Below are 62918 nucleotides of genomic sequence, written 5' to 3' on the forward strand. Positions count from 1 at the left end.
AAAGAAGCTGTGATACTAAAGAAAAGAGTGAAGACCATATCTCCAGCCCCCTTGATCCGAATCAACAGAACGGACGGCATTTCAGAGATGCTGAAGTGTTGGAAAATCGGTAAGTGGAGTGGAATTTCTCTTTATGTCTCTTTCTACCGACCACATAGTCTTGCTGTAATTTCAGGGTTAGGGCCTCAGTGGCATCTCCTCTATTCCCATCATTATCTCCATCTGTGACCACATACGGTAGAGTCTACATTGCAGCTCAATTGAGATGCTGAAACTACATTTAAAGCATTGGCTGTATGTGGACTATAGATACTAGTGACAACTCTGACTCCAATTCAACCAAACAAATGTAGACTAATCGTTGAACCATCTACCCAATCCTGTCTGTCGTTAAAGGCAAAAGTGACCACACCTAATGTTTAGTGCTCTTAGTTGTCCTCATTCAAGTCCTCTGTTTTATGATTACGTATGTTATCGCTAAAGTCGAATCATAAACTCTCTGTGGTGATGGTTCCCAAGCGAAACCCCTGTTTAGCCCCTTTATGTGGCTCAGCTGTGTGTGGTCTTTGCTCTGAGCATCTTTCAGAATTGTGTCCCACATGGTCTATGATCTTCCAGTAAAATGAACTCTGACCGTGATTGAAGTAAATATTCTACCAAGGAGAACTCTGTGTCGCAATAACAAATCATCTTCTTGAACTTCTGACCTGGTTTGTGAATTTAGCTAATGACTCTTATCATGTGATTACACAGAATGTGTCAATACCGATTCAATCGTTACCATAACAAACAGAAAGCCATATAAAATTCACACTTTCAATGCTAAAATGGAATATGCTTGGTTTTCTGGTTTTCTTTTTTCTTTTTTTTCCCTAAAAAGGTATAGTTTTAGATATTTAGTACTTCAAGTTAAACTAAACAAAAATGTTAAATGTTGCCTTGGCAAATGTTTATTCTCATTTCAAGTCAAATGGTTTTAGTTTTAATTAATGATAATAACGATGGTTCCTGGTATATTGTAGACTATACAACAACATGCCAGACTTTAAAGGGATAGTTCACTCAAAAATAAAGATTCTTTTGTCAATTACATACTCGCATAAAAAATAAATAAAAAATTGTATCAGTGTTTTTGTTCATAAAATGACCTACTTTTGTTTTCTACAAAAGAAAGAAAGTCCTACAGGTTTGGTGGAACGACATGAGGGTTAGTAAATCATATCAGAATTTTAATTATTAGGTGAGCTATCCCTTTAAGAGCAGGAAGTCTCAGTGTTACCACAGAGGTGATTGACTGAGATATACATTAGCTCACACATGCGTCTTTGAGCAACACTTGCTGCTGTATGTTGATGGGTTAGTAACAATGGACCTGCTGTTTGCTTCTCTGCTGTTGAGTGGACTACCACCTGTCCTTCAAGCACTCCCTTCACAACTTCCCCCACACTTTCAAACAACCCTTTTCACCATTCGTTCATGACTGTTAAGTTTCAAGATTTACGATGTTATTGCCACCTCAGTAACTAGTGTACTTTCAGTACTTTACATTTTATCATTTGAAATTGGTCGTATGTAAGAACATAAACTGTATCGTAAGGAATTCAAAATAGGAATACAGATCTCTCCTCGTTCATATAAAGGCCTTAATACATAATTTTAAAAAATTGATTATAAAAATGATTATACACAGGGAATGAATAATGTTTGTGCAAGAGTAGCTAGTTCTACTTTTTTAGTGCAATGTTTTCATTCTCAAATGAAGTTCATATGAATGTGTGAAAAAGGGGTGTGAGGTGAGAATAGTGGTGTGGGGAAGTTAAGGAGATTGCATTGTTAACCAAAAAAATCTCTGAAATGTTGGGAGCAGCCCCTGGTGTGAAAGACTTTGTGGGTATGGTGTCGTCAGAGGTGTGGAAAGTGAATATTTTGACAAGAACAGTGGAATGACAGTAGCAATGAACTCAAAAATTAGGGGTTGCACATAAGGCTTGCATGTCTTATGAAATACGTTGAGACTGCAAAAATCGCTTTTTAAGAGTTTAATTGGTAATTTTGAAAATAATATGCCATCTGTTTTTTTTTTAAATGAATTGAACGTGGGGTGACCGCCCGGTGTAAAATGCTCTCTGTCAAGTAAATCCTTTCACTTGTGCACTTTTTCCTCAGAGACACTGTGTGGCTGTCAGTGGGGCAGCTAAGTAGGAGTCTCAAACACAAGGAGCTTGACTTCAAAATTCCTTAGAGTTGCCATGGGACACTTTTGTCTCGATTTAAGTCCTGTACTCAAGCTCTTACCAGTTCTGCTTACAGTTGATACATTTTTAACCAGACACCATCTTTGATTTTGCAATTTCTTTTAGCAGTAAACATTAGGCTATTGTAAAAAAAAAAAAAAAAAAATGTGCTCAATTAAAATGATTACTGCAATGATTTGAATCTCAGTTCAAAAGGTAATGTAAAAAATTATGACATTTGTTGTATGATTTCAATTGTTAGGTACAGCTGAGAAGATCAAGATCTTTGATATTGGACAGTACAAAATCCCCACTTATGAAGGAGATTGAGTTGGGTACACTGTAAATTTTAAAGGTAAGTTACACGTTATAAGAAATGTGAGGGGCGGGGTCCCAGGACGGAACTCATGCATGTTAATGCCCATGAGCCATGACCACCCCCCTTCCTATAAAGACGTTGATCACATTCCAGCGGGCGGGGTTTCATGACGCTCCGCGTTTCTCAATGAGTCTGTCGAGAGCGCAACTGGAACAGCAACTGGATTGAGCGTGGAGCGTGGAGCAGCCAACATCACTGTCCACTCCGAACACAACATGGATTACAGACGGATTAAGCGTGTTTTATTTCTCAATGTATTTATGAACTTTGTATTTATTTCTCTTCAAAAAAAGGAAGGTAAGTAAGTCTCTCTGAGACTTTCTAAAACTTCTCACTCAGGTTCACACACATGACTTAAACTATTTAAAAGTTCTATACCTAAATGGCTAAAGTTGCAACAACGCAAGTAGTCGCCATAATAATATGTCAACCTGCTGTGCTTCGTCGATCCGATGCAAATTTGTGCATTTTTGTGAATTTAAACACTTTAATGTTGAAATTGTTTAAAATGTTGAGCATTTTAGTAGGCTATTTTAGATTTTATAAGTGGCATTTAATGCATCAAACGCAAGCAAATCAGTAGGCTATAGTTTTGAAGTAAATCAATAAGCCAAGTGCGAAATTTCCTTAGCGACGAGTAATAATTAACCGCACGACCTTGTAACACGGAACATTTTTTTATTATTATAAATTGTGAAATGCTGTTTTTGTTATTACGAACTGAAATGTGTTTTATTATTAGCAGCAGTAGTAGGCTAAACATTATTTCCTCGTTTGCTTTTAGTTTTTACCCGGTGCGCTTGTATGCATTTACTTTATTGCTGCTTTTTGAATAACTGTTGTTATCTATCCGGACAAAAATATTTATTATATATATATATATATATATTTTCGTTATTGTCACAGAGGTGCTGTTGGATATGGTGTCATCGGGAGCAGAGCTGGGTTGGTTGACATCGCCTGTTGAGAGCGGGGTGAGTTTATTCTTCATACGAACCTTCATTGTTTTCTGCATTTCTTTTCGTTTGTTTCACGTAATTTTAAAATGATAAGGTTTTTATTATTTATTTTTTATTGTCGTTATTGCTTAAGGATAATTCAGACTTTACCCTCCAAAACATTCCTGAAAAGGTTTGGATGATTCTGTGCCTGCTGAACACTTGTAGTCTCGTGCGATTTTAAAGCCCTGTGTTAGGGATTGTAAAACTGAGGGTGTAATTAACTTTTAAAGGTTGGCGCATATGGTGCTTTTTGTGACGTTAACTAATAATGTTAACTAGAATTTAGAAGCGTAATTGGTTTGGAAATCAAAAGGATGTGTTTTAGAACATGGTAGCTGTTGGATTTTTTTTTAGCTTGTAGACCAATTTGGACAATCAACAAACGCTACTGGTCATAGGGTTGTCAAGCTGGGTATTGAATGTAGCGGGTTGACAATCTTAGACCAGCTAGTGTATTTCAAAACCTTGTTCCAAAAGAGCTACTGGGTTTTCCATCAGGGAATGATCCGGTATGGCAAGTACAGACTTGTTAAGTCGTCCTCACTTTAATAGCCAGTCTAAAACTGAAGGTTTACATCTACCTTAAAATGTGGAAAAAACAAATACACACTAAATAATTAAATGCAAAGCATTTTTTCCCCTCAGACTGTCGTGGAAAAAGCTGAGAAATTAAGAATGTGAACAAGGTGTCAGCATGTTCAATTTTATAGAAAGTTAATTGCACTCTTAATGAGCTGCTGCTTATTTAAAGAGTTTTATGTCTTTCAAACGTATGCAATGCTTTAAACCACAAAGTTCCTTTTATTTGGAAGCATTCGTTGCAGAGACCATTTTACTGCCATGCCACACACTACGAAAACAATGCACCTCTACTGTAATTAAAACCACGGTAACACATGAAATAAGAGCTAAAAACACACATGTATGCTGCATGTGAAGAGATATGTTTCAGCATATTACATCAGTCATGCAGTAGAAAGACTGCCGCATTGTTCTTTGCCAGAAGTTGGTGGGTAATTGACCAGCATCCTCACTACTACTTAAAATTCCATGGTCAGGACATTTTGTGTTATTTTTGTTCTCAGCCTTCGCTGGCATCTTTTCTTTGAATTTTTTTTTCCACAATCTTGGTTTTGACTTTATTGCTAACATCCATTTTTTTAATTTCACGTTGCAGTGGGAGATTGGCCAGAGCGCTGTGAACGGCTCTCTGCTGTATAACTATTATATATGTAACGTGGAGGAACGAGAACAAGACAACTGGTTGCGTACTACGTTCATCCAGCGCAACCCCACTGCTTCTCGGGTCTTCGTGGAGCTGCGATTCGTGGTCCGTGACTGCAACTCTTTCAGTGCAGACTCACTCATCTGCAAGGAGACCTTTAACTTGTACGCCTCTGAGGCTGACGCGGACATCGGCACTGCTTTCCGCAAAGGCCAGTTCCGCAAGGTGGCCACCATTGCTCCAGATGAAATATCCAGCCCCGGGGAGATGAAGATGAACGTTGAGACAAAAGTAGTGGAAAATCTTTCTCGCAAGGGCTTCTACCTGGCCTTCCAGGACATTGGAGCCTGCGTAGCCATCTACTCTGTCAGGGTTTACTATAAAACATGTCCAGCAACAGTGAAGAGCTTGGCAGCGTTCCCTGAGACAGTGGCAGGGGGAGAGAACCAAGCCCTGCGGGAGGTGGCTGGAAGTTGTGTCGAAAATGCTGTAAGCGAGGACCAACCTCGCATTTATTGTACCACGGAAGGGGAATGGGTGGTACCTGTGAGCCAATGCCAGTGCAGACCCGGGTTCGAAGCCATGAACGATGCATGCCAAGGTAAGACATACGTTTCTTTGTTTGGTTTGTACAGATCGAGGCCAGCACCAGCTGTTGTCAGTTAAAATTTCTGGTTTGGGTCAGGAATTTGAATATACTTCCACATGGATAGTGATTAACATTTCATTCGTAGTATATCATTATATGAATTGCTCTATTATTTCATAAAAATGTTTCGTATTATTGTGGATTTTATCTATCCTTACTATACAAGGCACTGATTATATACTATATATATGAAGTCTAAGTCAGTTTTTTCACATTTTAAGTGGCTCGCCAGCATCTTTTCCATATATGCTTGCAGGACTTTTTTTGGAAAAAACACTGTCCTTTTCACATTTTTGCTCATCAGCTATTTTGTTCAAGCTGGTACTTTTAAACTTTCAAGTGCTTTGAAACCTGTTTGCTCTTCGTCACTGTGCGTTTGACTCCCATAACCCCCAGCATTCTTTGAAACACAAGTTCAGACGTCAACGACTATTGCAAACCTATTGTGCTTTAGGCAGAACCTTTCAGTAAAAGATTTAATTCTAGCTTTGAGGATGTGACAATTTTTTTTGTCTTTTTTTTTCTTGTGTTTCTGTCCCTGCCACACCAGAGCGAGATCAACCATGTGAGTGACAGTCCTAAAGTTCTTTGTGACTACAGAAATGAGAGTACTGGCATGTTGGAACTTGTTTAGAATAATTCAGTTTTAAACGTCCTCTAACATCAACACTTTAACATATTTCCACAATTCAGCCACATGCAGTGACAGGTAAAACGCAAGCAAATGAAACTCAAATGATAGCAGATTCTCAAATAGGCAATCTGAGTTACAATTTCTTAATTGTAGCGGTTACACATTGCCATTGCCAAGCTCATGGACATGCATTTTTTCGGTTAGCACACATTCCTTGTTTTATAGACTAGGAATTGTGGGAACAGGTGTGTGTGCATGGTTTAGAATGGGAAAAGATAAAGTGTCAGACATTGAAGAGGGAGGAGATTGTAGTGGAAAGGTGGAGAATGGAATGTAAAGGTAACAGAACAATGTAGTGCTGTGTTCAGAGACATTCCCCCCTCCCTCCACCAGTGCCTCTTTCACTCCACTGATGCATTCCTGCTAGGTTTATTAAGGAGCCTTCCCAACTACTGCCGGCCTGTGGAATTCCCTGGGGAGAGCTCCAGGCCAGAGCTGACTCATGTTGATGGATGTACTGTTGATTAAAGGCAATCATTGTCAAATAGCCAGGTCAGAGAACTATGGGTAAATGTGTGGGTGGGGTCAAACAACTTTTAGTTTTTATAAAAGGATGGCAAACTGTCCTGTATTGGTGAGATTTCTTAAAAATATAAATAGCAGACATGTACGCGGCGTTGCGGTTTAATCAGTATTGACGCTGATGCCGTTTTCCACTAATAAAACAGACCGTTTCTCAGTCATAACGAATTAAAGACCACATACCTTTGCTGACCACACAAAGACTGCTGCCTGACCTGCGCTGGGAATTCATGCCCACACCCTGTCACTCACAGTAAACTGAGGCTGCCAGAGTTGGATAACTATAGTTTCTGGAACGTTTCAAACTGCTATTGGCCTCCATATTGTTGATCTATTGGAAAAATTAAACAGATGAAGCCGGATAGTCTTGAATCTTCCATAGTAACATTTCTGTAGAACAAGCTTTGTGTTTTACAGTAAATAAGGCTTTTTCTGCACTGGAACAAGCTAAAGCTGAGAGTTATGGTTGTCCAAGTTAGAGTCGTGTGTATAATGTGTGGTGAGTGACTGGCTGGGTAGTAATTGACTTGGGTGTGTGTCCTCAAGAGCCATAAGTACTGGTTTTGGATGCTTCCTATCCTGTTACTCTGGCCCTTTCTTTCTTTCGCTCTTTCTTTCTCGCTTGCTCTTAGCTTGTCCCACCGTTATAGCCTCTCCCAAACGGATTGTGATCCCTTGAGTTTTCCCAAATTAAACCTACTAGGCATGGTTTATATTTATTGTTATTGGCTGTTCTGATGACAATATGTTATTTTAGGCCTTGACTGCAGGTCTTGGAAGTGACATGTATTGAAAGTTTAAACATCCACTTTCACACGGCCCTGAAAACACTGTTGTAACTCTTCTGGGAGATTTCAAATGGTGTCTTGTAAATAAACAGCTTTGCTTATCCCCATCTGTCTCCCAAAGACAAATAGATGGTTTTAGACCATCCCCAGTTTACATGCAAAAGTATTTTAAATAAACGTTAACTCCGACTCACATGCATTTATGTGTACGGTCAAAAGGTTGTGAAATTTTGGAATTCCTTGCTTGAGAAAGTCCACACAACGTTCAAATACCGCGAGCCATTGGGCGACAGTGCAGAAAGAGAATACAAACATCCTCAAAAAGTGAGATATCTGGGCTACAAGTAAAAAAATATTATTGTGCAAGCTTATTTGCACTAAATAAAGTTTACCAGTGTTCCACCAGAATCCTAAGTAAATTTGTTGAAAGCTGTGATGATCTGTACCCTGAGGTGTAATTATTCTCTGCTTTATGTGATACTTGCTCTCTTACATGCTCTCTTCTTTTGCCTTATTTTGCTGTCTTATACCTACAGGATTAAGCCACAGAAACCATTTATCTCCACCTTTGGGATTCCTAATCTTACTTAACTAGCAGTCAACCGCAACAATCCATTGCCGGTTCTTTCCATTGCTGTAGCATTTGCCTGGGCAAGTTTAGATAATGATGAGCACTTCCAAATGGGGTTGTTTGACTTCTTTGATCCTCTGTCAACTTCATGTGCCAACATCAAATGAAACTAGAATGGATGACATGTTTTTTCTGTTAATTTCAGTATAATGATGACTGCTGAAACTTACTAATTAAATGAAACTTTACTCACTGGAACTGAAAATGTTCATGTGGAATTAAAATGTTCACGATGACCATCTAGGAGGAGTTCACTGAAGTGAGTCACCAGAAGGAGGGAATTGTGTGGATTTCTTCCGGCCTTAGTAATGTGATAAAAACGGTTGCATACAATTCTGCCATTTTTGTGTATATCATTTTGTTTCTTTTTCTTCAATTACATAGTTGGTGGACCAATGGGGTGGAATATTGAGGTTAGATGTATACATTGAAGCTCTTACATTAAAGGAGTTAACTTCAGGATTGTGTGCATGTGCTGAGTGTATTGTGCTGCCAGTGTGTGAGATCAGCAGTTTCCTGCCCCTGTGTCAGCTCTGCGTCCCCGAAACAGGACAGGCTATAGCGGAAACCGGAGGCCTGCTAATCCTCGGTGACCCTCCAACTCGTCCGCTCAGGGGTTTTAATTGTCACTGGCTTCATTCACTTATTCATTTTCCACTTAAGGAATTTTGTTTATGGCTTTACTTCACATTTTTGGCCTAAACCAGACGTTACCCATATGTGTTGTCATCTCAAAGTTTGGACGATGGGCCAGTGTTTTGCATAGGCTAGAATGAGAGCAAACCAGAGCACTATTTGTGCTCACTGGATTCGTGTTTTAGGTTTCTTAGTTAACTCCTTTCTTAATTAACAAATCTTCTGGATGGGTCTCAATGTTTGTGTCCTTTTGTGCTCTGTCATCTTCTCTTCCTTTTGCCCTCTTTCCTTTAGAATGAGTGAAAAGTGTGAAAAGAGAGGGATTAGAGCATTTATTGTGTCTGTTAACGACTAGATGAAAGAGTGAGTGGAATTGTAAAGCGTAGATGTAATTCTCTTACAACTGTTCCATTGGGCTGATAATCCTTTGCACTAATGCTCTCACCACACCTAGAGACTATTCCCTCCCTGCTGGCTTCATGTTACCACTGCATCTCCCCCCCCCCCATACATACAAACACACACTCAAAGCTCTGGCTTTGTCCCGTCTGACCATAATAACCACTCCACTGACTATTCAGAGATGGTACAAATGTTTTCTGTGGAAACTAGTGCAAGCTATTATGTTGTAATATGCGTATTAACCTTCTAAAATCAAATGTTTTTAGGGATGAACTGATATTACATATAAACTAAAACAAAAAATTCTTTTATTTTATAAAAAAGAACCTCTCTCTCTCGCTCTCTCTCTCTCTCTATATATATATATGTATATATATATGTATATGTATATGTGTATTAGAGTTATTTAAGAAAGATCAGTTAGATCAAGCAGCACATAGAGTTGTAAATTTGTCTTCACCTCAGTGTAGGCCACAGAAAACCAATGTTTATGATTGCACCATGCTATCTTTATCTTCATTTTCTTATGTGTACATGTTTTATTTTTTCAGAGGCTCTCTGTCTGAATTTTAACCTCTTCCCCTGTGAAACGAGCCCCTGGCCGCTGTCCGCACTCACTCTGCTGTGGTGTTTGTTTTACTTGGCCATCAACACCTGGCGGAGCAGCACACTTTAACTCAACTCTGCCTAGGGCTACATGTAAGCCCCTCCGTGCCTAGGTTTAAATGACTAGGCCTTTTGTTTTTCTTTCCTTTTTCTCATTCGAAACCCCCCCGTCAAACTCTTGTCCTGGAGGGGTTCGCGCTGTCCCGCCGCCATGTAAACAGTCATTCATTCAGCCCTCCTTCCCCTTCTCGGTCTACCCATCCATCCATACATCCGTCCATTAACGTCACCCTCTCATCAGTCTTCGCTCCGACTGCTCCACTCAACCCATACGGATCACAGACCCCATAGGTCACCGGCGAGCAGGATCCAACTACTCTCACAATAAACAAACAGTCACTCAGAGGCTCTTATGGTCTGGGCCCTCGGTGCCAGATAGCAAAATGGGGCACTGAGAGACGACCGACACATCTATGCATCTCTGCTGAGAAGTTTGTATTACATAAATGTAATCAACATTCCTCAAAAGCCATAAGTCGTCTTTCGCCTCTGACCTCTCATTACGATTTCTGCGATTGAGCTAGTTCTCTTTTCCAGAGCATGTCCAACATTCGCCTTCTCTGGCCCTGCATGCTTTGATTGGCTGCCTTAGGAAGGAAGCTTCGAGTCAGCCTTGTGCTTCCTGCTTCCTGTTGTGTCCAAAATGCGAAGACAAAGCCCCTTGCGCTGAATCACATTCCGGCTGTATTTTGGAAAGTGAAGCGTGGATTTAAAAAGCCACATTAACTTTAGAATGCAATCGACTATGCACTGTAAACAAAAGATTTTTCGAAGTTGTAAATAACAACAAAAATTACTGGAGCACATTTTACAAGAAATTTCCTTTTTAGTCTTTCTACTTCAAAATTTCACATTTAATTCAATGTGTTGCTTGCTGTTTCTTTGTAATTAAGTGAAATTAAGTGAATTTAGAAATTACAAACATTATTAGTTACATTTATTTCTGTATTATTTTGTTGTTTAAAAAAAATAGGCAGAAAGACACCATCCACAATTAAATATCAATATTCAATATTCAAATATTTAATATTGACTGATATGATAAATTAAAAATGTCTAATATCGTCCAAAGCCAGATATGGTCTTTGTATATTGTGCATCCCTAAACAAACAAAAATGTATTTATTATACATAGTTACATTTTTTATTTGTGTGATATATACTGTATATGTGTATATATATATATATATATATATGTGTGTGTGTGTGTGTGTGTGTGTGTGTGTGTGTGTAATGTGATTATTAAATAATTGTGAAATTTTCTAGCAATTTGAAAATTAAGTGAAACTTGATTCAAAGTAAATCCTACCCCAAATTTGTTTTCCTTTGGTTTGAAGTGTTGATAGATCTGATTCGTTACACACAAAGTGTTTTGAATAAAAGTTTCAAGTCGTTCAAATTCTTTTGTAAACTCTTTGCATAAAAGGATTAAAGCAGCCCTCCAAAACGCTGTCAGGTTTTTGTCCGTGGCTGTTAAGAAGCCAGCCAGCGTATTAACGCGTCATGTGGCATCTACACTATTTGAAACAAGTGTTTTCTCTCTCGCTGCCCCGAGTGGCTTTCTGTGCCTGTTGTCCGAAGTGAATGGGCTGCCGAATGTTGTGCTAGACCCTCACATGTGGCCATGAGGCAAGCGAGGGGACTTAAGAATTTGGAGATTACGAGTGGAGAGCTGAGACGGGGGCTATATGAAACGGGGTTCGCAGCAGCAGCTGTTTGGCCCCCTTCACTGTGAATAGGACAATTCTTTTTCTTTCCCTACTCCCCCCTTTCCTTTCAAATCCCACCAGGACTCGTTATCCCTCTCTCTGTCTCTCCCTCAGTCCCCCTGTCTATCCCACACTATCCCCACCTCCGCAGAGGGGTGCGTTAATGAGTTGCAGTAAAGTCTCCACAACAGCTGGCACAGAAACAAGATGAGGAGTCGACTTGAAAGAAGGAATAAATAACACATTGGCTCGATCTTCGCTGCCATGCTGAATTCTTTTCATGCTGCGAGTTTTCTTTTGAAATAAGAGAATGCATGCTCTCAAATATTAGAGGTAATGTATACCACCGTTAACCCCCTTCCTGTGAGGGAGAGCAAGTGGCTCAACCCAAAACAAGGCCTCAATTGATGCAAAGCATTCAGGAAGGAGGAAGCACCCTACTCTGTAATTATAACTGTTTGGCAAATCTTCAGATAACAAACCATTAGAAAATGGAAACAATGATTTAGTTTGTGGCCACTGTGCTACTGAAATACAATGACTGCAAAAAGTGTTTGGACACTTTTACCCACACTTAAAAATCCACGTGATGCGCTACATCTGTGGTTGCTCTGACAGGACACTGAATTTGAGGGAAACTGTCTACATTCATCCACAACAATCGCAATAGTTGGATAAAAATACACACAAAAAAAGCTTAGAAAAGAGAATTCAGTTCTGTGGAAATTTAATGCATTGTCTTTTTATTCTGTGGATAGACTTCCTCACTTATATAGACCTATATTTTCCATTTAATCACTGACTAAGCGTCCTAATACTGAAACTACTGGTTAAATGTTTAATCATCTCTCTAGTATTACACAGTCTTCGCCTCTGGCTGTATTTCAACACACAAGTACAAATATCTCACCTGATCAGACACATGGTGTACTTGATTGTGTAATATTGCTATAATCTATGCCTTGCGTGTGTCTCAGCTTGTCTCTTGACTGATAAAACTTGCACTTGAAACTAAAAACCAGGTATCACTGCTTTATAAAGTAAATAAATGGTCCTGTATGTGGCTGCTCCAAGAAACGAAAGAGCCAGATTCAGAACGGAAGCAGTGTGTGTGTGTGTGTGTGTGTGTGTGTGTGTGTGTGTGTGTGTAAACACAGGGTGGTGGTGGATTGTGAATGAGACTCTGGACAGCGGAAGGACATGAGCTGGGCATGTTGGAATGTTTCTAGACAGATTCCGTGGACACCTTTCTCTTTCTTCCTGTTTATACATTTAAACGTCTGAATTACTACATTTATGCATGCTTGCAAATTCAGATTTTTGCTTTAATTCATTTTTTATAATAGAATGCAGTAATTAATAATTTAATAATTTACGTTTAAAAAAAGTAATACAAAAAAAACCATTTATTTTTATTAAGTACATTTTTCATACTTAATGTATGATCTCACTTTGTTTTTTAAACTATTTACTTCAATGACATTCAACTAACTGATCTCAAGGTGATTGTTAGTGCATGTATGATGTCATTTTCCCTGAAGTTCACACAGGTGTCCTACCTAGAAGAGTAACCAGAGGTGTAGTTTCAATGATGTTTGATATCTAAAGCATATCCAAATACTTAATTTTGTACAATATATTTAGCATTTGAAACTTAAGTCATTGCCCTACACATTATGTAATATTTTGTCATAAAGTTATAAATATATTTTTAAGTGTGGCCTTAAGTCTCTAGATACTTTTTGGAGCCACTGTATGTCCATATTTGTTAATGCAAAATATTCATAAAATATCCACAAGAGTTGGCTGACAAAATATTTCTTTTGTATTAAATCCTTTGTTAGATGCGGCATTCACCCTGTTTGTTGGTTTTATTGGTTTTGTTCTGTTTTCTCTCGTGGTTGAGTTTTGAGAGCGGAGGTACCGGGCTGGAATGTGGGATGACAGGTCCTGTTTGTAGAGAACGAGGGGGATGGTTCACACAGGATGAGTAGGAGTGTGCTTAGTCTTGCTCTGTCAACTTTGCGCACTCTTGCACAGAGCTAAAAAAAAAGAGAAAGACTGTAGAGGAAAAAAAACATCTTCAAAGGAGGTTAATTTACTGTGTTCATACATAGATGATCACTTGACATATACGGTGTGAGCAGTTTAATTGCACAGTTTCCTCTCATCCGCATCCAAGTCATCATGCATGTGCTTTTTTGTGTGTGTATGTGTGCAGAATGCCAGCCAGGCTTCTTCAAATCTTCAGTGTCCAGTGAGGCCTGCAAACCCTGTCCAGAAAACACCCAGCCCTCGGGCCGTGGCGCCGTCAGCTGTTCCTGCAAGGAGGGCTTTTATCGAGCACCTGAGGACCCAGAGACAGCCGCTTGCTCTGGTGAGAAGTCAAAACGTCTACCTTGAACATTCATTGCTGTCATGAACCAGTTCCTGTCATTTTATATTTACCTACAATTTCCTTTCTCTGTCACTCTTTTCTTTAGGGATTAACTAAACCAGTATAGGTGAACAGGTAAATAAAAGGCTTGTCTGCTCTTTGTCTACTCAGGTTTACCCTCCGCTCCTCAGAGTCTGCAAGCCACCACAGCTCAGATGTCAATAGGCAGGCTTCAGTTGTCATGGAGGCCCCCTGCAGACACCGGTGGCCGCAGTGATATCACTTACACTGTGGTTTGCGACCGGTGTGAGGGGAAGGCGTGTCAGTCTTGTGCCGAGAAAGTGCGTTTCGACCCAAGCAACTCTGACCTGAAGGAGACCAGAGTCACTGTGAGTGAACTGGAGCCCCATATGAACTACACCTTCACCGTTGAGGCTCGGAGCGGAGTGTCTCAGTTCAGCAATAAGAGAGCCGTTAGCAGCATCAACACCGCTTTACATTATACAGGTCAGTATTGATCACAACGGTAGAAGGAAAAATTCACTGAAACTAATGGGTTGAATCATTTTAAGTAGTGTACTTTGGTTTTGTTTTCATTTTTGCACTCTACTGGTCAAATGTTTGGAGTCAGTAAGATTTTTTTTTTTTTTTTTTTAGCAAAGATGCCTTAAATTGATCAAAAGTGACCGAAAAAATATTTATAATGTTACAAATGATTTCTATTTCAAATAAAAGCTGTTCTTTCGAACGTTCTTTTTATCAAAGAATCCTGAAGAATATCTGTTTCCATAAAGATATTAAGCAGCATCATAACTGTTTTTAACAATAATATATTAAGAAATGTTTCTTGAGCACCAAATCATCATATTCGAATGGTTTCTGAAGATTCATGTGATACTTAAATTTCAGCTGTGGCATCACATGCATAAATTGCATTTTAAAATATATTCAAATTAAAAACTGTTATTTTAAATTGCAATAATTGTTCACAATATTTCTGTTTTTACTATTTTTGATCAAATAAATGCAGCCTTAGTGAGCATAAGAGTCTTCTTTCAAAATCTTTGAAAAATCTTAATGACCCCAAACCTTTTAACTACCGGTATAGTGCATTTTTTCTCCTCATTCTGTTTTGTCCTTTTTGGAAATCAAAGATTAAGATTATATTTTAAATACTTTAGGCAATGCTCAAACATGCAGAAAAAAATCTGAATTCTTGTTCATTTTTTACTCAAATCTTTTTTCATTTTTTGTAGTCTAAACAGCAAAAAAAAAAAACAATCTAATGTTTACAAACCCAAACCCATCTACTTCCATTTTGTGGTTTTAAATCCGATTAAAATCAGATATTTTGTGAATTATAGTCCGTACGGTGACTCTGGTCAGATCGGATTTCAAGTGTTTTTTTTCACAACGTCATCGTAAGTGCACAGTGTTTACTAGAGCTGTTTCCAATTAAACTCATTTTCCCCCAACTCTTTTCTCAAATGGCAAACCATGTGACATTCCACAGTTAGTCCTGTAGATCAGATTTGAAAGTTTTGAGTGTGCAGTACGAACAAACATATATACTTCAGAGACTCACACTTAACTGCTGTTTTACCCCCAGATCCCCCAAAAGTGACTGCACTGCACCTCGTTGAAAGTAGCCCCACCAGCCTGTCGCTTCAGTGGTCTGTTTCTCACCGTGCCAAGCCAGTTGCCACACATTACGAGCTGATGTTTCGCAAGAAGGTCAGAAACAATATCCTTTTCAGCCCTAATACTTCACTGCAAATCCTGATCTGTGATAGTGGCATTGTTATTCTCCATGTCATCATCTTCCTTTCATTGTCATGTCTACAGGAAAATGATGAGGAGAAGGCCAGTGGAAAGGTCACTACCTACACTGTTCTGGTGCTGGACAAGAACTCGGCCAAGATCAGTGAGCTGTCTCCTTCCACTGTTTACTTGTTTAAAGTCCAAGCTCTTAGCTCAGAGGGAAACTCGGGCAGCTACAGCAAGGAACAGGAGTTTTCAACACTCCCCCAAGGTGAAAAAAGTCCCAAAGTTTGCTTTTATATTTACAAATATGCATTTGAGCAGATGCATTTATTTATTTAGGATATATATATTTTTTTTTTTACTTTTCAATGACCCTATAGGATCAAAATGATATTTTTGTGGCTTTTAACTCATTTATATGCTTATATACACCTAAACACGGACAAAATTCACTTTTAACAGAACTATTTAAAATGTACAGCCTTTTTCTTATTGGAAAATGAACCAAAAATACTGATGACTCATTCTGCACTACACAGATTATATGTCCAATCAAATTAATTCTAGAATGCCAATGTCCCACCCGCTAATACCACCTGCAACTGTAGAAAATCATGTTTATGGCTATAACTACAGGCTGCTTGTCAAGCAAATTAATGGGGTATTTAATAATTAATAAAAATATATTAAAAAAATTTATAAAATTATAGTTTTTGAGAAATATATATTGTTAATTATTTTGATAATTAAATTCTATCATTATTATTACTAATAAAATATTATTTTTAAAAAGTCAGAAAGACTCTGTTTAGCCTGAACAGCGTACTTGTACTAAAGTGACAGAGAATGTTTGCTTGTTCTTTTATGTTATGGAGTGTGTTGTTTTATTCTTGAGTGATTCATTTGCCTGACTGCTTTGTTGTTGTTTTCCCAGCTCAAAAAACGGGAAACACAGCAGTGATCCTTGGGGCAGCGATTGGGGGAGGCGTCATGCTTTTCATCGTGGTAGTGGTCCTGCTTCTGCGAAAACGGTTAGGAACAAGCACTTCACGCACACACCCAGCTTTGTGCCTCTCCCCCAGTCACTCCTTCAAGCCGCTCCTTTTCTTTCTCCTTAAAAATCCATTCACTGTTTCCTTTTCACCGCTCTCACACTCTTACTGAAATTGCTCCTTACCAATTTTGAGGAAGAATCAATTTGCTAACTGTCCGCTGACTGCTCACTAAGTGTATCTTAACAAGAGGCATGTTTGAAAGGAGCTGAATCAGAGAGGCATATTGTGTAAGATAAGAAGCGATGGGTTTGTAGCGGTTCTGTGAAGGTGACCTGAGCCCTTCTAGTTCCTGTGATAACCTAGACCTCTGTCACCACTTGGCAAACACAGACCGCTTTTTTTTTCCTCCTAAACACTCCTCGACTGAATGGAGCCAGTCCAGCGCTAGCCGCTCTTCAAACTCAAGTCTGAAAAGAAATGTGTCGGTTTGCTAAAAAAAACAAAAAGAGGCCTCATTGAGCTGTTTTTCTTCTACAGCCGAAGAAACTCTCACACCAGGCAAGGGCCAGAGGACACTTATTTCTCCAGCCCAGGTTAGTGGCATTGAATTTCATTTGCTGGCTTTCTTGTTTTAAAACCCTGTCCCTTTCCTCCTCTTAAATTCTCCCTAAATTCTTGTCAACCCAGATCAGTTGAAGCCGCTGAAGACCTACGTTGATCCTCACACTTATGAAGATCCCAACACTGCAGTGCTGAAGTTTGCCAGCGAGATCCCTCCTAGTCACGTCACCAAGCAGAAAGTCATCGGAGCAGGTTAGTACATCCGTGGAAGTTTGACAACCCGCTGTGGGGCTGTTTTGAAAGCATTCTGGGGGATGGTACTTTCAACACTCATTGATTTGAAGTTATGTTACAGTTCATTGAAAGTGACAGCTTTTTTACAGTTCATTGGAGTGACAGCTTAAACAAGGCGAACATTGATATTGTCTAATTCGAGCTTTACATGTTAGAGCTGGAATATTTTTATTGTAGTAATTTCCTCCAGAGATGTTTTTTTCCCTCCCAATGTCATTCAAATTGAATTAGTGTTGTTTTCTTAACCCGCTCTAGAGCTCTTTTTCATATCCCACATGGAGGAGTACTGCTATAAAAAACCTTTGGTAATTAATCATGACTTGAAAATAAAACAAACAACCGCTAAATTAGTCTTAAATCCTATAGTGTTTATGGGCTAACATCAACTTTAAATAAGAAGATCAGTGTGCCGTGGTCACGTTTCCCCTCTCAAGCCGCCCACAGGACATGGCCCTTGTCCACTTTGTGTCTGCTTGTTGTACACAAATTCTCATGCCCTTTCTGACCCCCTCCCATGAATCCACTTACTAACCGTTCATAGGAATCTCCATGGCCTTAGCACCACTGGTTATATTTCCAAGTGTCTTTTTCATGTTTTTAAATAACCCCTATTTGTCATGAGACACGATAAAGGAGTTGCCCTTTGGTATGTTGCTTATCTGATGCCTCTCCCTTTGTTGGTTTGTGTTGCTGTGCTGTAGGTGAGTTTGGAGAGGTGTATCGAGGAATTCTAAAAGTTCCCGGTCGAAAAGAAGCAGCGGTAGCAATAAAGACGCTGAAGCCAGGCTACACAGAGAAACAGAGGCAGGACTTCCTTAGTGAGGCCAGCATCATGGGACAGTTCTCACATCAGAACATCATCAGACTGGAGGGGGTGGTCACCAAATGTGAGTTAAAAAAATTTATTGCTTTTTTAAAATAAATATTTCAAAAAATATTTCTTCTAGATCAATTTATTTTATTTTATTTTTTTATCATTTGATTAATGATTAAATTATGTAAATTAAATTAACCCCTTTAATTATGAAAATTAATTATGAATACTAATAATATTAAATATTAATTATATATATATATATATATATATATACACACACACACACATATTTACATATTTTTATTTAATTTAGGAACAAAATATAGATTATAGTATAAACATAAGTATAAATAAGTATTTATAGTATAAACATAAAATGTTTGCATTAAATTGGTAATATTATTTTCCATATTTTTATTTAATTAAAACTAGATATATAATAAAAATAGTAGAGAATAAAAAGGTAGAGATTTTAGTTATAATCTTTTTTTTATATTAAATTAATAGTAAAATAGTTTTTTTTAATTACTTGACTTTTATCCTCTGAATATCTTTGAGTGCAGTTTGGTTTTACTTTTTATGTTGTAAAGCCGCTTTATGTCTGTTTTTTTTCTTTTGCAGTCAAGCATGCCATGATTGTGACTGAGTACATGGAAAATGGAGCTCTTGACAAATACCTGAAGGTACGTTTGTCACAATTCATCACTTAGACAGAAAAATGATGACAGATGATAATGACATACTTGCAAAATGATGTAACATAGCAAATAATTTAGTCAAAATTCTCAAGAAAATCTAGAAATGAAACTTTAATTTCTTCACAGGACCATGATGGTGAGATGTCGTCCTTCCAGTTGGTTGGTATGCTCCGTGGCATTGCGGCCGGAATGAAATATCTCTCAGACATGAGCTATGTACACAGGGATCTGGCTGCCAGAAACATCTTGGTGAACTGCAACCTGGAGTGCAAGGTGTCTGACTTTGGTTTGTCACGTGTTTTGGAGGATGACCCTGAAGGAACCTACACCACCAGCGTAAGTTCATATTGCAAATAAATATGTGGTTTGAATGTTCCCTGAAACTGCACTTAACTCCAGATGTCTTTATTTTACTATTACTACAACCTGGTTATTATTTCAGGATTTTCGGAAATTACAAGGGGTTGCCTGACACTTGTTTATATGTTTTTTTCCCAACAGGGAGGTAAAATTCCTATTCGCTGGACTGCACCAGAGGCCATAGCTTACAGGAAATTCACGTCAGCAAGTGATGTGTGGAGTTTTGGCATTGTCATATGGGAGGTCATGGCCTTTGGAGAGAGGCCCTACTGGGACATGAGTAACCATGAGGTACGGACTGGCCACACCACACTGGCTATGAACAATAACTCTGCTGTTTGTCTCGAAGGATCTTCCTTTGAGCAAAATGTCTTATCTGACTATCTTTTTTCCAGGTAATGAAGGCCATTAATGAGGCTTTCCGCCTTCCTGCTCCGATGGACTGTCCTTCTGCCGTGTATCAGCTGATGTTACAGTGCTGGCTGCAAGATCGCTCCAAACGGCCTCGCTTTGGTGACATTGTCAGTCTACTAGACAAACTCCTCAAGAGCCCAGATTCTCTGAAGGCCATAGCAGATTTTGACCCTCGGTAAGAGCTCAACACATACTCTGAATTCTTAAACGGCTCATATGAATTTTTACAAGACTCGAACGGCAGAGAGAAGTTGAGGCATGCACCATCTATTACACAATTTTCTGCAAGAAAGTCAAGTGGTGGTTCAAACAAAGTCATTCCTCAGGAACGTTTCGACATGCACCACGTACCAATGGTACCTCTGAATGGTTTTGGCATCTGATGTTTATCACACAGTATGCGTGTAAGAGAGAATATCTGACAGTTTCATATCTTTATCAGATTCTTAAACTGAACGGACAGGTTTTCCTCTCGAAGTGTGTCTCTTCCACCCAACAATTACAACAAGGGAAAGGCAAAAAAGGTCTCACTGTGTGGTTTGCTGAATGTATTTGTGTTCTGTTTTTGTCAGAGTTTCCATTCGGCTTCCCAGCACCAGTGGCTCAGACGGCTCTCCCTTCAGGTCTGTGGCGGAGTGGTTGGAGTCCATCAAGATGAGCCAGTACAGTGAAAACTTCAACATAGCCGGGATCGTCAGCATGGAACAGGTGCTGCAGATGAAGAGCGAGTGAGTAACGCTAAGTTCCCATCACCTTTAGCACGCTATCAAGGGAAGTTTAGCTGTGAACAATCAGATGAGATCACGCAGAGAGTCCAAAGTGCATTCCTGCAGAATTGATTTCTGCCTTACTTGGTGTGTCATATCCTGGCGCTCCAGGTAAATAGAATGTTTGACATCCGGCCAATAAGAAACTAGGATTGTCAGTAGATTAAAATTAAATTGATCTTTCTATAGTTAACATGGTTCATTTCATGTTTTGAATTTGCTCAATTTGTCTCTAAATATGTATTTTTCAGTGCAGTCAGTAAAATATATAACAAATATTTTTTTTACTTTTTCTTTGCTCAAGACTCTTTCCCGTAAATGTTTCATACTTATTGAACTAATCAAATTAAATATTTTGTGAAAAGTCTATTTTTTATTTAATTTCTAAATAAATAAGCAAGCTGTGAAGAAGGTCTCCACGTGTACTGATAAATGAAAGTTCACAAATAAAACTAAATAAATTCGGTTCCTTGCCACTGTTGCCTTTGGCTTGCTCAGTTGGGGATATTTTGGGGATATTTAATTTAATTTTATCAATCAATAAATTCCTCTTGAAAAAAACTTTGTTGTATTATTTTAATTTAATACTGTGAAGCTGCTTTGATACAATCTGTATTGTGAAAAGCGCTATACAAATAAACTTGACTTGACTTGACTTAAATGTATTATTATTTATTATTATTATATAATTTAGTAAAATAATGATAATACAAATAATAATTATTATTATCATCTCACTATTAAAATATGTAATGTTTGGACATACAATATCGAATTTAGCACAAAAAAAAATTCTCTCTTATACTGTATAATACAAAATTAGTTGGGCTACAATTCTGACATTATTTAAAATAGTCCTTTTAATAAAATGGCCCCAGATGAACATAATTTGAAAGTTCTGGGAATTTGTGAAGGAATTTAGAGTGTTTGGAAAGTTCTCTTCCCTGTGGCATACAGCCTACACTGAGGCAGATTGGTCAGGACAAGATCGTATTTAAGTAAGATGGTATCTTTTAACTTTTAATAATTCCTAGAACATATAAATATTTTCCATGTTTTTGTTTTAGGGATCCGGTAATTGAACGTGGCTTAAATTCATGCTTTGGTTACAAGGATAATCTCGCACCACCGCAGACCATTTTTGATTTACTGTATCTGGCGAGAGCGGAAACCACATATATTGTAACAACAATTTAACCTTTTTAAGACTTTTAATCAAGTAAGGCGGTAACTTTTTACTTCAAAATTTTAAAACTTCACAGCGTCTTTACAGCTTAAAATGCTACTCGTTGATTTAAGGTTGAGCGGAAAACATTGTGGCAGGAGAGAAAGAATAGTCTTCGTTTTTAGTGGCCTCGATGTGGTGGATAGTGGCATGCTTCTCCCCCTCCCCTGTTCTGCAATTCCTCCCTTCCTCCCACTGTTTCGGCAGTCTCTCTCATCCCTCCCATTCCCAACAGTCGAGGACTGTGCTCTCACTGCAGCCAGGAACCACTGTTTCTGCCTGCTGGGGCCATGAGGCTATGCGGCTACTCCCCCTCACATCAACAGGATTGGACTTAAAAGTCAGGACGTGAGATGAAAGAGTGTAGGGATGGTGAACGAGAGAGCTGATGTACATGTGGAGGTAGAGACGACAGTGCTGGACCTCACGGAGGAGGCAGTTTGACTGATGAAGCGGTTGGGAGTGTAGTAACAGCGTACTGTAGCTCTAAGACCTCTGGCTCAGCTCCCGTGGGTGTTTTTAGCCTAGAAGCTTGCTGAACTTTGTGTGGAGGACCAGAAATGCCTTTGATGTGTTTGTCTTTTATTTTATGGCGGACTGTTCCATCTGGTGTCATCTGGTAGCACTCTTTAAAACCAGAAACTATTTACAAGTCCTCCACTGACTGTGCCGGCCAGCGCTGATTCATAGTGGGTGAAGGGAATACTAGTTAAATCATCAAGGCGCTAATTAAAAATGTAATTAGGATTTGGATAACATGTCACTTTTCAAACCTCACTTCAAAATTACTTTTTGAAAGATAAGATAAGTACCCTGCCACAGTGTTATTATCATTTGATGAAAACTAAGGCAAAATATGAATATTTTTCACACAAAAAAGGATAATAACATTTTAAATAAATAAATAAAAATATATATAAACTGACTTAACTGGGGATTGGGGAAACTAAACTGAAATAGATTATCATGACTCCAAAGATCAAGTAAAATAATATGCAAATGGACATAAATGATTTTACATTTTAAATACATGGATTATTATAAAGCTTTGCATTAACTTTGGCTAAAACTAAAATAAAAAACTAAAGAATAAATTTTTTGAGTGAATGAAGGAATGAACTTGAAACCAAACTAAAAAACATTGACTAAAATGCAAATATTCATTTTTATTAAATTTTGCGTACACTTTTAAAAATAAAGGCTCTTTATTTTCCATCCATGGTTCCATTAAGAACCTTTAACATCCTTGGAGCCTTTCTATTCCATTAAGAAGATGATTCTTCTAATCTATGCCATTGCTGCAAAAACCCATTTTTGGAACCATTATTTTAAAGAGCGTATTAACTTTGGCTCAAAACCAAAATTAAGCAAAAACTGGGAGAATTAACAAAAAATAAAACTAAAAGACAAGCTCTCACATTCTCACACTTTCTTTTCTGTTTCCCAGGGATATCCGTAACATCGGAGTCCGTCTGCCGGGCCATCTGAAGAGGATTGCCTACAGCATCTTGGGGCTTAAGGACCAGACGAGCACCCTGAGTGTGTTTGCAGTGTGAACTGTCTTTAAAATGCACCGAAGGGACCAAACCCTTTGGCTGTGGACTGAATAAACTCTCAGCTGCCTCAGGATTGGACTGCAGGGACAGCCCTTGACCTGGCCTTAACCCTCCAGCCTAGCGAGATGGACTCTCACCGCCGTGGAGACTTGTAGCATTTGATGTACTTCTCAATGGAGGAAGTGTAAAACAATCAAAAAGCTATTGTTGTATGCATCAAACCATGTATATTAGATTTATTTTTACCATATGCATATGTTTATTTTCTTGTCAAAAATATAGTAATTTCTTTAGTTTAGTTTTTAATTTTTTTTGTTTAGTTTCATATGCATGCTTAATTCTCAGCGCTCACTTTACTCTCAGATCTTATACGTTGCTCCTCCAATGGGTTTGAAGGAGAACTGGCACTGTATTGCTCTGTACTTGACTGAACTCTTCAGCATCACGAGAGAAAAACAGACCAACAGGTCTTTCTATACCAGAAATGTGGGTTTAACGTAAGACTCAGTGATGTTCCGCTGAGATCAAGGTGATTGTAATGCTCTCTGGTTTCTATCATGCTTGAGTTGGCCGTGATTTTATGTCTCGCACGATGACATTTTCATTACAATTGCACTCTCAGCGCTATATGCTTTGGACCATCAAGTTTAAAGTCTCTGGTTTAGATGAAACGGAGCAGCAAGGCGTTCCTTAAATCCTGTGTTTTCTCTGCAAACAAGAAGAGCGGAGGCACCGCCATGAAATAGCACTTAAATCAGAAATCTCAGCAGCTGTCTCATCCCTTATCGTTATGAAAGGTTGCAGTAAAGACGACATTAAGGATTGAAGGAACAAAGAGCGAGCGAAATGACAAAATGGAAATGGGTTAAGAAGAAAAAACTGTTCTGGAACAGATTGTCGGTCTAAATCAAATGGGAAAATGTAATCCGGCGGTCTTCTGCAAACAAAGGCACGGTTCTGATTTTCAGATATTTGCACCAAGTGACAGTCCTTGCAAACTAAGAAAATGATCAAACGGACAGTTATGTTTACCAGGATATGCAGATGATATACCAAGGTCTGTTATTCATTTTGTATCAGCAGATTAAAGTCGCCTGGAGCTGTGAATTGCGGAGACTATCTTCAGCAGATCTGGTTTATGATTAACTGATCCAAGCTTTGTTGAAATGCTACGACCTTCCTTGATTATTTCCTCTGACTTTTTGAGGACCACAGTAGGGTTTCAGATGGGGGCAGATACAAGCCTCCCTTTAAGGGAAAAACTCTGTTTCAATGTTAAACTCCTTTTCAAGGCTATTTTGTATTTACAGAGGAGAGAATCAGCTACCCTTAAGAGTCCTGAACTCTTAATGGATGATATTGCAGTTCCTTGTTAATTTCACATTATTCTGATTATTTCTAGATGTTGAATGCAGATGAGTTCTTCCATATTTAGAAATGACATATTTAGTGTTTGTTTGCGGTTGATATTGTGTTTCAAATCTTTTCTAAATGGGACGTTGATACTGCAGACTGTAATAATAGCAGGACTTTTTGGAAAGGGAAATTTGTCATTTTTGATCTTCTATCTTAGTTCTGACCTTTTTCTAAATATTGAAATTGTATAAGCTCAGTATGAACCCCACTCATGGGCATATTTCCACACAAACAAAAACATGTTTGATTTGGCCAATTGTTTTATATTTTATTTAATAGTCTATTTATTTTTTACTTTATTTATTGTTTCAAGGACACTGAATTGGGATTTATTTGTAATGGAAGTTTGTCTTTCAGTCACAATAAAATCTTTGTAGCCTTTCAATTCAATGTCACTATGATTTCTTTATTTGTGTCTTCATCCACTACAATAAAAAGGCATAATAGAATAGAAATGAAGTTGCTTCTCCCAATTACAGCCTCATTGTAGTACATTAAGTGGTACTGAGCAATTCAATACAGCTCTAATGTACTCAAGGAAGCCACAAGCTTTGCATGACTGCATTATCTAATTGGTCAGAGCCCCTATTTAATTAGTTGCCGGTTTGCAGTCCATCTGTAAACTATGACAGAAACCAATGAACCTTGTAACCCGTGCAGGACAATTTACTTTGTTCTCAATTTAGCCCCTCCTGTCCATAACTGCAGCCTCACTGAACTCAAATTAAGAGAGGCTTTTGTCTGGCGCCCAGAGTATTGAATTTATCAGCTGCTGCTGAGTGATGTAGGTAACAATGCCACTAATGCACCCTTTTGATAAGGTGGAAAATGTCAAGGTTGGAATGTAAATATTTATATACGAAAATAATCGGACAGGGGAAGCTGGCTGAAGAATGAAATGCCATCATGGAAGTCAAACAGGTACAGCAGGGGAACAAAAAGTGCCCTGCATCCGTTTTATATCTGCATGTCTGTCATTGTCTAGGCTAGGGCATGCTTCGTCTTCTTTTGATCAGATGTACCTGCATCAGTGGCCTGGAATTATGTATTTCAATTGTACTTAATATGTGCCTCATGTGGTTCAGTGTGTATGTTTGACCCCAAAACAAAAGTTCCTGGTCTTTTAGTGAGTTTTGTGGTTCATTGGTAGGCTACAAGTTATTCCAAAGTAATAATGTTGTATTTTAAGTATTTTATTCAAATGTAATATCTTGCTTCACCTCTGAAAACACTTTCCTGTTCCACTGACTTAGGCCACACAGGCTTGTACTATGCAATGTTTGACAGTTCAGAAGGTGAGTCAGACGTTGATTCATTAACAGCGTTGAGAGATTCATTTCAGTGAACTTGTCCTTTTGAACAATTCATTAAAAGAGCCGTAAGAGAAATTAGTTCGGAAATCATACTACACTTTTCGTGCTGTATGTTTTTGATTCTCTCTCTCTCTCTCACACACACACACACACACACACACACACACACACACACACACACACACACACAAGGTCTGACTCAGAGTTATTTTGAAAATGGATAGTCGGCGAGGACAACGAGAAAAACGGTAATGCTCGTATTTCGTGTTTTCTCTTGCATTCAGTATGCTACAGACTGCGAAATTTTGCGAGCTCACATTAACGTATTCTGATTAGACGCTAGAAATTCAGCAGCGAAACAAGTCACACCGTACATTTCAAACATGACACCCTACAGTCAAACCCCTTTTTTTTTTTTTTTTTTTTTTTTCATTGAATATCCTATATTTCAGTTGGATAAACGTCACATTGTGGACGTAAATGGGTTGTGAATAGAAAATTCATGAAAAGCAGTGAAAAGAATGAAAGTCAGTGTCAGGTTACTGTGAAAATTAGGGGGAAGACATTTTGAAAGCACACTTAGCGTTTGCCAATTAAAGAAAACATTGCATGTAAACACCGCCGTTCCCATCTATGAGTAGAAATGTTCCAGAATGTGGATTATGGGAGGACATTTTTCCCTCTATGCGTGTTAAGCTTAAATTACAGGCTACAATAGCATAGGTGAGGACTGTGTTGAAGGCTGGGCTGTGGTGCTTATGCGCTGTACACATGGTTTAACCTTAATGGTCCTGTGTGAGGCCTGTGGCTTTCATTTTTAGGTTTCCTCCTCCTTTACAGTGGCTTTGAAAATGTCCCCGCTCTTTAAAGAACTCCCATTGTAAAAATCATCATTATACAGTTCAAGTATGAGTTTTCCCTTTTATATATATTTCTTGTCTTTTCCATCGCCCTCTTTTTCATCTGAACACACAAAGTCAGAAACGTTGTGGAATTTACATCCCTGGCTAATTTTAGAGATGGGTTTCTGACCAAAAAAACACATCCTCCAATTTGGGGCTATATTGGTCTTCCTCCCTCCGTTTTTCTCTCTGTGTTTCTCACTCTCTCCTCTCTTTTCCTCACTCTCTTTCTCCTCTTCAAACCATTCTGGTTCTCTTCATGATTTTTTCATGTTTTTAGGCTATGCTACCACACTCACCAGCTCTTTTTTTCTTCATCATTGGTGTTTTCGGTAACTTACAAAGTGGTTCTCAAAGTTGTTTCAGGGCGTAGATTTTGCATTGGGCATACAAATTTGAGCCGAATGAAATAGTTTTGCATACAAAAGTTAACAAAATGTTCTCAAATCCAACATGTACAAATTTAATACTATTACATAAGCTGAACTGGGAAAATGTCAGGTCTTGGTTTTTAAATGCCTCTTTTTTTCTTTTCCTTTTTTGATGGTTTCATGCTCTCTGCAATGCACAGCCAATAATTTACCACACAAAACACAGTGGAGTCAGCCCTAAACCACATTTATTCTCTCTGCATGTGGACCTATATTTAATGTAATGTTTTTTTTGTTTGTTTGTTTTTACATTGTGTTGTTTTGTTCATAATTTTCAAGGAATAAAACGTCACTCAACCGTCAATGTTGGCATCCTTGTAATTTGACTACACTTAAAAAAAAGAACGGTTCTTTATTGGCATCCATGGTACCATGAAGAATCTTTCCATTGCACTAAAGGTCCTTAATAGTGGGAAAAGGTTCTTTATGTTCACACTTGGCATGTATGGTTTGATTAAAACAAGCTCTGGTGTGATTGCTCTGTTAGTGTGGTTCACTTGAATAAGTGTGAACACTGCCATCCGAACCTTAGTGTGCACCAAACAAGCGGACCAAGACCCCTGAAAACTCTGAAGGAACTCTGGTGCGGTTTTGACTGAAATATGAACTCAACATGGACCAAAGACATCTAAACGAGCCAAAATATAAATAAAAGTTAGTTTTGTGTATTTAGATTCGGTGTTAAAAATGACAGTGAGAACGGTAAGTAAACCAGGACTAAATGTAACATTTTCTTTTTTGGCCCGGACCAAATGAACCAAGAGAACTGAACTACAAGTGTGAACACACCCTTAGATTATTGTTCTTCTTCACACAAAAAAAAAAAATGGCTCTTTGGGGAGCCAAAAATGGTTCTTCTATGGCATTGCTGCAGAAATACCATTTTGGAACCTTTATTTTAACATGAGTGTATAGCAAATATTGACATTATTTCTTAAACAAAATTCTGATCGATAAGTTTACTGATAATAATTGCTATTTAAATTTTGCACAGTAATATTGTTAGTTGCATTTTATTGTTTGAGTATTTACTACAGTATACAAAACAGATGAGTGACTCATTTTGGGGTTGTGACCCACCAGTTGAGAACCATTAGTTTAGCGTTTGCTTCTTCATTCATTTGTGGCAACAACTTGCTGTTTATGTAGCCTTTTTTTCAGCTATGTGTGAAAATGTTAAAAAAAATTTTTTTTTTTTTTTTAACAATTATATAGGCTACATTTAAACATTTAACATTTAAAAAAGATTGAAATGTTTGTTCTCAGCTAAAGAAAACACTTTTGAATGTATATAATATTATAGGACAACACTCAGTGAATGTATTTAGCAAAAAATGTACATTTCCTTCCTCAATTAAAATGTCAGTGTTATTGGTGACAGCTCTTATGGAAGAAGATTTATCATTTGACCAGTTGTGACATGTACACATTTATTATGGTGTCTAAACAAATGCTGCTTTGTGATGAAAGTGCCCTTGATATGTTTATTTTTAACATAGCTTATCTTATCTGCATTTTTACAATGTGTAGGGAAGTGTAGACTGGTTAATTATGCTTACTAGACTGTAACTCATCTATCAGTGTGCTTTAAATACGGTTCTTTAAGACCTTGACAGCTTGACAGTGAAATATGAACTTGTTCCCTTTGTTTCCCCTGTTACGCTTTAAAGAAGACAGCTGCAAACGGTACAAAACTAGCATGATTGCTTCCCGTGAAGTTTCACTGTGTTGTTTTAAGTTTTCAGGTCAAATAATTACCCGCTCAACAACACAAGCTCTATTTTTCAGTTCTCTGTAGTATTCTTTCAATTAGATCTGTTTTGCCTTGTCCCTGAGTGGCCATGACAGTCCTTTCAAACTTTATCGGCCCTCTTTCTGCTGGCATTCTTCAGCAGTTCGCTTCTCTTCTGCTCCTGTCTGCATGTGTTCTTGAAGCCATTAATCGTTCCTGCCTGCACAATGTGAACCCCAGCAGATAATTACAGTAATTAAACCAATTAGACAGCATATGGAACGAGAGTTAACATGCCCTGAGGACACTGAGGTCTGCTATTCATCCCCTGCATGAGCCTCTGCTGAGGTGGTCCCCATATCTGGCACTGCTTAAGGAAGGGGCCGGGGAAATTGCTTCAACCCAATTTTGGATTAAAGCAATTTCCTTTTAGCTGAGCCTTGAATACGGTGTTGCAGATGTATGCTGCTGGCCTGCTGCAAGAGAGGACTTCAAACAAACGAGGGCAACGTAAAGACAACTGAGAAAAAGAGATATCAATAGGTCATCCCTCTGTCAACATGCATATTGATTTCAACAGCATATTTTATGCTTCATGCTCAGATAAATATGTTTTTATTATATCAACCTACTTAAAGTGATCTAATTACTTATTACAGTGATTATTACATGGCTCTCTTTAATACTTGATTCTAATTCGTCAATCAGACCAATTCAGTTTCGGTCCTCTTTAATTTATTGTTTATTTTTTCAGGGACTATGCACAATTTGCACCAGAGTTAGCTAACAGCTAGTTTACATCTGCTGTCTCTGGGCAGATTAATCAAATAAAATAACATACAATATTATATATACACCACATAAAACCTCACAATACATAAGATTAATGTAAGATTAATGAAATTAGTCTATAAAAACAAAGAATTCACAACAAAGTCAGTAGTGGTTGCAGAATTGTTCTGATAGTAGCCAGTGCTTAAGCTTGGTTTTAAAAACTGTGAAGCTATCAATGCTCCGGATGTTTATGGGTAAGGAATTCCATATCATATGGGCATATATCATATCCATATGGAATTCCATTTCATAACCGAAAAAGCTGTTTGACCAAAGGCTGTTCTTCTATACTGCGGTATCAAGTCTCCCCTAGCAGGTCTAGTCCTACCGGCACTTCCGTTATGGGCCAGGCATCCCTTAAGAGGAGGGGGAACAAGATTATGGATAATTTTGTGCATCAGGCATACATCAGTGAAAAATACAAAATTGTTAAAATGTAAAAAATTCTACTTTTTCAAAATGGTACTTTGATGATAGTCCCTTGGTTTTTTGTCTAGCGCTCGAATTTCATTGATTGAGCGGCGCTCCAAAAATGTTTCATTTTTTCTGCAGGATACGTCGTTAAGTAGGATGCATGAAATGATCGCTTTATACGAATGCCTACTTCCATAGTATGTGACAAAACAGTGGCTGCGTCCGAAAGCTTGAAAATTATGCCTTTGAAGTATGCATTCAGGCAGAATTAGGAAGAAATCAAGGCTTGAGATACCTTCATCTGATCGATTTTTAAAGGCAGCATAGATGTATCCTTCGCTGCCTATGATATCCCAGAAACCTTTGCGTTAAATTCTATGGCAGTTATGCTAAAAAATAAAGATGGCGTCTGAAAGGTGTGGTTGGTGGTCAGTTTGTGTGTAAATGTACCACTGTTTTTGACTTTTGATGTCATTTCTTGTGAGTAATTAGTATTGCAGTAATACAATTTTTGCTTTGTTATCACCAAAGCTTTCTGTTTTGTACTTCAGAAGTCTCAGAAGTCTGCAAAGTCGTTGCCTGATAGGGCAGCAAGGCAACAAGTCAGCTGCCAAAGCTTTCAGACGCAGCCAGTCCCAGCAATTAACATATTCATAAAACATTGCCTGTCTAAAAAGGATGCAAGGAAAGAAAATGAGGACAGATTCATTTATAGCACTGATTCATTATAATACATTATAATACTTACTCAATCAAAAAAAAATACTTTATGATTGAGTAAAACTATGTAACTGGTAATATTGTAAAATGTAAGGTACTCAATTACTGTTGTATACAAACAACATCGCATTCACAATCGTGAATGTCAGCACAGCTCTTGCTTGTGTAGTAGCCTACTAACGTTAAATAATGACCAAACTGTATGGCTGTTTCACGGACATACTACTCTGTAAAAAATAGAATGTGAAATTAATATTTTATTTGAATATATTTACTTATTTGGTAAGTGTTCTCATAAAAAAGCATGTAATAATTAAGGTGCAGGTGTATTTACAGTTGTTTGGCCAATTTTCAATGGCGAAATCCAGTCATTTCTATCCAAACTGCTATTGAAAATTGATTTTTTTAGCCTTTGCACTTGGCTGTCATTATCGAAATAAAGCCCTTCAGGCTGATACCAGACCTCAGCTTCGTATCATGAGATACATGTGATGTCACCATCTTCTTTTCATGTTTCTGTTTTTACTCTGAAATGGCTCTTTAACACAATTACACTTTTGTTTTACAAAAGTACACTGGCTTTCTTGTGCTGATATTATGATCTTGATTCTTCATGAGCTAAATTCTTGTGGTGCTGCAACACATTTGTCCTGAAGCATTTAAACCCTTAAAAATGAGATTTGTCGAGTTTAAGTTTTCTTATATTACAGCACAAGATTTACTGCCATAAAAACTATTTAGGTTAACCGTATTAGCCAAGAAACAGGAATGGAATGGGAACTGGATCCCTCCTCTGCTTCTTCTCTTCCTAACAGGCTTTTGCAAGCACTGGACCAAACCTGCATGGAGACGTTCAGCATCAGTAGAAATGACAAGAAATGCCACATGCAGATTATATCTGTGAATCCACCTTTCAGCATTTCCTTTGAAGCAGATAAAGAATGTGGAGGGTTTTCTCTTCGACAGCAACAAGTGGGGGGTCTCAGAGGATTTGCTCGCAGCAGAAGCAGCAGCAGGTGAGGCGGGTTAGATTATCTTAGCCTGAAGTGTGAGAACAGCAGACGGTGGGAGGGAGTCAACAGTAGTGGGAACCTGCTGAGCTGGTGCTGTGGAGCAGGGATGGGCCTTTACAGCGGAAAACCCTGGACAGGAGGAGCAGATCAGGTTTCTGATGCATTGAAGCTGTAAATGTGTGAGATTTTGATCAATAATGACTTCTGGCGAACGGAAAATACAATCCTTTGAACAAATGGCATGGATTTTATGGGTTTGTGGTGATTTATTAGGGCAAGAATGTGTTGCTACAAAGCACCAGCATTGGAAATCCCCTAGCTTCGCCCTTCAAGGCCGATGTTGAATTTAAGTGACACACATTTGTCATGTTTTAACATGCTCATAAAAAGAAAAATAGGTAGTGTCTAACAGCTTCTTTGGTAGTCATTGTATTGAATCTTAATTTGGTAGACTTTTGTCCTGTGGATTACTCAAAAGTCAAGAACACTATTTTTTTGATTATATATCTTATTATTTATCATTTATTAAATATCATCTTGCGTAAACATAATTTTCATTCAGTTCTGTTATCTGTTATTCAAAAGTGCACATTTTGTTTGCACCTTCAATTTTGTTTGTGTGGATTATTCAACCTTTTTTATTTTTTAATTAAAGTCAAATTATTATTATGTTTAACAGGATCTTTTTAAAATACACTATTTTGTAATTAAAGCTGGATTGCAACAAATATTTAGACATTTTTAAAACATCCTCTGACTGCATCTCTTCTTAAAGGAGTTAACCTTCTGTCTCAGGCCACTGCACTGCGTAAAGCGTACAGTCCAGCCTCTCCAGGGGAATAACCACTGACAACTCATAAAATGGATTATTGCTTTAGTTATGTTATTTATGGTGACAGAAGTATGTAAACTGTATGGAGACAGAGAGAAGAAAAACACTGAGCCAAAGACCTCCAAAGTCAGCAGCCCAAAATAAAATCAGTGGTGTTGAGTGTGTTGTTGTGAGTGACGGGATCAAACTGACAAGTCCCACGGGAAAGGAATTTTTTTCTTGAACCAAAGTGAACAAAACTGTTTGTGTTTTTAATAACAGAATCTTTTAAAAACGCAACGGAAGCAAATTTGTACTTTAATAGTAAAGCTGTTTGTCAAAAATAGAGAAATACAATGTTCTGTCTTGAAACTCTGGAAGACACAAGCTGATAGTCTAACTCAGATCTATTCCGCCAAGACCAAACATATCAACATTGTCATATCCATTACCGTTCCAAACACTCTTGAGAGTTTTCATGACAGAACTAGGTGTGTGACGTTATCCTCATGTCACGATTCAATACATATCACGATACTAAACTCACAATACGATATTGGGTGTGGAAGTGAATAGGCTTGGACTTAGTGCTAACAGCCCAATGCACAGGACAATGGTGACACCAGAATAAAAATATTCATGATTCTGAAGCTGAAAATACAGAATTATTTTAGAAGAATATGCTTGCACTTTGTCACAGACTATTTAAAATAATGTAGGACACTTTTTACTGGTAACAGAAGACATTTGGCATTATCAGGACCCACAAATATTCCTCCATTGCATTATTATTCATTGTTTAATAGTAATGTCACCAGAACTCTGTAAACTTGAATTTTTTCTCACAGTAATTTTCATTTTGGGTGAACTACACACAATACAGATGCATTTTCACTGGTATGCCATGAAAGAGGAAGACTAGCCGTGCCTTTGAATGAAATGTACTGTTGTCATTCATTCGTATGATTAATTATTCATGATGAATCTGATTACTAGGAGAGTTAATCAGAAAAAAAAAGCACATAGATGATGGTGGAAGTTGTTCAGAAGACCCTGTGGAGTCCAGGATCTGCAATTAAACTGATGAAGCACATAGCGTGATTTAAGTGTTCACTCAGATGTTTAGTTACACAAAGCCGCACACATTTGCTGTGCCCTGTTCTCCAATTATAATTCATCACTCATGTCTCAGTGTCATCGGCCAGATTATATTAGCAAATCTCCAAGCACCACACAAAACCCTGAACACACAAAAACAGATGATCCTCAAACTGTTCTCCCTATTAACCTGTTTAGCGACTATTTGAGGCATAGATTTGTTTTGATTTAGTTTTTTTTAAGTTTTTTTTTGGGGGGGGGGGGGGGGGGGGGGGGGGGTATTCATATATTAATTTAAATCTTTTCATGGAAGGTCATGTTAAAGAGATTTTTATTTTCAACTATATATAAAACAAGCTTTTTTATAGTGCTCTCATATTTTTTTGGACCCCATATCTTCTGTCATTATTGTGCTTTTAGAGGTGGAAGCGACCTCTAAATTTTTTCTCTTAGATGTTACAAATATGTTATGTAGTTTTTTCATGTTGTGATGAAGTTGAGAAAGCTTGTGTGAATGGGCAGGAAAATCTGTGGGGATAGAATGGAAATTTACGTGCCCACAAAAGTCAGACGCACATGTGCAACCTCAGAGAGGGACAGAATAACCCATTTTGACATGGTGCAATTTGTGTAAATCTTTACTATTTTCACATAGAAAGCTCATTTAAATGAAGTACTCTTTTGTGTCAAAAAAAAAGATGAAGACGTGTTTGTGCAGAGTGCAAGTGCATTGATTTACCACAAGGTGTCAGACTTCCATTAAGCTAAATGTATTCCCTCTAGCTTTGAGCTAACGCCAAAGTAGCATATGAGCAATGTTACTGAGGTAAGCGAGACATGTTTCGCAAATTAAAATTATATTTGCATTGTTTAATATAAACTTGAAACAAACATTTCAAACTTTTGTTTCTTTCTTAAAAAAAAATCGCGCAGTGCCATTAAAAAGGGCACAGAGTTTACCTTGTGCAAGAACATGACTTGAGGTGATGTCATTAAAAAACAATTTGAACAATGTTTGCTTATTGGATTACAGGTTGACAAGAGACAAAGGGAGTGAAAAGAATTTCTTTTTGAAGCCACAAGTTCAGACATGTGTCCTGCATGCTCTGAGACATAAAACCCAAGAGCATTTTCTTTTGTGATAAGAAACTTAAATAATGTACAAAAAATGACCAAAACACACATTGAGCTTCTTATTTTGTTAAATAAAATCAATAAAAATGTGCATAGTATAAAATACAGTTAAACTAGCCTACATATTGATCATTTTTATTTATTTTTGTTTTGTCTAATTTCCTCAAAGTTTGCCTTTAAATACCAATTATTCACATGTCATTAAAACAAACATTTCTCATATTTACACAGATAGCAACATGTTCAAACCAGAGTTGGGTTTGATTAAAATGTTGTTTCTTGCCAATGTTTTGCTGTCTAAATCTGATCCACGCTCATAAAGGCACATTGCAGTTCTGTATTTATTATCAATGTTGTTTGTTTTGCATGAATTGAACAAGAGTAAATGTAAAATTAACTCAAATGCTTACATTCAAAGGATAATTTTATAATTAATTTGTCATGGAAGTGGCACTATCTCATTTTTTGAAGATCCATGTTCATATAGGCTAATTCTCAGCTCTCCCTCTGAACTGTTGTGCCATCTGCTCAAGATGTATAGTGAAAATCACATTACATAAGAAATAATTTTAATACATTGCCGTAAATTAGATATAGACTTTAAAGCTAATTAAAAATGGTTATATTTTTTTGCATTCAGGATGTCTGCATGGAACTTTACCTTTGTGACACTGGAGGGCAGCAGAAATCTTCTATCAAAAACTTATTTTATTTTCTGCAGCCCTGGAAATGTCAGCTCTCTTGCAGTATACCTAAAAACACCATAAACCCACCTTTATATTCCATTAGGTCTGTTATATGTGTATATAAATCTATCTCTTTCTCATTACAGTTCCAATTTATTTAACCTGATGCGCAATCAGTACCAAATCGGTTATCGTCTGATATTCAGATTTTTTTATTTATTGTTTCCAGTTAGATATTTAATTGTGCATGCTAATGTCCCCTACTTATAATGTTGTGATGCTTAAATTCACAATTTAAAATTAATTATCTTAGTTTTTGTTATTTATTTTTTCAGTTTATGTTGGCTAAATTGAATAGAATTTTAATATGAGCCATTATTCATAACATGAAAATAATTATCGGCTTATCGCTGTCTGTCAGAATTTTAATACCAGTGCATCCCTAATGTAACCTAAATGAAAGGTAATCATTTCAGTATGCAGATGGTGTGAAAGTTGGGTCTGAGAGAGAAAATGAGAGCAGAAGGGGGAGGAGAAGAGAGGGGAGGAAGGGAGGGACTGAGTGCACACAGTCAGTGTGCTGTTTCTCCCCACTTCTCTCTCTTTCCCTCTCCTCACTTCCATCCACACTTAAGAAACAGTGCTTGGATGGACACTGAATCCCTTTTTTCCTCCAGTCTTTTTCCTAGTTCCCTTGTTTCTCCACCTCTATCCTCCAGTTGGCTCTCTCTGCCTGTTCTACACCCCTTTCTTCCAAACACGCAGTCATCTCTCTCTCACTGTTGCTAATTTTCCCCCGTCGCCCGGCTCTCTGTCAGCATGGTGAACAGATAACTGCAAAGCTGTTGAACATGGGCTCCTGCTTCTACAAAGGTCACCAAGGTCAGTCTCTTCCTGATTGTATCTGAGTTTGTCTGTCTCTGTTCCATTAGCCTACCTGTTGGTCTGTCTGGTTTTCACTCTTATCCGTTTATCCACCTGTCTGCTCATCTCCAGCATAGAGAGCATTTTACATAATGCATGGATGTGTGGGAAAAAATCACAACATTCAAAAATAATCCAAACTGAGTACATAGTTGTGAGCGACTGAAATAAGTTGTAAATTGTTTTATTGTGTGCAGGTTTTATGCTTTATGATAATGATGCAGAAAACATGTTGCTGCTAAAATACTGATGCTTACGTAGTACGTACTGTAGGCCTGTTATAATTAAATACTACGTGGCTCTTTGGAATTCTTGATTCTGATTGGTCAATCGCAACACCCAGCGGTCCTATATTCTGCGTCCGTATCAGTCTGCTCCTCCATCGAAATCGGGTCTCCATCAACTAGGGTCTCCAAAACGACATACATTTAAAACATGAATCAATTTAAAGTGTAGGCTATAGGTGTGTGTATATATATATATATATATATAATTTCTTAAAGGGGTGGTATAATTCCCTTTTCACAAGATGTAAAATAAGTCTTTGATGTCCCTAGAGTGTGTATGTGAAGTTTTAGCTCAAAATACCCCACAGATATTTTATATATACCTTGCTAAAATTGTCACTTTTTGAGGGTGAGCCAAAACGCACCGTTTTTGTATCTGTCCGTTTAAATGCAAATGAGCTGCTGCTCCCAGTACAGGGGGCGGAGCTTCAACAGCTTGTGTCCTGACAATTTCAAAAACATTTAGCCTTTTATGTTCAAACTGGAGTCAGACGAACATGGAGAGACTCAAGAAGTGACAACATGTAGACAACATTTCTGAATGGTTATTGATGAATTTATGTAGCTGATGTGGAGTTAACTATCTTCTAGTCATTGATTAACATATTCTGTCATGATAATCTAAAAATCGCATTCCCGGGGGCGGGGTTTATGTAAATTTTAGGGTTGGTGATGTCACTAACCCGGGAGGAATGTCATGTAGTCCCAACCAGCCGTTTGTTGTAGTCCTTAAAACGCAATTTCTTTAAAAGAAAATATCTCCCTTTGCTTTGAACTTTGTTTATGCTCAAGCAGCAACATTACACACTAACTAACGTTAGAAAAGTGAAATCATAATCAAACACCCCTTTAACATTGCTCACCGATTTCTCTCGACACCGGCGCTACTTTCATGTCTCATTGTAGCTAGCTACCACATATTTCATACAAACGCAGTTTGGGCCATCTTGTGTTCATTTACCGTTTGAAGCGAAAATACCCTTGGAGAACTTTGGTAGGTCTATTAAGCTTACTGTTACAGCGTTATTAGGCTGCTTATTTTGTACATTGTAGTTGACTATTTTCTTTGCGGTAGTTTGTGACGTCAGAAACACCATCGATTTCAAACTGCGTTTTTTAGACTGTCTTTGGTTCACTGCAGTTTTAAGGAGAAAATATTTGGCAATGATGCTGGCTTATGAATTTACACATGGTTTGTCTTAAAGCATATTAAAAACACCTCATAGACATATAAACTACATAAAAAGCTGGATTTTCACCACTGGGGGACTTTAAATAATTCTCAAACCAATATTTCATGTCCATGTGTTGATTTGGTGAGTAGCTGTGTACATTATCGCTTACATAATGACCGTCTTTATACGCTGAGGGATTTATTTTAGTTATTTGTCACAAAATTTGCATGCCACGTTTAGATAACAACTGATTCTGAGAAGTTTCCTCTGAGCACTAGAGGGAAAATATTCTGTTCTTATTTGTATCATATCATCTCACCTGAATAAGACCAGTATATTATGGTAAGGCAGGCGGCGAGACAGTTCAATCTGAGTACACAGGTGTTTCGTCTCAGTATTTACAAATGGAGTCTAAGGTAAGAGGTGACATTTTATCCTCAAGGTGTCCTCCAAGGAAATGGCACCAATGAAGTGGATAATTTGTAAATCCCAGGGAGCGAATGGTAGAGTTTGTTTGTCTGAGCCTGTGAGGGTTAGAAGGTCCAGAGCTCCGTAGCTATGGCTTGCGAAATGCCAGGGTCAAATCTACATGTATAATGCATATGTGAGATGGATGGAGTTTCACCGTGATGAATAGGAGGCTGGTTTTAGAGGGGGAGACACGCATGATGTGTGACATTGTAAAGGTCACACATTGTCAGTTGATACCTGTTAGTAAATAACATGCTGGTGGGTGCCTGAAGCTCCACAGGTCTGAGATTAGCTGTCCTCTTTGAGGTCTAACCTCAATGAGATGCGGCCAGTGACGAAAAACGTGCTCTTGAACATTGGGGATCCCCAGGGAGGTGTTGTCAAGACAATCTCTTGTTCCCATGGAAACATGAGTGCAACAGGAGTGTGTCCCGTCCATCCACTCCAGATAAAACTCAATGCACACTGCCACATGCACGCACACTGTTGGAAAGATACATTAAAGAAACAGTTATTTACAATTAATAGCATTATATTTTGTCCCTCTAGAGCTGCAAAGTGGCCAGCAACACCCCATGGAAGAGCTTCACTCATACGCTGAAGGACAGCCCATCTTCAAGGTGTGTTTTCTCACAAAAATCTAAAATTTGAATCCTGTCGCATATGTATAAACGGATCAACTTCAATGATACATGGGAGTTCTTTCACACTCTGAATGTGTAAGATCTGAGAAAAGTGACTTGTTAGGTGTAATTAGCACCTGTGATTCACTGCGTTGCTTGCAAATGTGATATTCTGAAAGGTTTTATTTGGAATGGTAGGCTGTCATGTGTTTCCCGTCTTGTCATGTTATTCAGGGTAACCATCAGCCCTACAATGGCAGCATGTCAGATAAGAGGAGCAGCAGCGGGTATGACATCGGAGAATTGGCTACATCTTCCCTGTTGGGTGAGGAGCAAAGAGCACTTATTAGACACCGTCACACTGTGTGTTGTTTTGCTAGGGTTTTGCCATCGTTCAGAATCATTCATCTGAATCAGAAGAGCAGTCGACCTTTACAGAAGCTTGCTAATGTAATTTCCCTCTGCCTGCATATCTCTCAGTTATGAACAGTCTCTCTCTCTCTCCCTCTCTCTCCTTCTCCAGTGCCTCTTTTGCCACCTGTTTTCTTTTCTGACTGTGTTTTTGCTTGACTTCTCCAGGCCCACTCTCTTCAGGAAGTTAATTACAGAGACTAATAATGTGTTATGGGTTTTTAAGCTTCACCAAAGAAAATTTTTGATCATTTCAGTCTAATTATAAATGCAGTCACCAGCCGATGAATATGTATAATGAGCAAAAAAGAACCACAAAAAGCTCAACCAAAAAAAAAAGAAAAAAAAGAGAGCTAGAAATTAACTGATTGTGTAAAAATGCTATTAGAAAGATTAATTTATAAAACACATGTCATGGGTTTTGCAAATCATTACTATATTCAGTAATAAGTTTTTAAGGACTTGCATGATAATTATGCACTCAGTTTTCCTGTGAAGAAATGTTTCTTTCCACTAGTACATTTGGTACAAAAAATACAGCATGAAAGGAGGTGCTTAACCTTCAGAAAATGTTAATTAACATCAGGATGTCATAAAAATTGTAATGTGAGCTATTATATTTCTTTTCAATTTTATATGATATTTGCATTTTTTAGCTCTTTCACCAAAAGTTGGGGAATGTCTTAATATAGTTTAAAACTAGAGCTGTCAAATCGATTTATCGCAATTAATCACATCTAAGAGTTTGTAACAAAAGTTTGTAAATATATATTATGTGTGTGTATATATATATTTCCAAACTTTTATGTTAGATGTGATTAATTACGATTAACAGATTTGGCAGCACTATTTATAACATATTTATAATATACAATTTTTTTTTATATATAACACACACACACACACACACACACACACACACACACACACACACACACACACACACACACACACACACACACACACACACACACACACACACACACACACACACACACACACACTTACTTTACCATAATGGATTTACCCAATATCACCCAGTAAGTGGTGATCTACAGTAGTTTGGGACCAAATGTTGATTTGTAGTTAATAAATTAATAAAACAAAGAAATAAATATTTGTTTGAATATCTAAAACCTTTTTTCCTCCAATAAATTGGGTGAAGCTTAATAAGCTTCTTTTTTTTTTTTTATTACTACAACAAAGTAAAAACCAATTCAGCAGATCGTGCCAAAATTATGACATTTTTTTATGATTTAATTGTTGGACACAATTGTGAATATCAAGACCTCTGAGGTGCTAAAGGCCAAAATCACCAATTTAAGGGAAATTATACTGTTTAAAACAAGCCTTTTTATGCTAGGCTAGTTTTATGTTAGATAATCTTAATATCAAAACAGAAAATATGGAATTTCGTGCCTCTTTTTTCTTTTAAAAGTCATGGGCCACCAAAGTGTAATGCATTTAAAGTGTCCTCTAGTCTCTGCTTTTAGACACTAATCCTAAAAAGCTGTTCAGTTTTTGATGACTTGAGAATAAGCTTGAATTTTCCGTTCTCACCTTTCCTCTTTAGCAGTACCTCTTCATATCCTTCCCTCTTTTCATTTCTTTTATTTCTTTTAATATTGATTTGCACCCATGCTAATCCCTCTGATCTCTTTAGGACTGCTTGCCACTTTTAAAGACCACATCACTAAGCCCACAGCGATGGCCCAGGGCCGAGTCGCCCACCTGATTGAGTGGAAGAGCTGGGGAGGGGAGGCGGCGTCGAGAGGGGGCTGGTGTGGAGGATGGGGAGGTGTGGGAGCTGCACTGCAGGAGGACGAGCAGCTCTACTCCCACCTCACTGATGAAATCAAAGAAGCACGCTTTGCTGCGGGTGAAACACCCTTTATATATTTAACATGCATCTACCAAGTTTCGAACATACCTCTAACCCTAAGTATAAAACTTCATCCCTGCATAAAAGTATATATGGTAATATCTCGTTTATGTTATCTAATGCTCCTCACAAGTTCAGCACTGCGTAAAATGAAGGACAGAGGCAGGATTTTTCCATCCTTTCTTTCCACACTGACAACTCTTCATGGCTGTCTCTTGGTGACGTGTTGACGTCAGAACTAGCAACCAATGTAGAAATACCGGATATTGACTACATTGTCTGAACCAACCGATCAGATTTCATCACCTGCAAAATGATAGTGTCATTAGCAACGCCTTGTCATTGTCTTGGTGACTTCGGTACAGCAAACACTGCTAATATTTTCTTCATAAATGTAGAAATGTAATTAATACTCTGAAGGATTTCTTTTTTTACAGACAGACAGGTGTGAAATACTTCTTTGATCTTGGTAATTGCCTATAATATTTATTTAAAGGTTAAATGCTTCTTTGTAGGACATGAGTGAGAAAAGTAGAGTATAGTTTCTTCTTTTTTTCTGGTACTCTATGTATCTGTGACCTTTTATCTCTTTTTGCCTGTCTCAGGTGTGGCGGAGCAGTTTGCTCTGGCTGAGGCAGCGATGAATGCCTGGTCCACACAGGACATTGAAAATCAAACCACAGCCGGCACAATCCCATTGCAAGGTAATGATAGCACTGTCAATATCCCCAAACTCAAAGCTGCAATACCCAAATAGATGTGACCAGGGTCCAAAATGAACACTGCACACAAACTAGCTATTGTGAGTAAATACAATTTGCCAGTGAGCTAGTGATTTTGTAGGAACTGCAATATAATACATGGTTTACATCAGATTGTAACAATGATCTGAATTTAATCATGCCAATGTTAGTGACATGAAGGATTCAAATCTATGTTAAACTACACACTAAGAAAACACCTGTTGTAACTCAAACATCTTTTATAAATTTGACTTCAATGGAAAATTAGATAAACTTGATTTCTTAAAATTACCATGAGAAGTTAATCTAGTCTTCCTCCAGCACTCCATGCAATAACATGTGTGAAATAAAACACCAAAAGAACAGCACAAAATACATTTTCGTCACAGGTGCCATTTTACAGAGAGATTTAGACTCTTCTCATATATGATGCTGTGTTAAAAAGTTCATTTTAGACCCTACATGTAACAATGCTGAAATGATCAGCTTCACTGGTCACCAGTATGTTAGCTGGTCCATGTGAAAATATTCTGGCTATTCTGGTCCACTAGCAAGACCAGCTCTAAACCAGCCTGAATGTAAATAAACAGTTTTTGAAGAAGATCTTGTGTTTTACTTACCCATGTATCATTTAAATTATTCTGTATATTATATTCATATTCACAGCCCTTGATTAAAAGTAGAACAGTACCTATGGAGGTTATTAGCCCCTTTCACACAGCAATCCCGCTAAATTACAGTAAAATTACCAGAATGACTTTTCCGGTAAATACACAAACACAAGCAACAATGTTCCATCTTTTTACAGGTAAGATTCACACATCAATATCAAAATACGGATAAACTCCGCGATATCAATAATTGGAAATTACCTTTAAACGCTGAGCCGTTTTCTTCATCCACCTGGATGAGGAGAGTGCTTTAGTTACAGTTAAAAAAAAAATTTTTTACGTCTGAGTGACAGGTGTAAGGGGATGATCACACATAACCTGATTTTGCTCTTAAAAACACAAGACGCATAATAGTTACTACAGTACTGCAGTTACTATAGTACGCATTAACTGGTAAATGGACTGGTAAATGGAAAAGAAGGCAGGGTCTCGAGTGCGAGACATGGCGCAACGGTCAGATGTTCGTCTAGCGCATGTCTACATACACAAAAACAGTTAAAAGCAGCAGAACTTACCGTAAACAGCTCCGACAGAGCTTTACGATTGGCCCAAAGCTTTCTTTCTTATGTCAGTGTGTTCTGGTATCGTATACTCATACTCAATTTTTATTCACACACAGCATCATACCAATAATTTACAAGTAATGTTACAACTTTTGAAAAGGTCCTGTATGACTGCACAAGACTGTATGTGTGAAAGGGGCTATTCTCACCATCTGGTTTATCTCACTCTATCCCAGCTTGTATAAAAATAGTGCTATTTCATTATGAAGGGGAACATCATGACAGCCTTGGTGCAGTAATAAGCCCAGAACAAAGACAAATGATATGACCTGTTTAGCCAGATGAGCCAGGTTCAAAAACACATTTTTCCCTGGTACTTAGAGGAGTCTTACAGTTGAATAAATGACTACATAACAGAAATGTCTGAATGTGTCTGGGCCATGATGACTCATGGATCAAGCAGATCAAAGCTCTATATTGAGTTTGGGGCTTATTAGGCTTATTCATTTATGCTACAATTTTCGTTCTAGAAGATGTGTGTGCTTGAGGTCTTTTTCATTTCTGCTGTCATAAAGATGACGATGTCTTCACAGACCCCGAGGGCCTCTATCTCTCTCAGTTCCTGTTGGATGGAGGGAGTCTGGGTGTTCCTCAGCACCTGTACAGAATGCACATGGAAGTTGATGACACCAGTTCCCTGGCACCTTCTCATCCTCCTCAGTCTCATTCCCCCAGTCATTCTCATTCTCCGCTGGACACGCAGCGTCCGCCCCAGGAGCAGAGGATCTCGCCGTCGGAAGGGCCCGTGCGACACGCAGACAGCATCTCCCTGTCGGAGGATGAGGTTTTTTATAACTGAAGTTTTGATGACACAGCGGAACAAAAAGAGAAAAGGTTTTTCGTCTATTCTTTGTGAGCGTTGATGAGGGAGAGACGCATGTGAGGTTACGTCTGGGGTTATCGCTTTACCGTTAAAGTATGTAATAGCTACAGCTGAGCCTCTTCGACAAGCAAAGAACGCAGGGATCATTGTACATGCGGACATGTCAATTCATTCACATATCACATTGCCTTTTTGCAAATGAAAGCCTCTCCGTTTGCAGTAATGATGTTGGAGATCGGATTGTAAGTTAAAGGGGTCACACAGTAGACAATTATGTCTACAGGAAGGTAAAAGGTCATCGCACATAAATGCATCTAAAATTATACATTGACGGAGGGGTGAACAAGACCATAATGCCCTTTCACCTTTAACTGAGTGTTTGTGGATATTTGCAGCAGCCTTTCACCATCAAAAAGAAGCGGAGGCCTTTTAGCCCTATAGACTGAAGAAGAAAGAGCCAAAATAAAATACGCTTTCATCTCCACAGACATTTTTTTCTGGTGCATTTCCACTAAGAACGGCTCAGTGGGGCTACAGGGTTAATAGGATCCTTTTGTGAGGACTCTAGAGGGTGAAAGTGACTTATTGACCTTTGAGCAAAGCCGCAATCATTACTTGGGACAGTGAAGTGGAGATTTTAAAGATTTTTCATAATGCTAAATGTTTATATGGGGATTTTGAGTATAAAACGTCTAACGCACCAAATGACTAGATGAATCCTTAAAGCTGAAGTGTGTAATTTTGCTTTCCTCATCAAATAAAAATTCCAAAATATTGAAAAAGATAGCCCCGCCCCAAACTCATGCCATTGGTTGAGCCAGTGTTGCTGGTCGGAAAGACTCACAGAGCATCAAATCAACCTACAAATGGCTTACTTGAAAAAAGAAAAAAGGTTAATTATTATTAATTTGATTTTGTTAATTATGTAATATAATTGATAATAAACAATACCAATATTATTTATATGAATTAATATGAATTATACTCAAATTAAGATGGAAAATTGGATTAAATTGATCTACAAATGCTTACATATAGAAAACAATTGGTTTATTCTTAATATTGTGTTAATAATATTCTTATTATTAATATGGAATATGAGACATGAGGTATAAATGACTTACTTGTTGCAACCTTTGGTTTATTAAAATGGGAACACTTAAGGGTCCTATTCTCTCTATTAACTATTTGCTTATTAGCATAAAGTGTGACCATTAATATTAGTGTAATATTAAATGTACTAATAGTAAAATGGTTAATTATTATTAATATTATATAATATAATTAATATTAATAATATTAAGACGGCCAGAATGAATCAAACTACAAATGGCTTACTTGTAGCAAGTATTTGTTTATTAATATGAATGTTATTTTTGACATTAATATTAGAAAAATTAAGCTAGAGAAGTATTTTAACAAAAAATTACACACTTCAACTTTTTTTATTTTAAAAGTGGGTATGGTCACAATTGCCACAGATTTATAAATCACATGAAGTAGTAGAAGTGAAGTAGAAAAAAAGTGTTACCTCAGCTGCCTTTGAGTAACTTGCCTACATATTGTGTTAATAATTGTCAGCTTGTTCTGTTCTGTTTTGTGCAGTTCTTTGTATGTGTAAATTATGATTGAATCTTTAAAGACCTCTAATCTACATTGCTGCTGAAATCATTTGCTTTCAAGGAAATTCTTGTGTTCTTCCGAGTGTCGGAGTGAAAGCCGGAAAAACAAATGTCTTGCCTTTTCTCTGTAATTAGCCCTATTCACACTCCACTGACAAAGAAAGGTGATTGAAAGAGAGAGATGGAGGGAGAGAGAGTGAGGGACGAGGGGAATCAGCGACGGAGGGGATTATAGTAAATGCAGTGGCAGGAGAGGGCGAGACAGGAGGGTGTTGGGAGGTGGAATGGTCAAGTGTTATCATGCTCCAGGGTCTTTTAATAGAAGTTTACACAGTGTGATCCTCACGTGCGGTGTCAGATAATGTGTGTGACAGCTTTGTGCTCCACAAGTAGGGTTTAATTGTGCAGATAGAGGCTCTGTGGTGGTGAGCAGAATTGGAATTGTGTTTGTATTTCAGCACAATATATTAAGGAACAATACACTGGGAATTTAAATGAATTCTTATAAAACCTTTTCTGTGCAAAAAGCACAGAGAATAATGAGAGAAAAAGGGATGGTTGAGAAATCAAAAAAAGGCCGTTTATTACCGAATCCTTTGTTCTGCTCTTTTCTCCCAGTGTGAGGCTCACAAAGCTAACACGCTGCATGAGGTTACAAACAGATATCTCATTTCATTCAAACTCTAGACATGCATATGATATTATACAGGGTCAGTTTCATCAGACCCACCCACAGCGCTTGACAGCAGACGGGTACAATCGGACCCTAAATGTCCCCTTTAGTTTTTTTCTGGTCCCAAAGTGTATGAGTATTCAATAATATATATGCTGTTTTATTGAAAATTGGTGGAGAAATTTTTTTGAGAGAATGAAATTCAGATAATACTTTACTTAAAGCCTTTATGTATAATGCATTTTAGAGGTATTCATAATGTACATTATAATGCATTATATCGTTTCATTAATAACTGTAACCAAAGTTAAAATGCATTATGAATAATCACAGATTTCTTGTTACATCTGAAAGCGTGTTTTAATGCATTATACTTTCTAAAGGTGTATTATAACTGTGGTTACAATTATTCACGAGATCACAATGCATTAAAGGTGCATAATTAATGCAATAAAAATACTTTTATAATGCATTATACACAAATGCTCTAAGTAAAGTGTTAGCAGATATACAAAAAGTGTTGAGGGGCAAAAGGCTGTCGGGGGCAATACTAATATGTGACCCTGGATCACAAAACCAGTCAAAAGTAGCACAGGTATATTTGTGGCAATAACCAACAATACATTGTATAGGCCTAGGTAACAATTATCGATTTTTCTTTTATGCTAAAGAAAATCATTAGGATATTAAGTAAAGATCATGTTCCATGAAGATATTTTGTAAATTTCCTACCGTAAATATATAAAATATATATTTTTTTGTGAGTGAATGCAGCACAATCACGAACATAAATGGACAACTTTAAAGGTGATTTTCTCAATGTTTTGCACCCTCAGATTCCAGATTTTCAAATTGTTGTATCTCGGCCAAATATCGTCCTATTCTAACAAACCATACATCAATGGAAGGCTTATTTATTCAGCTCAAAATATGCATAAGCAGATACATTTGCTATAGCAAGATGTTTTTAAGCAACATTTATGTATAAACATTTAATTGAAATTTTCTCTGCAGCCAACACAATCTCTTTCGTGGCATATTTGACGTTTTGTCTTTTTAAGATGCAATAAAAGGAACTTTGTCAATAATGAAAAATCTTTCCACTTTTTAGATGGTTATTGAATATCTATTGATTTAATCACCTTGACATAAACGGAAAATCATAAATGCATCTTTTGTCTCAAAATATATGTGATAATTTTAGAGATTTTCATTAGTCCTATAAATCTACATTTAAAAAATATATTTAAATATACATTTTAAGGTAGATCAATCTACCTCAAAATTAACCATTTGTCAAGATGTTCAGGAAAGTGTTCTGGTAGTGTTTGTTGCTATTTTTACCTTGGAGAGACTTTCTCCTTGTGGTACCCTATTAAATTGCTGCTTCATTTCATAATAGTTCTTAATTTTTTCACTATCCCCCTGTTTCAGACAAGGCTTAAGATAATCCCAGACTAAAATGCATATTTGAGCTGTTTTTCCTTAAAGCAACTTGCACTGTGATATCTTAAAATATGTCAGTGCCATTGTCTCAAGACTCACACCAGTAATGGGTTTTTCTAGAGCACGTTTATAAAAGGTACTTAAATGTCCTAATTGAACACTAAGGCATAATCCTGGTTTAATCAAAGCCCTGTATGTGAAACCAGGCCTATGCAAAATTATTCATTGATCTCCTCATTATGATCCATGTAAAATCTCCAGCAGATGAAATATTAACTATTATTCTTAAAATGGCAAGCACAAATTGATGACTGTCCTGTATTCTGATGTCTGAGCTGATTGTCCATGCATCAGACTTCCTTTGCCATCTCTTCGATAATTTTCTTCATCTGAAAGTAAAATCACGTGTCATAAGACCGTCCTTTTTGTACATCTAGCTAGTGTGACTGGTGTATTCATCATTATGTTGTTTGTGTTAAGAAGTATGCGTGTGTACATATTTGTCCTTGTGCAGACTGCTCTTATCACCTCTTTCCATGTGACGACTCCACACAGCCGCCCATTCTCCGTTATAAACAGACGCTGCTCACCCGTGACACTCATGATACAATGAGCCTGACAGAACACACACAAACACGCACATAGTAGAGGAACATCTGAACAAAAACATAATGTGAAGGAAACAGTCACCAGTTTATTCTCACTGCACCTGCTTTACGGTGGATTCAGGAGTCAGGTGTAGCCGCACAGGTTGAATAGAACAAACTTCTTCTAGCCGTTTACATGAACCCTGCAAGAAAAAGGATTTAATGATGCTGAGAAGCATGAGCGTCATGTGGCCTATCGGATTTTGAATGTAACGTAAAACAAAAACAAATTATAAACACTTTACAATAAGGTCCCATTAGTTAATGCATCAACTAACAATGACTAATAATTGTTTTACTATATTTATTCATCTTTTTTAATGTTAGTTAATAAAAATACAACTGTTTATTGTTAGTTCATGTCAGGCCCCTTAAATAATATTAACAGATAAAACTTTTGATCTTAGTAATGTATAAGTAAATGTTGAAATTAACACTAAGAATGAACATTAAAGGCTTTGGAAGTACTTTTCATTGTTAGTTCATGTTAACTATTGTATTTAACAAAAGGAACCTTACTGTAAATTGGGTAACACTTTATTTCAGCCCACTTTAGACATTCTACTAACCATAAGAAACTTTGCAATTATATCTCTATTAACCTCTTAGTAGAGTATTAGTAGACTGTCTGCTTAATATTTGCTAACACTTTATTTTTTACATTCTACTGACTATAAGCAACTACGTCAACTTACCGGTATTAATCTAAACCCAAACCCTAACAGTCTAATACAGTTAGTTGATATATAGTTGCAAAGTTACTCATAGTTAGTAGAGTGTCTAAAGTGGACCATCAAAATAAAGTGTAACCATAAATTGTTACCAAAAATGATTGGATAAATAAAAATGTGTTTCATGCTTTTAAAATAAACCCTTTCTTCTTCTGACAATTTGGTCATAATTTTCCAGCTTTTTTCTATAGATCTAAGAAAATGCATAGTGATCATGGACTGTCAAGTTCAACCGCAATTTAGCTTGATTCATTATTTAAAAAAATGACAGTTTCAGATTTGAACCTTGATCTTATTGCATACTAATTGAAAACTGTAACACTAGAGTTTTGGGGTCTGTTCACACAGAACTTTTGCGTTCCACTGCGCAGCTTTTTAATTGCTAAACTTGCACTAGATTGACGTTTTTGATTGTTGTGGCATGTCTCACTGCTTACAGATATATGAAGAACTACGATGTTCAGAAGTTGTAAAAGTTCACCCCAAATTGAAAATTCGATCATCTTTTACTCACTCTCATGTCATTCCAACCCTGTATGACTGACTTGATAATGTGGAAGATTTTTTAAAGAATGTTTCAACTGTTTTTTGCACTTATAATGAAAGCCAGTGGGGTCCAAAACAATAAAACCCATTGAATTTCATTGTATATATAGACAAATAAACCCCCAGTGAGACGAGGTGCGGTGTCATTGGAAAAAATACAGTGGAATGCAAAAACACTTTCTGTGTGAACTGGCCCTAAAATGGCAATGGCAAAACTGACACTGGTGCCACTTAAAAACCAAAAAAGACAAGAACAAAAAAGAAGCCCCAGCTGAGAATCCAGCTTCTGAATTGAAATGCTTTGATTATTCTTTCGTTATTTTTTTATTATTCTTTCAGTAACTTTCAGCGCAATTTCTGTTATGACTCAGCACATTATGGGTTCAATTACCTCATTTCTATGCTCTTGCAGACACTCCCGCAGCTGCGATTTGTTGATTGTTCCCAGGAGAATAGGAGAATCTGGGAGAAAAGAGAAAAAAGTAAATGGCATCGCCTCCGACTGTCGGCCTCATTTCATACAATAGTACTGTCATTGTAAAGTACTGTACTGGAACATTATCTTGAGGGTGCAGTCTTGAGTGTGTCACCTCATCATCAACACACAATCATTTGGCCTTTGGGCCTTATCAGCACACACATTTCACTGGCTTTCACTCTTTTCTGTGTGTTATTAAATTGAGATTGTGTCATTGAGCTGGTGATATTAGTTAGGCTCACCGTGAGAGTCCACCACAGGAACTTCAGTGTCTGTGCTGTCGTTTAGGATGTGCTGCACACTTGTCAGTGTGTCTGTCCTCTTTAGCACGGCTCCCGATGGGATCACAAACTGCTTGATCTGAACATTGGCCAACCTGTGGGAGAGCATTCATGATGAAAACCATTTACTATCCAGCCATCACTACCTTGATGTCTCCCTCCAGAATCTTGTTTTGCACACAAGGCTGTGTCATCTGAAGAAAAATGCAATGTAATTTCAAGTTATAACATGGAGGAGCCTGAAGGCAGACGAGCATATAGTTTACTCACTTTGGACAAGCCCGGATGAGAGATGGCAAGTGCGGGAGCTGTTTAATAAGGGATATGCCATCGTAGAAAGATGGACGGTGCTTTGCACGAGCCACCGCGTTGGATACCAGCGTAGCAACAAGAGCGGGGACAGCGTGAGAGCATTGGCCAGTCATTTCCAGAGCCAATAGGGCAGGGGAGAGTGTGTGTGTCACAGCCCCAGAGAAGGCAGCTGCTCCTGAACACACACATACACAGAATATGACCCCATTAATGCATTTAGACAGGCCTTATCGTCTCTGTGAGCCTGCAGTGTTCATAATCCTCCTTCAGAAAACTGACAGGATAATAAAATTGTTTACCTGCTAGAGCATAGCCGCCCGGGTTTATCAAACTCTTTGTTGATGAGATTCCATCTGAGAGCAGATAGGCCGAGCCCTCGCCTACGAAACGTCCCACTGCAGCACCTAAAACACAGACAATTGCTGTTTCAATGGGCTTCTTAAAAAAAAAACATCTTATGGTCCACTGGATTCATTGAAAACTGTATATGGTTGAACTAATAGATTATAAATTATCACTAACTACATTTTGACAACTACAATACTACATTTTATTTATATATTTTTAAATATATTTCATTTAAAAAAATATATTTTGTCATTGTTATTTATTTTTTTATTACGGTAATTATACAAGTTATTGTTTTAGTATTTTATCCCATTTTATTTTATATGTATTTTATCACATCACATCACATTTATCATTATTATTATCATTTGTATTTTATAATTTGAATTATTATTGTTATTATTTGTTCATTTTTTAAATGTTTCAAAATTGTATCATATTTTAAAATGATTCATATTTGATTTAATATTTTAACTACTATTATACTTTTATTTTATAATAATAATAATATATATATATTTTCCAATTAGCATGATGTAAATCCCATGGTATGAAGACCTACCGTAAACAAATACTGGCATGAAATAGCCAGCAGGTAAAGGCAAAGTACAAGCCACGACCAACAGCCCAACCTTACAGAGAGATGGTAGAAATCATGAAATCTGCTTATGAGAACCTTTTTAAATTCTTCAACAAGCAGCTTATGAACACCATGATAATTATTGCTATTTTACCTTCACAGTAATGAAAAATCCTAGCGTTTGGAAGTAACCTCTGCCGGGTGGGTTCCATGCCTGCCAGAATATGTTCTGAGGCTCAGGCAGGGCAGTGGCATTCTGGGAAACAGTGTACCAGGAAGTGCCATCTAACAGTGAAGTAAGCAGCTGCTTCATTGTGAGCTAGTAGAAAACAAAGAGAAATTTAAAGTAAATACAAAACGAACACCAGAGCACCAAAGTTTTACTGCCAGTATTCCAGAAATAGGCCTATCCTCACCTCAGCAGCAATGAAATGTCCCGCTGAGTGATAAAACGTAAAGCAGGCAAGGAGAAATGCCACAATGGCTGAATAAAGTGACTTTCTGGATATGATTATGAATACAAAACAATGTTAGATCACAATAAATATCTTCAGGGCATCCAATTAAAAGACATATATTTGATGTCAACATACAGTGGGGTCCATAAATCTGAGACTATGATGGAAATATGGGATTAAAAATCTAATTTACAACTGGAAATAAAATATTTTAGGATTGAAGACGTAAATATTTCAAGTTAAACATTTAATTCACACTTTCATTATTCTGATTTCCCAAAAAGAAAGAAAGAAAGTAGAACCATTCCAGCAGTGGTTGTTTGGACCTCATTGTGTGTATATGTATTGTATGTATATGCACACACACACACACACCAAATGAGGACAAGGAAAAGTCTGAAAAAGAATGAAATTGTCTGCTGGAATAAATGTTTCAGCTCACTCGGTTGCCAGAAATCTGCTGATGGTTTTGTTTGTTTTGACAAAACGCAGAGCCCAGCGATGACAAAATAAGTAAATACAGCTGAGAATACTGCAGAACAGCCTGAATCAGAGGAAAACACCATTAGAACAATTACTGCTTCATGAATTTTAATAATATAAACACTGAGATAACAGACATGACTAAGCAATATTTAATTTATGACTGTCTATCGCCAATCTGGCAACTGGGAGCTTACCCAAGCAGAGCGAAAATGAAGATTTCAAAAGGCTGGTAAGGCAGGTCACTAGAGAAGCTGGTTTTAAACAGGGCCTGGATTGTCTCTGTTGACATGGAAAGATTGAATAATTTCTCTCATATATCCTTCTGGCTTCTGGTGGTGTGATACTTTCAGTTGAATCACATTTAAATTCAATCATGCCAATTCATAACTTCCCATAAGAGGCTAACTGATGGTCTTGTGGTGGATGAGATTACTAAGACGCCAGTAGCATCCATTAGGGGGCGCTGTAGGTAATGTAAACCTCTCACCTTGATCTCTACTACAGACAGAGAGCAGCCTGAAGGTGATCGCTCCACAAGCTGCTGCAAAGAAGCAGGGACAGTAATCTCTGACTGAATAATGAGTCCCCATCACCTCTATACTGAACAGAACGCCTATGATGGAAACATTCAGGGAAAGGTCAGGTGACAGACTGTCAAGTGACTGATGAGATACATTAATGACTTTGTGGTTTTTAGTACTAAAGGATATCACGGGCCACGGTGACGTCAACTCACCGCTGATTGGAGCCCCAAAACAGCTCGCAACGCCCACTGCTGACGCCACAACCAGCATTTCTCCTTTAGCTGCTCTCTGTGAATGAACCGAGCCACAAGAGAGTCATTAGTATAAGTAGCCTTCTATACAATTTCCATCTGGTTCTCATGATACAAAATTAAAGAGGGCAGCATGGTTCATTTGTTCAGCTACCTGCTTTCCACCACGACAGGAAACATGCAGGCGATTCATGAACGCACCCACCATGATAGATAAATGGACAAATGGGCCCTATTGAAATGAGTTGTATTGCAAATGGTCAATATACGTCAAATTTATGGTTAAGCTCCACATCCTCATTTGTATATAAGAGGTTCTTACCACTTTGCCAAGAAACACTGTGCTGCCTGAAGCTAGTGTGCATATCAAGCCAAACACTTTAGCAAACAGATTGGAGAGGGACAGATAACCTGGCATGTCTATCCCTAAGAGAATAGCCCTCGCCTCAGGAACACCAGAGCCTGAAGGGTCATGGGTGAAACACATAATGCATGACCAAATCAGTTTGATGTTTTATGTAAGTCAAACCAACAAACAAAGCAGGTGCATTTTTATTTAAAATAGGCCTACACTAAAATTTACATGTGTAAAGCACACTATATTTTAATCATGGATATAAATAATTATAATAAATGAGATTGGATACTACTCTAAATAAGCAATGTATGCAATGATAGCAAAATTATTTTTATTATTATTATTTTACCATGTAAAGATGTGATGAGTATCTAGCTGACCTGCAGAGAATGGGCAGATGCTGTGGGCGAAGCTGGTGGACAGAGCACAGAGGCAGGCTGGGTAAAGCGTCCAGCAGAGGAACTGCAGGAGGCGGTGACCCTTCAGACAACCGTACAGCCATTGGTGAGCTAATAAGAGAGAAGGACATGGACTGAGGTTTAACAGTGTGTGAGAAATAAAAGAGAATCTAAGGTCGTCTGTTTTTGAAAGACCTTGGCCCACACTGTAAAAAATTGTACATGTAAATTAACGGTAAAATACTGGCAGCAGGGTTTCCAGCTGTGTACCGTAATTTTACATTTTCATTACCGTAATCTAAATGACAGCTTTTCTATAATTTAACAGTAAAATACTGGCAGCAGGGTTTCCAGCTTTGTACCGTAATCCTGCAGTTTCATTACTGTATTCTAAGATACATATTCTTTATTAACTTTAATATCTATACTTGTACAAATAAGCTGGTATTGTAATATTTCATTTAGAAGATTTTCCCAAGAAAAAAAAAAACAGCTCAAGAGGGTATTTCTTATAGCACACAATTTATTGACAGTTTAGTGACAAATAATCTGAATGCTTAGAAAAAAAAAAAAAGCAAATCATAACAACTGAACCGCGTCCAATAGAATAAGCAGTCTTTTTGTGTTTTAAAGGCAGCCTTTAAGAAATAGTAAACGGTGCAAATTTATTTTAGTTTAATAAAAGTCAAAACCTGTATTTGGTACAGGAACAGGCCAAGAATGTGCTTGGGGTGCCCATTCCCCTAAAAACAGCCTTTAAGAAATAGTAAATGGTGTGAACATTTTTAAACTTGAATTTAGTTTAATAACAGTCAGTCAATCGAAGTCAAAACCTGGCAAATATTTGGAACAGGAACAGGCCAGGGAGAGGCCAGGAAGAGGCCAGGAATATGCCGTAATCTTCAAACTGATGCAGGTGTAGTCTGAAAGATAAAATAAAAAAATGGGGGGAAAAAACTTTAAATAAATTTGTATGTTGTTTGCTTGAAAATAAAGTGTCAGAAGAACATGTCAAAAAGCAACATAATGCTACACTACAAAAATAATGACTAAGAAGAATTTAGATTAACTTAGAGAGAGTAAATGGGGAGACAGTTTGAGCTTGAAGAAGAGGCGACTGGCTTTTTTTTATTAGCAGCAGCATGGTACAATGATGCCCGTCACAAAAAAAGGGCTTTACTTAACTCTGGGTTATTGTTCTTTCTAAACCCTATTTTTACTCAGGTAAACTTAAGAATCCGCAATATCATAGCCTTTGGGTCATGAGCAGCATTCAAAAATCAATGGCAATGACAAATATGCAAATAAACCCTGGGTATATTATGAGCAATGCTAAACATTAATCAATATAACATAGGATGCTGTTTATCTGGGGTTTAGAAAAGGCCCAGGGTTAAATGGCTAGTTTACCCAAATAATGGAAACTGTCATTAATTACTCATCCTCATGACTTTCCAAACTCGTAACACTTTTGTTTATCTTCGGAAAACAAATGAATATCTTTTAATGAAATCTGAGAACTTTGTCACTCCACGGACAGCCTTCACAGCACTTTCAAGCATCAGAAAGGTAGTAAAGGCATCATTAAAATACTCCATGTGACTCCAGGGTTTAACCTCAATTTTCTGAAGCGAAAAGCCCACACAAAGTATGTTTAACACGCATGCGTCATGGCGCAAGTGTTAATTTTTTTCCCCTGCACACAAAAAGCACTTGCGTTTCTTCATCAAACTGAAGTTAAACCGCTGGAGTCTCCTGGATTACTTTAAAGACCTTAACCCCCGGTTTCACAGACAAGCCTTAAGTTATTCCCAGACCAAAATGCATGTTTGAGCTGTTTTAACTGAAAGAAACTTGCACTGAAATTTCTTAAAATATGTCAGAGCCATTGTTTTGTCTCAAGATGCACACCAGTAAGGGTGTCACGATTCTCCAAATCCTCGATTCGATTACATTTTCGATTCTAAAGTCACGGTTCGATTCGATTCTTGATTTAATTTTTTTTTTTAAAGCACAAGCTATGCCATTTTTAGACTTTTAAGCAATATAATAATATCTGACCTTTGTTTGCAATGTACCACACACTACATTGTCAAATTTAACACGTTTATTAACAACATAATGTAACAATATATCTTCAGTCAATTGGAAACTTAAACAAAATAACCTGCCATCTAATTTCTCTATTGTAACATGATGACATTCAAGTTCACAAAAAAACAAAAAAAAGTTCACTTTTTTTTGCAGTTTCAAGTTGTGGTTAAAGAGGAATATGAAAAGAGAGAAAATTCGTGACACCCTTACACACCAGTAAATGTTTTTTATCTAAGGCATGTTTATAAAAGCTACTTAAATACCCTAATTGAACTAAGGCCTAATCCTGACTTAATCTAAGCCCTGTCTGTGAAACCGGCCCTTAAAGTAGTAGTTTTGTAGGCTGTGTAGACAGAAAGATTTCATTAAAAAGATCTTCATTTCTGAAGATGAACAAGTCTTACGGGTTTGGAAAGACACACTTTAGTAATACATTGTAAAGCACATCTGAAATTAAAATGAAAAGAGCTTTTAGTAGTGTATTGTAAACTGTTCTACAAAAATGCTGGTACTGTAATAACTTTAATGGGAAGCAGGTACATAAATTAGTGTGTATGTGCAAATTTACTTACCTAGATGAAATCCCACTCGAAATCCGCAAGATTTCTCAGTAGAGAGGCAACCTTTGGATTAACTGTGGAAGACTTTTTATTCACCACCTTGCCCGTCTTCTTGGAGACCACCTTGCCTCTGCAGGTCTTTGAGCCTCTTTCTGGGTTTATTCCGACGAAGCGTCTAAAGACAGTTATATAACAAATTACCATTGAATGCAAGAATGATGCATCAAAATTCTTATGAAGATGATTCTGAAAGGTAAAAAAAAAACACAAAAAAACAAAGCAATAAGGACTTAAGTGTCATACCTTTGAAACTCCAATGAGCAACAAGCCTCCTGATACTGCAGGTTGAAGACGTAGTACACGGCAAACAGTGTTGAAAGTGCAGTCAAAAATGATGACTGGACACACTCTCAAATAACACGGCCTTCTAGGCTTATCATCCATCGGACAGCATTTGTCTGCTCTCCCATACCTAAAATAAAAACAGCAAAAACAAACAAACAAAATAAATAAACCAACCATAAATATATAACAACAATAACGAAAACATTGGTGCAACTCATTTAAATATCTGCCTTTGAGAAGACTTCATTGTAAATGGATATGGATAGTTCACCCAAAAATTTTATTCTGTCTTAATTTACTGCTGAACACAAACGAATATATTTGGAAGCATGTTTGTAACCCAACAGTTGTGAGGCACCATTGCTTTCCATAGTAGGAAAAAAATACAACAGTGTGGAGTATTCAAGAGCAAATCAATTTATACAGGTTTGGAACAACATGTGGTTAAGTAAACGATGACAATTTTCATTTTTGGGTGAACTATTCTTTAGCAACTGTATACAATAGAAATGTTTTATTTTATTTTATTGTATCTTCCCCATTTGTCAATGTTTCTTCTTAACATACTAACCCAGTAAAATAAGACGAGGACTTCCAGGTAGAATAAGTTTCTTCTCAACATCAGCTGCAGATGCAGCAACCTGAAGAGGACACAATACACAAATCAGAATACATATCATCACTTAATAAAGTAAAAAAGAAGAAAACTAAATACTCACATCTGCATGCAACACCAGTCCATCTTCATGTTCCTGAAAATGGGACATTAGAAGCTTGATATGCAGGTGTGCCATCTCTGTGTTTTCAGGCTGGGAGTGGGACAGGACATCCTTCACCTTTTCATTCTTTGATTTGCTCTTGAAGTACTCAACGATAGCCTTTCTGCATTCTTTAATGGACATGTCAAAGGCTTTCAGCACATCAATGTCAGTTAGCAACTTGAAGTGGGCACAAATAGACTTCTGATGGAAGAGGTATGGCCACTGGCTCCTAATGTCTTCTACTGAAGGTGCTGGTATGGAATTTAGTTTCTGGAATGTGTCTCACAAATGCAGGTAAAGTACTGCATGTGTGTGAACAAAGTTTGCAAGTAAACATTTTACACTATGGAAGAGCACAATCCAGCTATAAAAACACACACATGTGTGTTTTAACTTTAAGAAACAAGTAAAAATTCAACTTAAGTGAATTTCCTCTGTTATATCGACGACGACGACTTAATGTATGTAACGTTAGTTGGAGCAAATGTATCGAGTGCAAAAGTATGCTGTTAAAATTATTGTGCTCATATACTGGAAAAAAAAAGCCAAAATAATAACACTGACATTTAATAAGTTCATATAACTTCCAATGAGACAGACGTGTGTGCTAAAGAACCTAACGTTAGCTGTTCCACCATCCCCCACAGCGTAAAAAAAAAAACATACCGGCGAAAGGCGGTAAATTAAAAAACCTAACGTTACTTAATACAATAATCCAACGAACGCACTTATTTTACATTTCCCTCTATATTAGGGTAACTTGTACAATGAAAGAACACAAATATGCAAAGCTGCAAGCACGCGCGAGCTCGGAGACGGACACACACACACACACACACACACACACACACACACACGCGCGCGCGCGTTTAACTTTGAGGAACAATACATTTAGCTACATCCACTGTCTTAAAGCACGAAATTAATAAGATTAACAGTGAACACAATTATTTTAGATTCACCCGTGGTCTGGTACCTGTAAATGAGTTTCAACATGAAAGCTGTGCTTCCACCGAGAAAGACGTGTGTCAGTCACTCTTGCCAACTGCCAAAGTGCTCCGTTCGCGGTTCATTCCCTCCCCCACAGATCACGTGCTAATTAACGGTAAGAAACTGTAATTTTAGAAAACGGGTCAGTACTGTAAATTTCTGCTGTAAATTTACAGCATTTTTTTACAGTGCACTCAGCTGCTAGAATGCTTCAGTGCTCCAACAGTTAGCCCAACTGACCCACCTGCATCTGTATGTCTGTACATTTTTTACTAACCATTTTTTAAGTGACAAGGTGGAACTGCTCACCATTCAGCAGCTTGGCCACAGTCATGTCCATGAAGAAGCTCATTAGAGCGGTGATGATCCCTAAGAGGGCATAACAGTACCACTCCATGCTAGCAAAAGACACCAGAACCTTCTTCACATATAGCACACACTCTGCCCAAATGCAAAGCACATAAATCACAGTGGTTAATTATGACAGTTTGAATTTCAGCATTGAGGATTGATAGAGTGAGATCATTGATGACGGGGAGGAAATTGCAAATGATCCGCCTCACCTCTGATGCGTGACCGTGATTGTTGCCAGGGTCTCCATGAATGCTCATTAGAGCTGATTAGCTTTTCCTCCACCGTATCTGGGTCTGTCTTATCTTCATGTGTGCACTGTTCTTCAGTTTCTTCAAGATGCTTTACATTTACACTAATTGCATCCATTGTCTGAAATGCAACATGCATGGTCTTTGTGTCACCATGAAATTAAAATGTACAATTCTTATTTTTTCATGGAATATTGCAGTACTTATTATAAACGCACATCATTATTTAAATTTTTTTTAATGTATGTGTCCTCATAATCTTTAATCAAAATAACGTCCTTCCCTCTTGTGGCCACACCTCTTTTCTGATGATGTGTTTACTGATACGAGGGTGGGACAACCTGTCACTCACATGAGATCCACCAATAGCAAACCACAACGATCCAACAATCCAATCAATTCCAAATGGACAAAATCAAGCGGCTCCCATCCTAAATTTTTTCTTACTCGAGAAGCAGTTTCACTTGGATATAGGGTAACTTACGTCACAATATGGACGAAAAGACTATCGCAACTTCCATTTCATAGTGGCTTTAATGCAATTTTACATCTCTAAATCTCAAAATTATTAAACATCGCTCTGGAATTCTCAATTCTGATTGGCCAATCGTGCCATCCAGTGTTCTGATACTTCACAATTTTCTCCACAATAAAATCATACAATAATTTGAACTCAAATCATTGTTTAATGTCCATGCATTTATTTCTTTGGCATGTAACTTAGCTGTGTAAGACGCGGGATATTTTAATTTCATCGTGGTACTTTTCGACTGACTGCACATTATTCCTAATAACGTCAATAGATAGGCCTAGGCCTAAAAGGTAGTCCCGAAATATTGGAAATGATTTAATGTCAAACTAAAGTCATTTGAAAACTGAAATATAAAGTTAGAGAGCTCACCTTGGCTTTCAGCCTGTTGACTCATTCCAAATGAAAGACCGTTGAGGTCAGTATCGACTCTTTACCCTGGCGTCACCAGATGTAGCTTGAAAGGAAAATTAAGCTTTAACTTATTTATGGCGCACGGCCTCTGCTGCTTTGCCTCTGGGCAGGCACTGAATTGGAACAATGCGAGATTGAAGTTTACTTTTTTGTTTTCTCTGAAATTCATTTTGATCATATCATAGCCTACATAGCTCATTGTGGCCTTAACTTTCAATTAGGCGGTTAATGAAATGACCTGTGATGCGTTATGAACCTTTGTTGTTAAGGCGAGAGAGCAGAGAGTGATAAAACCCATCTGACCTTTAGAATTGTCATCGTCACTCACTCACTTTAATGAGCCCGGACTACATTTCTTAACAGGTGAAAAGAGCAGCATTAATTAAAAAGTGTACCCAGCTTTTCTCATGTATTGCATAATTTAGATAGTGATTGCTCCTTTATTATGGTCTCTATTTGAGCACTGTTTCATATTGCATTAACCTTCATTCAAGGTGAAAGCAATCACACACACACACCAAATCAATGTCACGCACAATAATTGATTCATACAGAATTTCCAAAATCACATAGCTGCGGTGAAAATAGCCTACTTAATTATATAATTTCATTATGCATCAGTGGATTCCATTAAGCTATTTCAGACAATTAAAAACATGAATGCATCATTCTGTTGTATTTTAAAGTCCTATTGTTTCCTACCCTGTGGAATTTATATTATTGTCACGATGACCAGCACTATCTCAGACGATAAATCGATCTTTTCGAACAAACATCAAGATGCATTATTCATTTTCTTGTAGTTCACACACAAAGGCAAACAATAAATCTATTATTGTTGCACATGCTCATATCATTTCCCTATTGTCTAATTTAGCTGAGGGCATGCATGGCCTAATGCTTTAAGTAGCCTATGATGGCACCACTTTCTCTGAAAACACAAAGTAATAGATAACTTGAAACAATTTCTTGTCCTTTGATTTTGGATTCTTTTCTACTTTCTCCCATAATTTGTGACACACCCCTCACTGCAAACTGAGTGACAGAAGGTTTTAGTTTATTTGAAATTTAAAACTCCCTGATCATTTTGGAATTGTTTTATCCCCACTGACAGAACCAATCTGCTACTCGCAAAGCAGTGACTGGTTCACAGGGTGAATATGTGTGAAATGTCACAATAATAATCCTTCCCTTCTTGCCATGACTGATGAGAGGCTACCCTCTGTCATTCTGCATTCTGTTCATTTTCCCTGTCAATTTCCATTCGTTTTTCTCGGATGGGTCCAGACGGCGGTGGTTTTTATAGAATCATGACAGTCGCAAATGCAAAAAGAGAATATATTGACTGAGGGGTATAGATGGCACCAGGCTATTTAAATGCATTTTCTTTCTCATCTCAGCCTTTACTATTGTGTGATTTGTTTTGTTACCATAATTTGAGTCTCTATTTTGTGTTTTTCCTGCTACATTGTTTGTTGCTCTTGTACTTTTTCTTAGTCCCAGCAAAACAAGCCATTCACATTGAGTGACAATGATAACACAAACTCTCTCTGAGCTTCCATGTATGTTTACATATATTGCAGTGGTCCTTGAACCTTTTCAGTCTTGTAACATGCGTACAGTTCTACAAATAGTAATGTATTCACGTATGATACTTATGGAAAATGAACAATGGAAGTCTTAGCTTCTTAACTTAAGCTTTGGTTGAAGTAAATATAAAACTCAATTTCAGCCCATTAAACTGCACACCCTTATGTTGATTCATACTGTTACAAAACCGTCCCCATGAGGGCTGTCCAATGACATCCATAAACTAGCGGAATACTTGTGAGGATATCAAGTGAACTTTCTGAAGTGAACTCACACTAAGCCTGAGGACAAACTGTGCTAGTCGTGATTATACTGTTGACTGATTAAATGCTCTCTCTCTCTCTCTCTCTCTCTCTGTTTTTCTCTTCAGCACAGAATCAAATTAGAAGAGCTGCATTGGTGTCATGACACATGCTGTTAGAAGTAATGTTGAGATTCTCAGATTTAGACAAT

At 37.6% G+C, this 62918-nt stretch overlaps 4 protein-coding genes and 1 long non-coding RNA gene across 8 annotated transcripts; 2 read left to right on the plus strand and 3 right to left on the minus strand.

The window, feature by feature from the left end:
• Positions 1 to 2742: 2742 nt before the first annotated feature.
• On the plus strand, positions 2743 to 25165 carry epha2b (eph receptor A2 b). The gene is made up of 17 exons (XM_082144428.1): positions 2743 to 2910; positions 3520 to 3587; positions 4792 to 5440; positions 13758 to 13913; positions 14085 to 14420; positions 15523 to 15647; positions 15759 to 15945; positions 16612 to 16708; positions 17210 to 17265; positions 17360 to 17485; positions 18229 to 18414; positions 18966 to 19027; positions 19169 to 19378; positions 19544 to 19693; positions 19798 to 19991; positions 20389 to 20544; positions 23256 to 25165. Exons 1-17 carry the CDS (start codon positions 2829 to 2831, stop codon positions 23362 to 23364), a joined length of 2949 nt encoding a protein of 982 aa, XP_082000554.1. The 5' UTR covers positions 2743 to 2828; the 3' UTR covers positions 23365 to 25165.
• On the minus strand, positions 24734 to 26397 carry LOC309480075. The gene is made up of 2 exons (XR_014199539.1): positions 26277 to 26397; positions 24734 to 26225 (listed from the first exon to the last, which is right to left on the minus strand). It is a non-coding gene; the product is annotated as an uncharacterized lncRNA (long non-coding RNA).
• A 10024-nt stretch (positions 26398 to 36421) lies between these two features.
• Positions 36422 to 46097, plus strand: fam131c (family with sequence similarity 131 member C). The gene is made up of 6 exons (XM_082144747.1): positions 36422 to 36750; positions 39275 to 39345; positions 39583 to 39673; positions 41423 to 41638; positions 42247 to 42345; positions 44152 to 46097. The coding sequence occupies exons 1-6, from the start codon at positions 36720 to 36722 to the stop codon at positions 44415 to 44417; spliced, it is 774 nt and encodes a 257-aa protein (XP_082000873.1). The 5' UTR covers positions 36422 to 36719; the 3' UTR covers positions 44418 to 46097.
• Positions 46098 to 47634: 1537 nt separating this feature from the next.
• Positions 47635 to 60937, minus strand: clcnk (chloride channel K). Of its 2 annotated transcripts, XM_082144745.1 has the most exons (20): positions 60834 to 60937; positions 59894 to 60053; positions 59640 to 59771; positions 54563 to 54691; positions 54147 to 54286; positions 53979 to 54056; positions 53786 to 53861; positions 53537 to 53662; positions 53244 to 53328; positions 53006 to 53107; positions 52522 to 52606; positions 52260 to 52424; positions 52088 to 52157; positions 51477 to 51581; positions 51136 to 51352; positions 50827 to 50960; positions 50498 to 50568; positions 48892 to 48972; positions 48711 to 48797; positions 47635 to 48571 (listed from the first exon to the last, which is right to left on the minus strand). In XM_082144745.1, the coding sequence occupies exons 2-20, from the start codon at positions 60048 to 60050 to the stop codon at positions 48533 to 48535; spliced, it is 2079 nt and encodes a 692-aa protein (XP_082000871.1). In that variant the 5' UTR covers positions 60051 to 60053; positions 60834 to 60937; the 3' UTR covers positions 47635 to 48532. The 2 variants fall into 2 exon arrangements, with proteins under 2 accessions (XP_082000871.1, XP_082000872.1); XM_082144746.1 differs by lacking the exons at positions 59640 to 59771; positions 59894 to 60053; positions 60834 to 60937 and having other exon boundaries at positions 54532 to 54670.
• LOC309480332 (uncharacterized protein) lies at positions 54700 to 59386 on the minus strand. Of its 3 annotated transcripts, XM_082144750.1 has the most exons (7): positions 59317 to 59386; positions 58299 to 58642; positions 58151 to 58220; positions 57538 to 57706; positions 57247 to 57409; positions 55372 to 55503; positions 54700 to 55334 (listed from the first exon to the last, which is right to left on the minus strand). In XM_082144750.1, exons 2-4 carry the CDS (start codon positions 58479 to 58481, stop codon positions 57645 to 57647), a joined length of 315 nt encoding a protein of 104 aa, XP_082000876.1. In that variant the 5' UTR covers positions 58482 to 58642; positions 59317 to 59386; the 3' UTR covers positions 54700 to 55334; positions 55372 to 55503; positions 57247 to 57409; positions 57538 to 57644. The 3 variants fall into 3 exon arrangements, 2 of the variants coding, with proteins under 2 accessions (XP_082000876.1, XP_082000875.1); XR_014199588.1 differs by having other exon boundaries at positions 54700 to 55503; positions 58299 to 58468; positions 59317 to 59381; XM_082144749.1 differs by having other exon boundaries at positions 54700 to 55503.
• Positions 60938 to 62918: the final 1981 nt, after the last annotated feature.

This window comes from Leuciscus leuciscus (genome assembly GCF_965113295.1).
Source record: "Leuciscus leuciscus genome assembly, chromosome: 18".
Classification (NCBI taxonomy): domain Eukaryota; kingdom Metazoa; phylum Chordata; class Actinopteri; order Cypriniformes; family Leuciscidae; genus Leuciscus; species Leuciscus leuciscus.

What these genes read in the sequence shown, in the direction of transcription:
- clcnk (XM_082144745.1), bottom strand. Translation starts at nt 60,050, where the DNA reads ATGGATGCAATTAGTGTAAATGTAAAGCATCTTGAAGAAACTGAAGAA. An exon ending in AGCAGATTTCTGGCAACCGA is followed by an intron (nt 52,607 to 53,005) that starts GTGAGCTGAAAC and finishes AATCATATCCAG; the next exon opens with AAAGTCACTTTATTCAGCCA. An exon ending in GATTTTTCATTACTGTGAAG is followed by an intron (nt 52,158 to 52,259) that starts GTAAAATAGCAA and finishes TCTCTCTGTAAG; the next exon opens with GTTGGGCTGTTGGTCGTGGC.
- fam131c (XM_082144747.1), top strand. Translation starts at nt 36,720, where the DNA reads ATGGGCTCCTGCTTCTACAAAGGTCACCAAG. An exon ending in GGCTACATCTTCCCTGTTGG is followed by an intron (nt 39,674 to 41,422) that starts GTGAGGAGCAAA and finishes TGATCTCTTTAG; the next exon opens with GACTGCTTGCCACTTTTAAA. An exon ending in AGAAGCACGCTTTGCTGCGG is followed by an intron (nt 41,639 to 42,246) that starts GTGAAACACCCT and finishes TGCCTGTCTCAG; the next exon opens with GTGTGGCGGAGCAGTTTGCT.
- LOC309480332 (XM_082144750.1), bottom strand. Translation starts at nt 58,481, where the DNA reads ATGTCCATTAAAGAATGCAGAAAGGCTATCGTTGAGTACTTCAAGAGC. An exon ending in GACTGGTGTTGCATGCAGAT is followed by an intron (nt 58,221 to 58,298) that starts GTGAGTATTTAG and finishes TGTCCTCTTCAG; the next exon opens with GTTGCTGCATCTGCAGCTGA. An exon ending in TCCTCGTCTTATTTTACTGG is followed by an intron (nt 57,707 to 58,150) that starts GTTAGTATGTTA and finishes TTTTTATTTTAG; the next exon opens with GTATGGGAGAGCAGACAAAT.
- epha2b (XM_082144428.1), top strand. Translation starts at nt 2,829, where the DNA reads ATGGATTACAGACGGATTAAGCGTGTTTTATTTCTCAATGTATTTATG. An exon ending in CATCGCCTGTTGAGAGCGGG is followed by an intron (nt 3,588 to 4,791) that starts GTGAGTTTATTC and finishes TTCACGTTGCAG; the next exon opens with TGGGAGATTGGCCAGAGCGC. An exon ending in GGAGGGGGTGGTCACCAAAT is followed by an intron (nt 18,415 to 18,965) that starts GTGAGTTAAAAA and finishes TTTCTTTTGCAG; the next exon opens with TCAAGCATGCCATGATTGTG.